The 60,202-nt window shown below is 37.1% G+C and overlaps 4 protein-coding genes across 10 annotated transcripts; 1 reads left to right on the top strand and 3 right to left on the bottom strand.

The window, feature by feature from the left end:
* The first annotated feature begins 2,368 nt into the window (after window positions 1–2,368).
* On the top strand, window positions 2,369–20,627 carry abi3bpa (ABI family, member 3 (NESH) binding protein a). Of its 4 annotated transcripts, none has more exons than XM_079427764.1 (21): window positions 2,369–2,590; window positions 5,552–5,731; window positions 5,803–5,871; window positions 6,108–6,240; window positions 7,099–7,280; window positions 7,445–7,491; window positions 7,570–7,615; window positions 7,707–7,784; window positions 8,831–9,398; window positions 11,434–11,597; window positions 13,020–13,088; window positions 14,976–15,017; window positions 15,127–15,252; window positions 15,447–15,536; window positions 15,665–15,874; window positions 16,929–17,034; window positions 17,272–17,351; window positions 18,742–18,771; window positions 18,875–19,033; window positions 19,108–19,230; window positions 19,320–20,627. In XM_079427764.1, exons 1-21 carry the CDS (start codon window positions 2,479–2,481, stop codon window positions 19,433–19,435), a joined length of 2,730 nt encoding a protein of 909 aa, XP_079283890.1. In that variant the 5' UTR covers window positions 2,369–2,478; the 3' UTR covers window positions 19,436–20,627. The 4 variants fall into 4 exon arrangements, 3 of the variants coding, with proteins under 3 accessions (XP_079283890.1, XP_079283891.1, XP_079283892.1); XM_079427765.1 differs by having other exon boundaries at window positions 7,573–7,615; XR_013784833.1 differs by lacking the exons at window positions 13,020–13,088; window positions 14,976–15,017; window positions 15,127–15,252; ... (6 more) ...; window positions 19,108–19,230; window positions 19,320–20,627 and adding an exon at window positions 10,862–11,352 and having other exon boundaries at window positions 8,831–10,036; window positions 11,430–11,550.
* Window positions 20,628–20,815: 188 nt separating this feature from the next.
* On the bottom strand, window positions 20,816–31,540 carry tfg (trafficking from ER to golgi regulator). Of its 4 annotated transcripts, none has more exons than XM_079427768.1 (8): window positions 31,423–31,540; window positions 28,903–29,087; window positions 28,587–28,670; window positions 25,284–25,430; window positions 24,594–24,743; window positions 24,175–24,330; window positions 22,595–22,678; window positions 20,816–21,659 (listed from the first exon to the last, which is right to left on the bottom strand). In XM_079427768.1, the coding sequence occupies exons 2-8, from the start codon at window positions 29,084–29,086 to the stop codon at window positions 21,274–21,276; spliced, it is 1,191 nt and encodes a 396-aa protein (XP_079283894.1). In that variant the 5' UTR covers window position 29,087; window positions 31,423–31,540; the 3' UTR covers window positions 20,816–21,273. The 4 variants fall into 4 exon arrangements, with proteins under 4 accessions (XP_079283894.1, XP_079283893.1, XP_079283896.1 ...); XM_079427767.1 differs by having other exon boundaries at window positions 28,903–29,090; window positions 31,423–31,525; XM_079427770.1 differs by lacking the exon at window positions 24,175–24,330 and having other exon boundaries at window positions 31,423–31,531.
* Window positions 31,541–32,340: 800 nt separating this feature from the next.
* Window positions 32,341–33,882, bottom strand: LOC306876553 (protein jagunal homolog 1-A-like). Its single transcript, XM_079427836.1, has 3 exons — window positions 33,756–33,882; window positions 33,166–33,286; window positions 32,341–33,087 (listed from the first exon to the last, which is right to left on the bottom strand). The coding sequence occupies exons 2-3, from the start codon at window positions 33,252–33,254 to the stop codon at window positions 32,625–32,627; spliced, it is 552 nt and encodes a 183-aa protein (XP_079283962.1). The 5' UTR covers window positions 33,255–33,286; window positions 33,756–33,882; the 3' UTR covers window positions 32,341–32,624.
* A 1,646-nt stretch (window positions 33,883–35,528) lies between these two features.
* On the bottom strand, window positions 35,529–37,760 carry LOC306875933 (uncharacterized protein; the record flags this gene model as incomplete). The annotated part of the gene is made up of 2 exons (XM_079426753.1): window positions 35,529–37,453; window positions 37,544–37,760. 2 exons carry the CDS (start codon window positions 37,758–37,760, stop codon window positions 35,529–35,531), a joined length of 2,142 nt encoding a protein of 713 aa, XP_079282879.1.
* Window positions 37,761–60,202: the final 22,442 nt, after the last annotated feature.

The following is a 60,202-nucleotide window of genomic DNA, read 5'->3' on the forward strand; positions in this document are numbered from 1 at the left end:
GCAGTGCTGTACATCTGCCTTAGACGCTGAGACGTCAAACAAACAACAACAAAGAGCAAATAGAAAACAGACAGAGAGAAGAAGAGTGGTGATCCCTGTTTCCCTGACATCTCAAAAACACGACTCTTAAACATGTGACTACTGCCAACAGCAGAGTCACGCCAGCCCTGAAAACAATGACAAAAGATCCATCAGGTGACCTGTCACACATACGATTTAGCGACTGAAAGTCCCTGGCCTGCTTTTGTTGTATATATATATACAGAGTAAAATTCACAAATATTCATATTCATGGTCTTCTGATGCTGAAGGCTTGTGTCTGTTTGTGATGTAGTTGGCATTTTTGTTATGAAACATCTGCGCTGAATTTTCAAGTATTTATCCTGTAACACCTCCAAGAGTGAGGAGTGGGGAAAAAATCAAACTCCTGGTCACTACAGACAGAAACAGCAGTAACTACGTAAAATAGAAAAATGCTGTCATGCAGTCCAAGTACTGTTTATAATAGACCTACCTGTTATAACGTGCCAATTGTAAAAACGTTAGACTTCTATGCTGTATACAGTATGACAATTCTCTGTCAAATCATTTCATATTGATTTAATATATGAAAAGTGTGTCACTTTACAAACAAACAGCATGTTAGAATGAATTCTGATAAGTATCATGTGACACTGAAGACTGGAGTAATGGCTGCTGAAAATTCAACTTTTCCAAAACAGGATTAAATTACATTGTAAAAATATTCAAATACAAAGCAGTTATTTTAAAATGTAATAATAATTGGAATATTACTGTTTGACTGTGTTTTTGATTAGATTAAAGAATTTGACCAAGCCCAAACTTTTATTAGGGTTGTAAGTACAGGTTTTTCAATGGACAATTCTTAAACTATTACATTTGGAAAATAAGCTACTGACCTTGAATTTATAACCTGGTGTCAACATCTCATTGCTTTTCCAATCTGACTGCAAAGATCTCAGTAGTTAGACCTTTCAAACTCCAGCAGTTCATAATCATTTGTTTAGTCACAATGATTTGTCAACTGTAAAGATGATTTGAAGTTTGTCTGACCCATCATTTATTATTAAAGGGCTAATAGGAGACAGGAGACTCCTGAGACACAATGGCATGTTCAAAGGTCTTCTAGACAGTTGACCGTAAGTACAAACAAATATATAAAATCATTTTCTGGTTATCAGCTGGAAACAGTTATGTTTAGCCAGAAACCTGGAACACTGATACAGATGCTATAAATAACATGCTTCCAATCAGTCTTCAAACTTTTCTTCATGTTTTTATCCTTTAGCTGTGGTTAAATAGATTTAGTCTGAGAAATGGGTAACATATGGTATTACATTATATTTTGAGCAGCCACACTGTGCTGGGAAAGGATAAAAAAAAAGGCAAGGCAATATGACGCATTAGTTTTCTCTCAACAACAATTATCCTCAGTAACTAAACAGTACTTTGTTTAAGCTGCTTGAATTTCTTCATTCTTGTCAAATCTGAAGATTGATGAGCAAGTTTTTATTGTATTCTGACATAGCGTTTCATATTTCTAATATGAATTGTACCATGTGTATTTATTCAAAGTAATTTACATTTCTTAGTATTTGTGACTAATGAGACCTGTTGAGAAAATAGTTTTAAAGAAGTATGTGTCGTTGTTGATCTTGGTAAAATTTTTACATCCTGTATTTATTTATTATTTGGATTCATAAACAAGTACGTTTTATGTAGTTTTTTTTGAAAATCTTGTTATCCTATGATGTGAAATTCAAAATTTAGTTGTAATACATTTGCTTATCATGGAGTTGATTATGTTGTTAATGTAAATAATACATGAATAAACATTATACAAAAATATTTCGTAACACCACAAATGTATTTTTTCTTTGGGGAAAAAAAAAATACATATATTGAATTTACTAAATTTTTTAAGGTAAGTGGTTGCAATCAATTTATTTTAGCTACATTTAAATAAACAAATTTGGTTAACTAACTTTCAACATTTTTTTTATTTAAATGTAGCTAAAATAAATTTTGCAACCACAAAAAAAAAAAAAAAAAGAGTAAATTCAATGAATTATTTTTTTCAGTGTATTGAGGGTCATATTATTACAGTGACTACTTAATAAAGTTGATCCCAAACTCTGAAGTGAGGCAGAAGAAAAGATGCAGCTTAAGAAGAAATAAAGTGTGCTGAAATGGTATAGCGAGAGAGAAAGAGACAGAGATAAGCTAAAGGTTTAACAACTACAGTGTGACATCATAGGGTCCCTCCCTCTTGTTAATAATCCAGTATAGATGTTCGTACAATCACACACCCATTTCCAAGCACACAAAACCATACCACACAGTTTCTCTCACACACAGTGTGCACTGACACCTGATCTGAGGTCACTTTAAAGGACAAGGAAAACACATATGATTCAAGAAAGAACAATTGTAGAAGTTGAGGTTTGAGTGGACTATATGAGCTCTGTATTGTTTTCTCTGAGAAAAAAGGACAACATGCGAGCCTTCCTCCTCCTCTTCCTCAGCGAGATCTTGCTGCTGAGACTGACCTCCGCAACCACCATGAAAGGTACCAACACAAAGCAATTCAATCTTAGATTCTAGACATGTTCTAAGATCATAAATATTTAATCATATGAATATTTGACTGCTTATAGATCCCTTTACAGTTTTAGCTGTAGTTCCAATCCATATGCATGAATTCTATGCAGAAGGACATTCCTGCATGCAGTATGCCTATTGTAATGTAATACTACTGAAGTCATTAGTCTGGTATGCTGTGGATGCATGGTGCCGGTTAAAGCAAGGATGCAAGCTCAGCTGTTGTTAATCTGTATATACAGATATACATAATATATATCTGTTTTCTTTTTGGGGTAGGGATACGGCAATAATTTGCTGTAATTGTGACCATTTTGAAGAGTGCATTAAAAGAATTCATACAAACAATTTGTATTATATCAACAACGAATATTTCGAAAGCCTCACAGGTCATTAAAACGTATTTTTATTGGATGTCAGTAATGGATTCTGTTGAAATTGCAAAACAAATATTGATTGTTGATGTCTTCATTGGCAGCAAATACGAGGTCACGTCAGGAGGCAGGTCTGTTTGTATGTGTTTATTATCTGTTTCCTGTTAAAGCTTGAATCTCTGAAGTGAGATTGTTAGAAATATTTGAGTGGATGAAAGCTGAGTGCATGTGCGTTGGTTGAATGCGGATTAATTTAGTTTACTTTTATTTTGCTTTATTGTGCAGTATCAAAAATGACTTCAGACACTGAGCCTGTACTTATTGTGCCTGTGCCTGGATTTGTTTTGGCCTCACCACTTCCCTTCTCTTGTGTCACGTGTAAGGTGCATGTAAGAGCAGACCCTTGAGCAACCTGACATAAATCATATACTGAAGGAAGTAAGCATCAACTCCACAACTGCCACTAAGCAATGACCTCTTCATCCTACGTCTTATTGTAACACACCTCAGCCTTGACTAATTTATCCCAGGCCACCCATCTGTTCAGTCATTGAACATCTCGAAATCCCTAGTTCTCATGGAAACCATTTATCAGTTCTTCATTGTCATGTGTTGCACACTCTCTCCCCGAGGAAAAATGTATTTCTCAGAGGTTGCTACTTCATAGCTCAGGAGACTTAAAGCAGTTCTCAAATATGTTTCAAGTCGATGCATATTAAAATTTCACACACTTTAATACACATTCTTGGTCTCATAGTGCATGATTAATCAGTGCATGTTTCGTTTATGGAAAATGAGTTTGTATTAACTTTCAACAAAATATATTTTGCCACCTCTGAAACAGCTTGGATGACTACAAGGCCATTTGGGCTATTCTTTTGTGTTATTTAGGTATTAATTATTAAAAGAAAGTTACTATTGCCTTTCTCAAACCAACTTGAATTTGAATACGAACTTCAACTTTGTCCTCCACATCTCAGTTTAAAAGCTTTTTCTCTCTCTCTCTTTCTCAGATCTGGGTGCAGGCAATGGATGCAGGATTGAAGTCCACAATTGAGACAATAAGATCTTGTATTTAATTTTTTCTCCATTCTAGTGTGGAACACCCACTTTCCATTATCCATTGAATTTCACAATATCCCGATTTACTCAGAAATGCATCATTTTATGGAAGTAAAATGAGCAGTAAATGCCATTTCATTTTGTTAACTTTGTCTCAGATGTTTCTTCTGAAATTCCTCAAATAAAAAACTTGATATACAGTAGAAGTATAAAGTTATAAATATTAATGTGGATCACTTACATCTTCAAAAGAAAAACACTATTCCAAAGTTTAGGGTCAATGTTTTTTGTTGTTGTTGTTGTTTTTAAATAAATTATTTGTTTTATTCAGAAATGATGCATTAAAGTTGTCAAAAGTGATAGTAAAGACTTTAAATTTCCAATAGATCATTAAAAAATAAATAAAAAATCTGAAAATTCTTTTGAAATTCTATTGATAACAGAATCCTGAGAAGAAGAAAAAATTAAGCAGAACAATTTTCAACATTGCTAATAATAAGAAATGGGTCTTGAGCACCAAATCAGCATATTAGAATGATTTCTGAAGGATCATGTGACACAAGAGTGTTTCAAGTAAAATATATTGAAACAGAAAACAGTTATTTAAAGTGACAGTAATGTTTCACAGTATCAAATAAATGCAGTCTTGGTGAACATAAAGTCTTTTGTGAAAGTCTTAACTTTTGAATTCTACTGTAGCTCCGATAATTTGGTTTTGGAAGAATGTAAGGATTTAAGCTCATACTGAAATCTCAGACTTTTGATTGCAGATCTCTTCTGAAACTCTAAAGGAGAAAAATGCGAGAAGCAGGAAATGTCTCCAGTTGTTTATCAATCAGTTAGTCTCACTGCTGTCTGGAAATCATTATTCTCAAAGTGTCAGATTCAGAGGGTGACGATGTTTCACCGTAAACAAACACGCATGCAACAAGTGTTTTCTCACGTTATATCCACACATGATTTCTGACATATCTCTGCAACACAGCAGTTTATCTGCTGATTCCTCTGGGATCTGATGTAATAAATGGGCTGTTTGTGTGCTCTGGAGCTCTGTGCTCAATGCCAGGGGTTTCCCTCAAGCAGAAACAACTTTCTCTGGCATAGGACACTGTTTCATCATTCATTCTGCAGAAACTGGAAACGCACGCATTTATGAGAAACAAACCACAGGGGTCTCGCACTGGGATTCTTTTACATGTGTGTGTTTTGTTGTCATAGTTCGCAAAAGGTGAAGCAGAATGTGATGTTTGTGAGGGAAGCATCGCTGCTGGCAAGTGCATGGGTGCATGACCAAATCACTTTCGTTTAGACTGTAGAACTGTAGCTTTCAGAAAGGAAAATATGACACTGGACTGATTGTTATTCCAAATCTCTTGGCAAAAACGTTGTAGATACAGTCACATGACTTCTAATATCCCTAGCTGAAGTCATGATGTAAATGTAAAGGATTGAAGCAAATCTGAGATCACTTTTCCTGTGTGTTTGAATTCCAGTGCAAAGACAAAACATGAGGGTGCGTATCAGCGCTGTTGGAGACACCATTGTATTGAAGTTCATCCGGCCCCATGTGGACACCAGACTGGAGGGATATATTCTGGGATATGGCAGCAGCATGTTCTCCAAACAGTTTATCCAGCTACCCGAGGATGGACAACCCTATGAGACTGAGATAGGTATTATCTTTATTTCTAGCCTTCTTTCATAGAGTTGTTGTTTATTTAACAGTTTGTTCTCTATTTTCTAGATGCTGAGCCCAAATATCTGATTGTGGTTCAGTCGAAGATTCCTGAGGAACCTAAGAAAAAGTGTGCAAGTAAGCAACACGGTGCCACAAATTAAATTAGATCTGTGTATACACTGATCCCAAAAAGTATTTGGACACTTGAACCACACTTCAAGTTCAGAAAGTTTTTAGCCTTCAGTAGACTGTAAAATATGATTTTTTTTGTTGTTGTTGTAAATAAAGATTATTGATGGGAATATATCTTGAAGATTATGTTTCAAACCTGTGTAATGAATTTGAGCTGATTACTGAATTGTGACCTCCAGAAAAAGTGGAACTAGACAAACCATTGAACGTTGTGATCGGCTCGGTCACAGAGTCCTCAGTGTTGCTGTCCTGGGGGACACTACTGACCACCCCCTTCATGGAGACTGTTCTGGAAGACTGTTTTGATGAAGGGTATGTGTCCTTGAGCGTCTATGTGTGCATATCCATGTACCATGTGGGTGTCAATCTGGATTGAATCAGTTCGTTGTTAACCTTCTCTCAAGATGTGCAATTATTACACTGACAGAAGACATAGAGCAGGTACAGCATCATGTGTGCAGATGCCCATGTGTTCCAGAAACAACCAGACACTCTGATCACAAATAAACAGACTTTAATAAACTAAACAGTATCAGAAAAAAGAAAAAAGAAAAGGAAACCGTAAAACACAGTAATAAAATGAACAGATGTTTGGGTGGAAAAAAGAATTTGGGTGTGTATGTATGCACAGACGAATACACACGTTTATTTTTATATCATTGTTGGGATTTTCCATATATTGTTTCTTTTTTTCTAAACTAATGATGTTTTCTATCTCCTGCATGTTTATATTTTTGTTAAGACATCTTTATGAATACATTTTGCTCATAGAAATTGCAGCTAATTTCAGTTTTTACTGTCCTTGTGGAGACATGTTGTCACCACAGTGTAGGCACAATGTGACCCACACACACTGTCCTTGGACACGTTAGTGGAAAGCTTGACCTCAGCCCTCTTCAAAACAACTAATTTAATCCCTCTGACCCATAAAAACCTTATTAATGCCAGAAGGAGAGAGAAATGCTGGAAAAATGAAAAAATAGGCAGCTAGGGGCATCCGTATACATAAATAATATCTGAGTTTAGCCCATTAGTGCCATATCATGCTGACATAACACCTGGTTTGAATGTGAGTTATTCAAACCAGAGATCTATTGGTCATGATTTAACAGCCATTTTAAATCTAGTTAAAGTTTACAGATTCTAGTTTGCCGTTTTGTCTCCTCTCAGACAGTTCACAGTGCGCTACAGAGAGAAGGAACCCAGAAATACCTGGAACTACCAGACCTGTCCATCCACCAGCACAGTCATCGACAACCTCAAACCAGATGCTCTGTATGAGTTTGCGGTCCGAGCAGACACCAACACAAACAGTGGAGTCTGGAGTCCACCAGTCATCCATAACCCAACTGGTGTGTCCCACTACAAATCATCCATTTAGCAACGAACCATAGTTAACAATTGTCTTGTTTGTTTTGGATTTCTCCAATGGGTGTTTAGAAGGAATAGCTGACACAAAACTGATATTTAAATTTAAATTTAAGTTTACAAAACTTTATTTATTTTTCTCTCACAGATCAAATAATAGAGCCATTTAAGGAACTGAACCAGGCAAAGCCTAAGGTAAGTAAATAACTGAGTTTAAGGACAACACTTTTGTTCTTTATCTTTTATTTCATTTGGATATTGCTTTCTAAACAGAAGCCAGTCTTAGCAAGCCAGCAATCATTCTTGCCATCAGTACCAGGTAAAAAAACCCCATATTTTTCCTTCCTAAACAGTCACTGATAGTAGTAATGAATATAAAAAATGTAATGACTTTTCCTGCCACTTTCTAGTCTTAAACAACATTAACCAGACCAGAGCAGCCCCTCTATTCAAATACCCTAGCCTTCCAAAGCCAAGCAAAACATCAGGTAAATGACATTCTCTCACCTTTGAAGCCAAGCCAAATATTACATTAGCAGCATGGAATACAAGCATAACACACACTGCATACTGAACAGTATTCACTGCATACTGCTTACTATTTTTTTTAAGTTGCTGTCTTTGTTGCTACATTAGCAACATACATATTTTAGTATGTTGACCTCCAGTCATCTCGAAATGAAATGTGGTTATTTTGCATTCTTATTGATTTGTTGTAAAAATGTTTACATTTAATTAAAAGAAAGATGGAGATATATACCGTATACATATGCAAACTACAAAAAAGTATAAGTATGCCACAGCAGTTTGCTATTCTAAACATACCCATTGTCTCTTGCTCTGTAAACTTTGAACTATTTTTCTCTAATATATTTTCAGAACACTTAATAAGCCACATTTCTATCTCTCTCTAGATAGAAAACAATTAATAGTTTTTTTACTACCACACACACCTGGTTTTCTTTTTAAAATAGAGAGCCTGAATTGACATTATAACTAAAATGACCATTTTTTTAAGTTTCCAGCTTTAAATGTTTAGACATCTTTAAACACTAAACAAATCAAGTATACCTGCTTTTACTCAAATTATCCATCGATGTAAAACAGACTAAACAGTTATTCTGTGTTATGTCTGTGACCTAAACTGTGTTTTAAATTGAACCGCTAGTAGGTCCCGTCACACTAATTTTCAAGATAAATTTCAAATAAATGGCCTTCATGTGTATCATAATTCCATGTGCCAGATGTGAATTTTCTGAAATACGCACAAGCTGGAGGAACTGTTGGAGGAAAAAACATATGTTTATGAAACATTTTAAATTTATCTAATGGTTATAATCACTTTTCTTCAATACAAATTAATTCCTGATAAAGGATTTTATTAAAACCTAAAAATGTACCATTAACTTCTGTGACAGGAGAGCTACATGTCTTATTATCAGCAAATTGAAATCAATGCCTTTTTATTTCTGTTCTTTTCCTGTGTGTGCCATTTTTATTGAATGTCTGTTATAGAAAATGTCTTTTTCTACAGTTTCATCAACAGGGGAAGAAAATCCCACAACACTTCCTGACGATCCACCTACCTCAACCGAGGCCCTTCCTTCCTCTCACACATCTATCATTCTGCCCACGCCAATGACCACAAGCACAGATCGACCTCAAAAGCCCACCAGTCATCCCATTACAACCCAAGCAGATCTTCTCACAGAGCAACATACTAGCATAACCCCACGACAACCTATAACATCTCAGCCACAACCTTCCAGAACCCAACAACAAAGCAGCACAACCCAACAACCATCCACTACAATCCAACAATATACCAGCAAAATGCAAATCTCAGTCAAAGATCAACCAAATACAGCCAAACAGCTTCTGAATACAGCCCCACAACAGTTTAGTGAAACATCTTCCCCTAATCCACCTAAAACCAAACCACCAATTCAACAAACCCAACAACGCACCACAGGCACTGTCCAGGAACATCCTCACCCATCTAAGAAACAAGACACCATAACTCAAGACAGTCTCCATACAAGAAAAATTCAGCCCAGCACCAAGCTGCATCGACTGAGCACAACCAAACATCCACGAGGCACGTCCAAACATCCAACCACTCACACTTATTTTCCAGAAACCACTTCTGACTACCAGTTCAGCACAATTGCACATTCTGAGCAGCCAAACACCAAACCACCACCAACAACACAGGATTGTTCCACAAATAGTCATTCACTGACAAACACAGCTTTGACTTCACCCACTACTTCAACAAATATTGTCTTAGTAACAGACCAACAAACAAATGTTTTAGTATCACAGCTGAAAGCCGATGTTAGCAAACATCCCGTATTTAGCACTAATCCATCCATCCCTGAAGAATATTCTACATCCCATATTCCCACAACTAAAAATCCATCTCTTACTGAGAACATACAGGAACTGACTCCACATCCTATATTTCTACCCGTAACCTTTTGGCATCAGCCCAGACCCAGCACCACAACAAGGCATTCCAGCACCACTAAACAGCAAGCTAGCACTTATAAATACAACCCAAAAACGGATTCCCAAGTTGAAAATCAACAACCTACCCCTGAAGAATGGTTGGCAGGTACCCCAATAAAACTACTAAACCTCACACCTCAAACAGCTTTCACCAAATCCGATGCCGTTCAAAACTCACCTGTGGCGGAGAAGGTAACAGTGGAGACGAGTCATCCAAGTCGACCAGCGGGTAACTTCTCCCCTAGACATATGATTTAGAAACAGGCTAGTTTCAATCATTTGAAGCAATCCAACAACTTAAAGTGTATCCCTTAAAAGGATAGTTCACCCAAAAATGAAAATTACTTCATGATTTACTCATCCTCAAGCCATCCTAGGTGTATATGACTTTATTCTTTCAGACAAATACAATCAGAGTTATATAAAAAAAACTTTCCTGGCTCTTCCCAATTTTATAATGGCAGAGATTTTGAAGTCCAATAAAGTGAATCCGTCCATCATAAAAAAGTACTCGATGTGAAGTGAATCGATGTGTTTGTGTGAGAAAAATATCCATATTTAAAACTTTATAAACCCTGATCTATAGCATCCACTAACTGTAGTATGCGCGTTCATGAAAGAGTAGCGTTCCAGCAAATGAATCCATCTGTATTCGTCTGAAAGTATGAAGTCATATATACCTAGGATGGCTTGAGGGTGAATAAACCATGAGGTCATTTTCATTTTTCCGTTATCTGTTCCTTTAAGACAGAAGCGTCAAGTCCTTTTCCTGGAGGGCTGCTATCCTGCAGAGTTTAGCTCCAATCCTAATTAAACACACCTGAATCAACAAATTTCCAGGCAAGTGTGTTGGGGCAGGTTGGAGCTGAATTTTGTAGGACCCTTGTCCTTAAGAAGTTCTTTGATGTTTTTCATTCATTGTTATGCCATTTTTAAATAACTGGTGCCAGATATTCCTTTAACAGTCATGGATAATATAGACAGACTTAAAGCTATTGGGCAGGGATCTTCTGAGAACATTATCATTACAATATGTTCTGCCTCTGTATGTCAGCTATTTCCCAGCCAAAGGACGAACAGCTACTGTCACAGCCAACACTTACAAATGAGGTGACCAATAGGAATGAGGGTAATGACATCGGCTCCAGTTTTTTTTCTCCTAAATGTGCTGTTTGTCACCTGTCCGTATTAACCACATAAATCTTCATTGTACACAGTAGCGTCGTGATTGTTACCACCAAACATCACCACCCCTTCCAAACGTCATCCTGCTGGGCAATGCCATTTCCACCTGACTAGCACTGAAACAGCTCCACCACTGCCCCCAGTCATCTTTAAACCATCACCAACAGCACCAGCTCTCACATTACTATGCCATTCATTCACCTCAAGTGTCTGACTACTTCATCAACTCTTAATGTCCAACACATGCACTGTCATAATGCTACGCACACCATTTCCACCATCTTCTCTTCCAGATCTGTTGGCTTCTGTTTCTGGATAGCTGGTGCTCTTTTGTGAGCTTCCCAGACTCATCCCCATCCAGTCAGTCAACAGATCTGTTGCCATAATCTTTAATCATCGTCTCCTTCCCATTGCTGACTGTGTTTGTGTTTATCTAGGCAGAGGTATCTTCCGCAACTCTTCTTCTGTGTCCCACCTCTTGGCACGAAATGCTACACAGAGATTGAGGCCTCACGGTCGTGTCCCTCCAGTTCCCCGTACAGCGTTTTTCAGGCCACCCTCTGGGTATCGTAACTCAACTGTCAACAAGAAAAAGGGTATAAAAGGTATTTGAGGTCTTCACACTGACAGACACAATTTTCTTTTAAGAAGGTCTTTTGACTGTTCAGCTTTCCTTTCATGCTTCCAGTAATGCATCCAGCCTTACTTTCATTTATTCATTCATTCTGTCATTAATTTTGTCTAACTATTTTATTAGACTTTTTAAATGTTATGTAGTGTGCAAATTCATAAACGTGTAGCACTAGGGCTGTTTCACACCACAATGAATAAGCAGAAGCTTGTAAGTTCAGAGTTAGTGTACACTGCAATGTTTCTAAAGAGAAAAGATAGGACAGACTTTTAGGTTGCTGCACTGTGTATATATTTTAAGTAATTAAGCCATATTTATTTGAAATCCATTTATATCCATTCATTTGTTTATATATGATTTTTTTCTCTGTTATTTTTGCTTTGTAAATCAGTATATTGTAAAACAAATGCTTATATGCACAGTGTGAATTCTGTAGCCTGTTAATATGGCCAACTAAATAAATATGGATAGAATCTGACATAATCAGAGTTAATTAAACAAATTCTGTTTTCTATAGATTCTAAACTGTCCCTTCTTTCATTATTATGTTTATATAACATTCTCAGATCACCTGGCATTGTTAGACATGGCAAAAACTTAATTATGCTCCCTGTGTATAAACTTTTATGATTATGTTTGGTTGATTGCTTAGGCTTATGTACAGTATATACTGTATATGGACATTCTTCTTTGGGGAAGTCGTGGCCTAATGGTTAGAGAGTCGGACTCTTAATCCAAAGGTTGTGGGTTCGAGTCTCTGGCCGGCAGGGATTGTAGGTGGGGGGAGTGAATGTCCAGCGCTCTCTCCACCCTCAATACCACGACTGAGGTGCCCTTGACCAAGGCACCGAACCCTCAACTGCTCCCCGGGCGCCGCAGCATAAATGGCTGCCCACTGCTCCGGGTGTGTGTTCACGGTGTGTGTGTGTTCACTGCTGTGTGTGTGCACGATGGATGGGTTAAATGCAGAGCACGAATTCCGAGTATGGGTCACCATACTTGGCAGTATGTCACTTCACTTCACTTCACATGGCTTCTCGGGTGGATTTTATATTCATTTAAGGGGCTCTTCAGACCTGTTGACAAGATTCATGTGTTATCGGCAGGGAAAAGACAAACACAGTCTACCTCTTTCTGCCAAAAGTCTGTTTCCCATCTTATCCTCTTCACGCTGTCATTTAATTGTGCAAAACAGCTGATGACTCCTGTGACACCTGATATTACAGCTCAAACTGTACAGTTCAACTTTTTTGTCATATTACTCTATCTATCAAATACAAACATTCTTGTATTCATATTGTTGTTTCTGATGTGCTTTTAACACATTTCTTAAAGTTTTTTTTGTCATGTCCCTTTAATGTTCACATTTAATGACATGATTTTTCTATCATGACAGTGCCCCATGGTGAGCAACATAAAGGACTTTTGTGGTCCAAATTTCCAAAGGGAACCAGACAGCAACTTGGTAAAGCAACTCCTTCATGGATTTTGAATGTATATAGTAGAAGTTATCTTAGTTTTATCTCATAAGGGGGTTGCAATATCATATTTCATTACAATCCACGTGATGTTACTGTAGTTGTAAAGCCTGGTATGGTGTTCTTTCTGTGGTCCCTGTCCCAGAAAACTGTGAATCCAATTGTGCATAATGTTAGTTTGGATACAGTTTTAACATGATGTCTGAGATAGATGTCCCTGTTTGGTAGAAAACATCTCTTGTCTTAAGAACGATTCCCTTGCAGCTGGATTTCATGACCATTCTGGGCCAAAGAAAATATTTATGTGCTGTTCATGTCATGATGGATTTTCAGAGCTCATGATTCTTTGGAAAAGCATGACAGATCAGCCATTGATAAACTAAGCCCAGGACCCTCTCTCACGTTCTCCATCAGCCTCTCCCAACCAAAGGCAATACTGAAACTGAATAATAGAGAATCAAGGCACTCTGTCCTTACCCAGTTGCTCATCCCATCCATCCAATCCGACTCATATTAGAAAGTCTGCTTGAACACATTTGGCAGACATACGATTACTTGAGGAAAATGTGAAACTGTTCTTCATCCAGCTTTTCTTAAAAACCTTCTATTCATACTAAATTAGGTTCCTGAAATGATCTGGGTGTTTCACAAATCGCACATTTAAATAATAGCCCATTAGAGAGATGGCTGTTGGAAATAATTACGTTTGGAAATTGATTCATTGACAGGCTTTGGTCAATATTATCCGGCACTTCTATTTTGAGCGAATATCCAGCATTATAGCTGTGTAGTTCTGCACTCCATTATAGCATTGGTCCCTTGGAGCTGTTCTTGGAGAAGCCGCAGTCCTAAGAGTCTGGACAGCATTAAAAGATCCCATTTGGCTCCCACAATACTCTGACTGTGCGGACATTAACCTAATGTCATGCATTATATTTTAATTCCAACCACGTGAATGTTATGCAGAAAATACTTTACCTTCACTTCTAAATGATAGTCAGTGTGTAGTTTTTTTGGCCTTGGAGATTTATAATAATGTGAAATAGCTTTTTTTTATGCTGATCTAATTTTTAATGTGAAAACAATTTAATGAATAATTTGAATAATAATTTGTTGCATTTATATAGCGCTTTTCTGGGTACTCAAAGCGCTTTTACATAGAAAGGGGGGAAATCTCCTCAATCACCACCAATGTGCAGCATCCACCTGGATGATGCGACGGCAGCCATACTGCACCAGAATGCCCACCACACACCAGCTTACTGGTGGAGAGGAGATAGTGATGAAACCAATCAGTGTATGGGGATGATTAGGAGGCCATGATGGTCAGAGGCCAATGGGCAAATTTGGCCAGGATGCCGGGGTAACACCCCTATTCTTTTTCGAAGGACATCTTGGGATTTTTAATGACCGACCACAGAGAGTCAGGACCTCGGTTTAACGTCTCATCTGAAGGATGGTGCTTTTTACAGTATAGTGTCCCCGTCACTACACTGGGGCATTAGGACCCACAGAGACCTCAGGGTGAGCACCCCCTGCTGGCCTCACTAACACCTCTTCCAGCAGCAACCTAGTTTTCCCAGGAGGTCTCCCATTCAGGTACTGACCAGGCTCAACTCTGCTTAGCTTCAGTGGGCAACCAGTCTTGGTTTAAAAACAAAATTAAAAGGACCGGCACAAAGAAAAAATCTTTCTTTGAACTTTTTAGCAGACCATAGCAGCTCCAGCTGTCTTTTTTTATTCAGATTAATCTCAGCTACAGCATAATTTAATTTGGGTTTTAATGTTTTTATTATTATGGTTAAACTTGACTCCTTGATTAACCACAAACAATTATCCTGTGTCTCCTACTAATCTGCCACCTTCTTTTACAGTGAATACAAAACTGAACCAGGTCCCAAAGACTAAAGCAAAGGGTGAGGGCACTTAACAGATAAAGATATCAAAGTCCATATGGCGACAGTCTTGTTGGACATGCATGTGTTTCTTGCCAATTAATGAAAAATTTTCCATGTTAACTTTTAGAAAACATTATTGATCTGAAGCAGATGGACCCAGTGCCAGATTTAAAACCTCTAGCTCCACCCACTACTGAAAGACCAGCCAAACAACGGCCATCATCGACAACAACACCACATTCTGTTTTTGAGGGTATGCTCTAATGCGAGTTATGTCATTTGTACAAGAACGATGATGAATACAACACACTAAATGCTGAAATTAGAAACTGGAAACATGCAAGACAATCTGTTGAGAATGAGAGAATTAGTGTATCTAACAATTGGAGTAGTTGGAGTCTTGAATTTCTGGTCTTGTAGCGTTTCATGTTTGCCTTTGAATCTTAGGGAGTCGTTTTGACACCGGTGCCAACTCCTCTGTATTCAGACCTCATCCCCTCTCTGAGGTGGATGCCACGGGGAAGAAACGTTTCATAGGTAAGAATATGGACTAAAAGCATTAATATTTTGGACCTACAGCACGGTCAGACAGAACTGTGTCTGATTTATGATTCACAGTCTTTTGACGAATGTTGGACATCTGATTGGCTGTTCTCTATTTGCAGCGCCTCACGTGATCTATAGAACTGACAAACGTCCGGAGGAGCCATGCTCTGTCACTCACTCTCTCAGCTTCTTTCCTGATGAGGAGATGGGATACTTGAATGTCACTGGCCCACCCAAGACCCCTCCATCCAACCTTACTGTGGTCACAGTGGAAGGATGCCCCTCCTTCATCATCCTTGATTGGGACAAATCAGACAATGAGACCACAGGTAGACAGAACATTTGATTACTGTCTTTGCTGGCTTAAACAGCATTGAAGGAGGTGATGGACAACTTGAGAAATGAATGGGAAAAGTTGCAATGCCCAATATGGCAGCTGTTGGAAAGAAAGTAAAAAGAGCCAACTGCCTTGTTGATGGATGTGTATTCAGTTTTTTACCTCTGGAATGTGCATTAGCTGGGCAAGCCTGAAAAATATTGCTTTTCAGCGTTGGTTTGAGTTTAAGAAGCTAAATTTATGATACCGTTGTTGTCAGACTTTATTGAGAATATTTATTTGAAATATGGCTTTGAAAAGTTCTTTTGACAGACTTTTGATAGAAGTTATACTTTATGCCCATTACCTGCATAGAAAATAGCTGCCAAGATGGCTGCCAATTGAACTGGCTTGCCTTGAGTGGACTTTGGTTAAAATTACTTTAGTTGGATTTAACAGGATATATGAGATACAAAAATGAAAATGGTCATCATATGCTCATTCCAAAATTAGGTCATTCCAACCCTATATTACTTCCTTCCATGAATAAAGACTACTGTTCAAAAGTTCTTTGATATTTTAATATTTTTGAAAGAAGCTTCTTCTCACTAAGGCTAGAAACAGTAATATTAATAAATAAATAATAAATATTTTCTCTTTGAATATATTTTATGTAATGTTTTCCTGTGATGCAAAGCGGAAGTTTCAGCATCATTACTCCAGTCTTTAGTGTCACATGGTCCTTCAGAAATCATTCTAATATGCTTATTTGGTGCTCAAGAAACATTATTATTATTATCATAGTTGGATTCTTTGATAATTAGAAAAGTAAAAGAAAAAAAACATACCCAAAACTTTTGAACAGTAGTGTTTTTATTCATTTAATTATTTATTTACTTACTTGCTTACAGTACTTATTTACTTATCCCCAAAATCCAAGTAGTATTGAAAAACACCATTAATGTAGTCCATTGAATAGAATAAAGCAGCTCAGACATTCTAAGAATCTCCTTTGATGTTCCATTAAAAATTTGAAACAACAAATTATGTTTCTGTTGTATCAATAGAATATGAGGTAGTTTCCTCCACCAAGGGTCCGCATGGAAAGGAGGTGTCTGTCCAGACAACAAATCAAACACATACAGCTGTGGAGAACCTGAAACCAGAGAGCAGGTATGGATTTACACCATACCTGGACATGGATTTACATGGACACCGTGTCATGGATTTCAATAGTTATTAAATTAAACTAATAGCAACGCACTAACTCATAGTCCTGCCCTTACAGACAACTTATTAAATAGCGTATTGGTTAATGCTGTTATGAAGCTGTTTTCCCTGTGGGGCCGTTTGATCAACATAACATTGTTTCAGAATGATCAACTCTATTTTGTCGTTATGTTGTTGTAGTTATGAGTTCAAAGTTACACCCAAGAATGAGCTGGGTTCTGGCCCAGCCAGTGAACCGGTCACCTTCAGTACTGAGTCAGGTAAGCGGAGAAGAAATGTTAAATATGAATTCATTATGAATACATTGTGTGTTCAGAATATGTGTAAGAGTCTCAGATAAAAGTCCCAGATCTGAAACCACAATCTGGTCATTGTGAAATCATTTGGCTCATCCAGTGAATCTGAGCTCTGTTTGTTCCAGGAGTGTCACTGGGCCAATTGTATCAACAAGAGAAGCTTTAATGGTTTTTACTTTTAGAGTTTTTGCACTATGTTTAAATTCATCTTGAGCCATACAAGAGCCTTTCACTTAAACCTCATTTAAATCTCATTCATGCTTCAAAACATTCGAAAGCATTGCGATTAGTCACAAGTTGCGTGAAAACCTATTATGTTTGACATCACTGAACAATTTAAAGAAACTGGCACTCATATGATAGAAGAGTCATGCAGGCCAAGGTAACTTAGGGATGAGACATCAAGCTCACAGGTGTGTGTAATTGGCAATGAACCTTTGCTGTAATGTATATGCAAAATTAGCATATAAGCATTACTGTCAGCAGTGACAGTAATGTGTCTAATAGTTCCAATGTGTTCACTCTTCTGGGTCCATTGCACTTATTTACTGAAGGTAAAGGGGCCCTGATAGACTGCCAGAAAATAATAATAACCATGAGGATATCTGACACAAGCTCTGGAAAATTGTACATCATGATAGTGAAGACAACTCAGGGGAATTTCTTGGGGCTTTGGATTTTTAATAACTTAAGTCGAAAACCATGCTGTATCGTTATATTCAGGCGTCGAGTGTAATAATAATTACCTGAATGCCATATTGTCTGGCTCATGTTTACTTTTGACAGCTATGTTTGGATCAGCCTAATTCATGTATGTATAGTTTCATAGTAGCCTAGGTATAATAAAAAGGTTTATTTAATTAACTTTTACATGAACATTTGCATATACACTATGTTTTAAAGTTTAGGGTCAGTAAGATTTTTGTTTTTGAAAGAGATTAATACTTTCATTCATAAATGATGCATTAAAAGTTGTTTGTTTTCTATTTATCAAGGAATCCTGAAAAAAATGCATCACAGTTTCCACAAAAATATCAAGGAGCAAAGTATTTTCAGATTTTATAATAATACAAAAGGTTTCTTGAGCGCTTCAAAAATGATTTCTGAAGAATCGTGTGACACTGAACTGACTGGATAAATGGCTGCTGAAAATTCAAAATGAAATAAATTACATTTTACAATATATCCAAAGTTATTTTACTGTTGTTTTTACTGTTTTTGATGAAAGAAAAAATGCAGCCGTGGTGAACCTAAGAGATCTGTTTCAAAAACAGAAACAAAATCTTACTGACCCCAAAATGTCACATCAACAATGCATTAAGTTGCAGTGACATCATGTTCTTTTGCGTTGCAGCTGATCCTCGTGTGAGTGAGATCCAAACCGGTAAGAGCGCCAGTCACCTCAAGCATGCAATATTAAAAATAGAAAGACGCAATATGCCTATACCAACTGTACATGTGTGTCTAATTTATATTGGCTCTCAAAGGTAAAAATGCCATCTGGTCATCGTTTCCATTCAAGTCTGACTCGTACTCCGAGTGCAATGGACAGCAGTTCATAAAGCGGACCTGGTACCGCAAGTTTGTGGGTATCCAGTTATGCAACTCTCTTAGATACAAGATCTACCTGAGCGACTCTCTCAAAGGTCCGTATTAACCATTTACCGACTCAACAGATATTTCTGCCGTTTAGTCACTTTTTAGTTCTTTCTTTCTCCAGGGAAGTTCTACAGCATAGGAGATCAAACTGGGTATGGAGAGGATCACTGCCAATTTGTTGACTCGTTCCTGGACGGACGAACCGGTGGTCCTCTTCCACCAGATCAGTTACCACCCAGAAAAGGTTTCTAATAAAAACATGTTTTATTTAACAAAAACACAGTAATCTAACACTAGTACGTGAGATATGACGATTTCTCCTGTCTTATCAAGGCTTTTACCGGGCAATGCGTCAAGAGCCTGTCAAGTTTGGGGACATCGGAGGAAATTCCATGATCAACTATGTGGCCTGGTATGAGTGTGGGATACCCATTCCTGGGATGTGGTAGGACCCCGAGGAGCAGATGGAAGACAAGACAGATAAGAAACATCCACTGCCAAGGGAGAAGGGAGGAGGCCTTTTTGTGGGATGTTTGTGTTGAGAGAATGATTTCTTTGGAGTATGTATTTTCGGGTATCGGGCACATATAGAATTATTTATATACTGAAGTAGTGCAGCAAACGTACAGTGAGCTGAATGAATGTTATTGTTGAGATTAAGAAGTTTAACTTTAGAGAATATAGGGAAGCAGGCTCCCTTAAAGGCGAAATGAATGTGTATATTATTTATCAAAATGTTGAATATGCCACTGAACGAAAAATGACCACGGCCAACTTAAAGGAATGTTCCAGGTTCAAAACAGGTTTTGTAGACAGCATCTATAACATTGTCATCACAGAAAATTATTTTTACTAACACAAATTTTATTTGGATTATATAAATATAATTTTTGTAATATAAATATTTATTTTATATAAGTATATATTTATAATTATAAAAATATAATTACATTTTTTATTCTTCTATACTTTTTACTAAAAAAAACTTTTGGTGGGATGATGAACTTTTGATTATACACTGCCAATAGAATTCCAGAAGGTGGATTTTTTTCAACAGTCCTTTTTTGGACCTTGCAAGTATTGTGCAAAAGTTACCAGGTTTACTGGCTTTATATGGTCATTGTAGTTGAAAAATTGGACCGTGTACAGTCTGTACACTAGTCTCATGAGAATGCCCTAATTAAATATTTTGGCTCAATGAAATACTGTGTATTTTAACGTTTATCCGGGTGCAATGCTTTGCCCCATTGACTTTCATTGGAGGTGCTTTATTTTTTTCCAAATAGAGTTGAATGAGTTTTCTGTTATTGTCAATATGTCACAGATGCTGTTAACAACATGCTGAGTTTACTAAGCCTTAAACATTAACAGCTCAAGCACAGTGCTAAAAAAGGAATTTAAACACTAGGTCATATATACTATTGTTCAAGACATGCAGCTTTTCAAGTAATTGTAATTATACCATGTATGAATATCAGAAATGCAACATCTCTTTAACAAGGACGTCTATTGTTTTGTACAGAAGTTCAGTGACTCATGATTTCCAGAGAAAGCTTTTAAATGCCAGATTTTATGTAACATGTTTTTACATTGAAACTTTGATATTTTATAAGGTTTATAATGAATCTGCTTTACCAATAAAAGCACAAGCAGTTTATTTTATCTCTTTTTTTTTGGTGGCTACAGTTTAAAATGGTTTCAGAATCTGCCATGAAAAGATACAAGTGTTTGCGTGTTTTTTTTATTTTATGCAATCCAAATCAGTTAAAGAAAGACCTAAATCAGAGCTAAATGTTAATTCCATGAACAAATGAACAACAATCCCATCATTAAGTCTCAAAGTCTTTATTCACCTCCTGAAAACAATGTTACAGTTTATACAGAAATGGCAGGCTTCACTGCAGAGGGCCAGTCAGGGGTTAGTAAAAACCAGGACATTGGAAAAAGTAAAGAAAACTAAACAAATATCACTTACTTTGATTATGATAATTTTCTAGTGTTTAAACCGACTCATGGTTTATGACAAAACACCAATGAGGAGACCGCGATAAAATAAAATGCACACACACACACACAGAGCTGTCCACTCCCACACCATTTGGTCTCCCATGTGTGCAAACACACATATACAACCTCACAGTCTCATTCTCACACGCATTCATTCAATCACACAAAGCACAAACAAACACAAACACAATATTAGAATGTCAAACATAGATTTTGGGGGCTGATGTGTTGGAGACCGAGAAAACTTGTAGCGAGGTGCTGTGGGGACACTAAAGGCCTTTTACCGATACCCAGGGCCGGGTTGGGTGTAGCCCTGGCCAAAAGGGGGGCGGTTTCGGGCATAGGGGTTGGCACCCCCGGGGGAAGGGGTGGCACCAGGCTGCGGGGTGTATCCAGGACGGGGCTGATAACCCCCTGTGGCCTGGGAGGTTGGAGGCAGGCTGTAGTTAGCTGGCTGCTGAGAGGCCTGGGATGTGTAGTTTTGAGGCGGAAACGCTCCAGGTGGGTACTGGGTGGGTCCTTGGGGAGCAGGAGGCTGTGATTGGCCGGAAAACCCTGGGGCGGAGCCAGGAGCACCAGCAGCCTGAGAGGTAGGGGCGGGATAATTCTGGAACTGCTGCTGAGGAGGCGGAGCCTGAGGAACACCAGACTGAGGAGTATAACCAGCTGAAAAAGAGAATTCAAAATAATTCTTTTAAAAATAATCAATGTTAAAGCTTGCTAATATACATGCCTTTTGGCAAGGAAAGGTGTGTGTGTCAGTGTGTGTTTTTGCCGTTTAATATTTTTTTTTAAACATACTTTTTTCAGGATTGTTTGATGAATAAAAAGTAAAAAAAAAAAAAAAAACAGCATTTATTTTAAAAAAAAGTTGTCTTTTGTAATAATATACCCTACCGTTCAAATGCTTGGTCATTTTCTTCTTTGAAAGAAATTAACGTGCAAGGATGTGTTAAATTAATAAAAAGTGATGGAAAAGACTTATAAGTGCTGTTCTTTTTAACTTTTTATTCATCCAAGGACCCAGAAAAAAGTATCACAGGTTCCAAAAAATATTAAGCAGCATAACTGTTTCCATCATTGCTAATGAATCAGCATACTGTTAATAAATCAGAATGATTTCTTAAGGATCATGTAACACTGAACAGAGGAGGAATGGATGATGAGAATTCAGCTTTGCATCACATGAATAAGTTATATTTTACAGTATATTGAAATAGAAAACCGTTATTTTAAATTGTAATAATGTCACAATATTACCGTTTTTCTGTATTTTTGATGAGCAGAAGAAGCATCTTTAAAAAACATTAATAATCTTACTGCTCCCAAACTTTTAAATGCACAATAAATACACATACACACACACATATATGTATATATAATTAGTAAACATTTTACATTATTTACAATGTATTAATATTTATGTATTAATTACGAATGCATATTAATAACTAATTTTATTCACACTTTCAGAGAAAATCCAGCATCACACTAATTTGAATAGTTGTTTGCAAAGGACTGAATCACATTTGTTAGGAACAGAGCTTAAAGCTGAGCTCTAACTCATGAAGGCATCATTAGCAGGTGTTTTAAAGTATTACCAGGGTACTGCATCCCATACTGCTGTTGGGGTCCAGCTGGTGGAGGGTATCCACCTGGAGCCTGATACTGCTGATACATCTGACCTGTTTAAAACAATAAACATGTTTTCTGTGATTAAGACAACATAAATTCATGCTTTTGTCCAGTATTAAGACTTACACTGTTAAGGGAGGGAATTCCCATAAAAATTCAGGACATCAACAAGCAGCTTGTGGACCCTAGCGAGGGTATCCCACGGTTACTTAGTTTCATCATCAAACGTTTGAGAAATATCTGGGACACCAGAGGGTCATAAATATTAAGAACTGATCTCTCTCACTCTGCGTCGGAATATATTTTAATGTGTGATATCTGGCATGTTACTCTGGAATATCAATAAATAATGAGCCAATACAGAGAGGCTGATTGAAAACATACAAATAGGACAGCCACATAAAATTGAGATTATAGATCGTCCAAATGCTGGCAGTCGGTGACAGCCTGACCATCTGCGTATAGCACAGCTCCTGATTGAAGGAGAGATGTCTGGCCAACTCATTTTAAATGCTTTATTTGTTATCCAAATTAAGTAGACTTAAAAAGCTCCAATCGTTTTAGTCCACAAAGCCCACATTGTGCAAATCACAATGGGTAAAGATAACAGCGACTTTGCTGAGACAAAGCACACAAACAGATTATCCAAAGTTCATAAATGTTTGTGTATCGCACCAAGAAACTAATGAGAAAAGGCTGCATGCGTGTGTGTGCCTGTGCAGCGGATGATGGGAACAATAAAGCAGAGAAAAGCATCACAGCTCCATAACTCTATGCAACCATGGAGACCATCCACACAATCTGCCAAATCCAGAATAGCTCAGCACACTTTGTCATGTGTGCCGCGTCTATGTGTGGAAGAACTTCTTTGGAAAGAGTGAGGGGGAAAACAAATCCAACGGACGGGCGGAGAATAACATTACGTTCTTGACTTGAAGGCCATTCTGGTTCATTTTTCTTCCGCTGTACACCTTCCCAAGAGCCTCAGTTAGAAGACAACATCTGCGAGGTGATTTTTTGGCTGCAAACAAATACGTTTTGTGTGGGTTTGTGTACGAGTGTGAAAGAACATGTGTAAGTACAGGTGTGTAACCTTCCTGCCAAAGCAGAATGACCTGCCAAATCAAGACTCGTCCTGCATTTCTCAAGTCCACTGGACTGATGTGGGCGTTTTTTTGGAAAGAAAACGAGGGGAGATATTTCAATGGCCAAGTAGAGAATAACATCATGCTCTGAATTCACTACAAAGACTTCTGAGCCACATGATTCCTTGTTCATCTTTCTTTCGCTGGACTCTTTCCCGTAAGCATGAGAAAGAAACATCTGCAAGAAGATGTGCAGAACTGCTATTCTCTAAAATCGCCTGGCCAGTCTCTATGGACTGTTTTCAAATTGTATGATTAGACCGGGTCACTCGACCCTGATCAGGAGTCTTTGTTAGTGGGCTTTACGTAAGACACACTGCTTATAAGCCACGTCCTTCTAGATCACACTCTACATCAAGTCCCATTCAGACTTTTGGTAGTTTTAAAAGTGGTAGATATACCATCCATAGTGGCAGAGGGAGGTTGTTGGACCCCTGAGTAAGCAGGAGGAGCCTGGGGAGCTACAGCAGAAGGGGGCGCTGCAGAGGATGAAGAGGCAATACTGTCTGGAGTTACAGAGCGCTCCTCTGCAGCGGCGGTGGCGGCTACAGCTGGAACTGAAACAGTAAAGGAAAAATCAGGTGATTCCAGATCAAAAATCTGAATGGATGAGACACACTACAAGCACTAAAATAGCAGGTAAACACACCTGTGACAGCACATCAAATGAAATCTGTATTAATGCAGCATGAGGCTATAAACCATTGAAAAGTATGATCTATGTCTTTAATCAAGTAATTTATCACAACAATGTTATTTCTGAAAAAAAGATTAAAAAGCCACAACTAAGCACTATGAAGTCTGTACATGTATATGGTACCTTGGGCAGGTTCCTCAGACAGGCCGAATGCTGAAATGACATTCTTGTTGACCTCTTGCTGATTCTTCAGGGGGTCGAACGCAGACATGCTAGCAGCACTGACTGGAGGGGCCTGCTTCACTGTCGAATCTACTGCCTCATTCACACATTCTGTCACCCAGAGACAACAGAACAAGACAGCTTTAGTATTGCCTGTCTTCACCTCTCAAGGAACATTTACGAGGTAAAGAGATGAAAAGAATGAAAATTCTGTCATCATCCTCATTCTGTTCCAAACCCATGCAATAAATGTGGATGCATTCATTGAAATGTGTCAATTTTGATGCCAGATTATCACTTTACAGCTTAAATATCAGCCTTTTCAATAAATAAAAATGTCTTATTGACACGTTGACTATTTTTGAGTTGCTTTTTGAAATTTGGCAGCCACTGACCGGTCACTGTATGCTTTTGATTGTCTGGTAAAGAACAGCATGAACATTTACCAAAAGATCTCCTTTGGTGTTCCACAGTAGGAATAAAGTCTTGTGGGTTTGGAATGATACAAGGATGTGTAAATGATAACATTTTTATTGAACTGACCCTTTATGTTTTTTTTTTAATCTAAACAAGTCTTTAATTGCTTCAAATGCCCTGGCTACAGTACTGGATATGAAGAACACGAGAATCACTCTGGGAGAGTTCATGTACCGGTTTCTGGGTTGGTGAACTCTGGGATAGACTCTGAGGGGGGCTCCAGGCTGTCCAGCAGGCTGTTGACTTTATTCCTCAAATGGATCAGTTCTCTACGCAGGTGCTTCACCTGAGACGACTCTAGTGGCCGAGGCTGCCCATTCACTGCGAAAACACAAACATTATTTTTAACAGTTCTGTCTAACACTTTGTTCAATCTAGTCAAAATGTATCTTTCCATGTTAGTTTTATCCTAACCAGCTGCCAGACAGTTCATTGACCGCTTTGTTTCTATTTTCGTCATGTTTTCTTTTATCCAAACCCAATCATAACATATTAAACATCAAGCATGTTCTAATTTGCTGTGATTTTGTCATTTCATGCAGCTTTTCACTTACAATGAGGACAAAAAAAATAAAAAGCTCAATGCTGGAAGCTTGTCCTAATTCGTCTGGTCAGGATGTCAACAAGTGAACAACAAAATTAGATCATTTAGATAGCCCGACTATGTCTATATGATGAGGTAATCCAGAGGTTTGGCACTGTGTGTGAGTCTGGAATGTTCTTTCCTGAGTCCATATGTGTGAGACCGGCAGCCGCTTGAACCCTTCCAGACTCTTCAGAACTCACACGAGCTCTAGCAGTCATCCAACCCAGTCTCTGGGCGCCAGTCACACGTTTGGGATGCATACACGCACGTGATATTACACAACCATGAACCAGCACATTTGAACTTTTAAAATCTTCTTCCCAAAATTCTCTTTAAAACTAGTTAAAGCATCCAACAAAGGGCAGGGCTACATTTGCTGACACAAGGTCAAGACATGACATCATCTGGCTGGAGCATGAAGGCATTGGACAGTGCAGAGTGCAGACTTGACCAAAATGTATTAATTTATTTTTATTAGGAAAAGAAACATGTATTTTGAGTTGGTACTTAAATAAGCTCTTTCATTGTCTTGAACATGAGCATAAATAGTGGATTTAGTTAAACCCACATAGACTGCAACCTTTGATTTTGGCTAGACTTGATAAATAAATCACGGTGTAAAATAGTGTATGAATCAAAAAGCCCAAATCTACAGCCTCTGCAGCATTTATGATGACACATTTGAAGAGTAGTCGGCACATGCTGAGAACTGGCACTGACACTGCAGTGCAGATGTACCGGTGTGAGCCAAACTTTGCTAGAACAGAGCATGACGTTACTGGCAAGTAACCGGGTCCGATTTTCCTTTCTTGAGAATATTTGTTTGTGCCATGTACCAGTTAAAGAGAGTGGCTTTTCAGCACAGCTTACGTGATTGAGAGCAGACTTAAAGTCTGTAAAATGACCTAATCTATCTTAAAGGAGTAGTTCACCCAAAAAATTTCAATTGCTATCATTAATATTTACTCACCATCAGGTTGTTCCAAACCTGTATGACTTTATTTCGTGCAGAAAACAAAAGACAATATTTTGAAAAATTGGAAACACTGGATCCCACTGACCTTAACTGTGAAGTTTTTGGTGAACTTTCTCTTCAGTCAGTGGTTCCCAAACTTTTTGACTCCAAGTGCCCTCAGTTGTCCACAACAATATTTATTCAAACTTAAAGGCCCTAGTTTTGCTTTCAAAACTTATTTTTAATCTATGGGCATTCAGTTTCTGTCAATTAAAAAACGTTTCAGGAGCTGAATGTTCTTCAGTGTTCCCACTTATTTTAACCAATTAATTTACAGTCATCCTCTGAACATACAGTCAATCGTGATTCACTGGATAATGATTTGTATTTCATTTTTGCAATTTCTACCCAATAAAATATTTTACAGCTTGGTATGAATAGTTAAATGTATTTTTATATATATATATATATATATATATATATATATATATATAAAAATTTAAAGAATTTAGTAATATATTTACATGAATTTTCAGGTTTGAAAACAACACTTCCTCATTAATCCAGGTTTTCTTTAAAACAAACAGGGGATGAATTAATATACACAATATAATAATAACATATAAAATATCTATATTTGTAGTTTTTGTATTTTAATGCTCATTTTATCTTAACTGATTTTTTTTTTTTAAATCATCATGAGGCCTCTTGCCTTCTGGTTGAGGATCCAAAGCCACTGATCACAATTATTGTTAATACAGAACAAATATCATTTCTGTTTGGAGTAGTACATTATATCTGTTAACATCTGAGATGCATTTAAAATCCATGTTCTGTTAAACCATATTAGTGGCCCAACAAATATTTGGACACCCAAGTCACGCTTAAAGGGGTCACCACCAGAGTTTAATGTTCCATTGGCGCTAAAATCCAAATTCAAACCCCTGCTGATAACCTTACAATGCCAAACACATGGACTCATTATCAGGTCAAATCTTGTTCTATTGTGCCCTCTGCTGGACATTAAAAGCTGCAGCTGTGTTTATCCCACAAGAGAAAAACGACATCTCCTGGTTGGATGAAATATTACCAAATTCAGCATTTTTAAGATTAAAAGATCTTAACTCTGCAATATTACACCACCCATGCGATGTGGGATTATGTTCTTAACAGAGAGCCCTTTTTAACCCAAAGGTTACAGAACAACACTGTTTTCTGGGTCACAAAGACACATTAAGAAATCAAGAAGCTTTAACTTGATATGCCTCTTTTATTTTAGTATGTAAAACACCATTTAAAGAGCATAAAACAACTATAGGCTTGGACCACATTCTACCTGATCAAATATTTTAGAGCTGCATCTATAAAAAAAGCTATGTAGCTCACATGAGCTGCTTGGTTCTTATAGTCCTGTGAACCTTTCTGTTATTCTGTAAAGGGACACTATGAGCACTGAAGCGTTTTTGGAATATGATCTTCCTGCAGGTAAGATAAACCTACACATGCTCACTGACCTTAACCCTAGGCATGATTAGCACTGACGAGAACAGTGTTGCTGTGTCTGTATCTGTGGCCTGTTGTCATTTATAACAGAGAATAACTTGTGTATTTTCCATACTGAGGGAAAAACAACAGTAATAAATTTACAATTGAAACCTAATACGCAAGTGGGCTGTGCTTCACATTTCAGCTTTTAAAGCACATCATCTAAACTATGTTGTTCTACATTGCATTTTTAAGGTGGGACTACTTTTTACACGGATTAACTTCTGGTTATGCATTACATAATTGAGTATTTAAATACTGCTACACGTAAACTGTACTTTACAAAGAGATACAACACATTGCTTTCATGCTCCTTCCTGGTATCTTATGTGCAGATATATTCTTTAACATCAGGATGAGCAAAATCCCTTAAGAAGTGCTGATTTCTTACCAAAAAGCGTGAGCTTCAATATTCTACTGCACTGGATTGCAAAGGACAAATCAGAACTGTCAAAGATGGTGATAAGGTCATCATCTGGAAGAGAGCAGAAAAATTAATCATGAAAAGGATACCAGAGAATGAATGCAGTACTTGCAGAGCTGCAGTAAACCAAAAATAAAACTGTACCACATGTAAAAGCAATAGAGTACGAGATCTATACCAAAACCTCCGATACTACAAACCTACCAAGAAAGTTTATTAAGAACATCTATAGGTGTACAGATCTTTAAAAAAAAAAAAAAAAAAAAGGTTAAATTTAACTGACCTTCATCCTTATATTTGATGGCAACTTCATCGCTGCTCTGTAGCTGCCCACGGAAGACTCGCTGCATCATCAGCAGGAGCTCGTCGTAGGTGATGTCTTCATTGTGGATGGGGATACGGCGGATATCATCACCCAGCTGAGCTTTAATGATCAGCTTCCCACTCAAGTCCAGCTGACCATTCATACTGCTGGGAAAAAAGTACAATTTTATTTAAAATACTGTGTCTAATGTATTTATAGATAAATTAAAAATATGCTTTTTATCAGCCAAGACCAATGCCACTGGCTAAAGAGCGTATTTCCCAATTTAGTACAATGGCAAATGAAACAAAATTGAGTTCAAAATTGAAATAAAATGAACAATACTCAATGTCCAGTTTCTATAGCCAATATTACACTTTTACTATTAGGAAGTTTATTAAAAAAGCATTTATCACTATTTAATACATCACATGCCCATCAGACGTCATTTGATAGTACGGAACAAGCTGAAACCAAACACACTATCAGAGCTGCAGCAGTGATAACTACATTAAATGTAGGCATATGCAGAGCTAACAGACCAGAGGACAACCAATGACGTGATCTGTGAAGGCACAATTATTAAGTTCTTCTATCAGAAGCACAGAATTCCACTCGCTACACAACACTTAACCATGAAATCTGATATTTGTTACTCAACGAGTGTCTTCACTTGCCACTAACTCCCCTGCTTTTGTCATGGATTTAATAATGACTGTGAATGACTTGTGTCGTACTTGGAAACCCATAGTCTAATGTCTCATCTATGAGGTTATATCTGAACAAGTGCTACTGTACACTACTGGGACATACTATAAAAGTCTAAGGGTCATGAGATAGAAGATGATTTGGCACATCCAGATGGCCTACAATCATTCTTAACTCAGACTTTGGCCTCGAGCTTGATTATTGGGAGAACAATTTTGGGATTTAGATCACAATACAAACAGTCTGAGTGTGTGTGATCAATCGGGGACAATCTTATCATGAGAATCTTGACTCTTACTCTGATTAGTTTACCCATCATTCATCCTGGTACTCTGCAGAATGTAGACAGACATGGGCTGGGTTTCTCGATAACGATAGATCTTAGCACTTAAGAGCGTTTTCTGCGAGTCATTTTACGAACGTTTGTTATAGTTTCACGTGCATTTCCCAAAAATGCACTTAACACAGTCGCACGTAGCCGTGCTTTAAGTGCCACTTAGGAGTCGCTATCCGTTGGTCAAGTGCTGAAATGTCAATTTATAGAAAGGCTCATAATTGTAGTACATGCTCGTTAATTGAAATGTTAACCTAAACCTGCGTTACAGATAGCGCGGATATAATAAAATAATTTAACATAAGCTTAATATGTAAAAAAGTACAATATTAATATACTAGATATAATAATAATAATATATATTATTGTATATAATATCTGTAGTGACATTATTTGGTTTTTGTGCATGTCAGCAAGCCATTGACAGAGTTTATCCCTATTTTTCCCAATCTTTGAAGCACATTTCCTACATTACGTTTATTCATTTTTTTTTTTCAGTCAATTAATTTAGATGCGTTTTTTTATCTGCCCTTTTTAGTTTTTAGTTGTTTTTTTTTTTTCATTTTATATAAATAAAAAACGAGTATAAAGTGTACAATAAAGTACAATCAAAAGCTTTAATTATAATTACATGTACGCAGGGCTTTACAATTACTCCAGAGCACTCGTAGATCTACGATGATTTTCAAGTGCTATTTAAGTTACGATGCATTTGGGAAACAGACCGTAATATTAAGATCAGTCGTACGATCGTTTTTACGAACTTTTTAGGCTTACGATGCTTTTGGGAAACGCAGCCCTGTACGTTATGTATCTCATATGGAAATTAATGACTGAACTTCTTGACTTGCTGCCCGCCGGATCAAGAAAAATCAAACTATAAAGAAACTGGTTGCTTGGAAAACTGTCAATAAAAGGCATTTACTCGTGTCTTATTGTCAAGAAGCATTACCATTTTAACACTTTGTATGAATTTTCCATTCATATGGAGATTCACCAGCTAACTCAGAAAAGCAAAAGATGTGGTTTCTGGATCACAACACACATAAGCACCAGCATGACGTTTAAATGTTTTGCCAAAGAGTGATCCATTTAAATCATCTCATCAGGCCTCGTTCACTGATGATGCAGCAACTTCCTGCCAAATAAAGCTCTGATCATGACAATTCTCCCGGCGTAAAATTATATAATACTGTGATCAAATCTCAATTTAATCACAGCAACAATTATTCCCGTGTTTATTTAACCACGCCATATAGTTGTTCAAAAACACTGACTTTTGTACAAAACGTCTCTCTTGTTTTTTAGCTTGCCCTAGTTTCACAGGCTAAGCTAAGCTAATGCTAGTTTGTTTGACAACCGGCTAAACACTAATGGTTCATTTCCTGGTGCCCTAAAAACTCTAAAGCGACTATATAAAAGTATGTAAATGTTTGTAGGAGAAGCCCCGCGTCTACCTGGTGGTTCGGACGTGTCAATCCCAGCAGCAGCCTGTGTGTCCTGGACTTTAGCTGAACGACGCCTGACTGACTGATGATCGGAAACGCCTCACAGCGACCTGTACGTGGCAAAACCACAACCGCGCATGCGCGCTGTCCGGACACTGCTTGCATTGTCTTGTAAATGTAATTACTACTCATCGTGAGGTGGCCTGTATGGCTTCTGACTGTATTTTGTTAAACAAAATAATATAAACGTATTTAATATGAAATTAATCTGTTCGTTTAAGCACATAAAACTGACTGAAGTTTCAATGATTTTATCAACCCAACTGATTCTTGTAAAGTGATATGACTGTGACAATGTGTTTAATATGAATTTAACCATACTGTTTGCCAAAGATATAATGGGGTCTAATCATTTTTTTTTTAATTATTATTTTTCTTTTCTTTCTTTTTTTCAGGTGACCCTCTGAATTGTTCCTCTGTATTCTGCTGTTGTTGCTGAAATTGTGTTTATGTAAGCAAGCATTTTTTTCTTTCTTTTTTTCTAGAGGGATAATCATATTAACTACAAATAATCTACAGTTTTTACAAGAGCTTACATTTTTTTATTATTATTATCAATTACACGATGCTTCATAAGTTTGTAATTGAAGCTTTTACTTACATAAGGTAAATTATTCTAGATTTCTCTTTCGTCTCACCATGTAGCATCTCCTAATCTATAAAAATAATGTGTGAAAGTGCTGTCAGAAGTAGATTTCTGGAGAATAGCAAAATCAAAACAATTTGCAACCAAAATAATAAAAAGAAATGATAATTCCCATTGATCTTGCAAGCTAAAAACTACGATGCTAGATTTTTCTTTTTAATTAACAGTTTGAAATACATTACAAGGAAATATTTAAATATTTTATTTATTTTTATTTTATTATAAAGTAATAAAAAGTGATGGTAATGGCTCGGGATTCTTAATCAAACACAATTTAAGGTTTTAAATAACATGGTAAAACAAACAAAATTTTAAAAGGTAAACATAATTTTAACATATGTGAATAAATGTAAAATCCAGACATTAAGTAAGCTTTGTTAGCTTACAAATTTATATTTAGATTTAAATTGCAAATATTTAAACATTTACAATAATTGCATGCATTATACCGTAACAACTGAGACAAAAAAAGAGGGTGGATAAATCCAAGTATACAACAGCATGTTTATTTCTTCTTCTTCTCTTGTGTTGAGTTGAACCAGGCATCTAGAAGCTTCTTGCTGTAGTAGATTTGCCATGCGTGCACCTGAATAGCGATCACCATGAGTAGATACATCACAGATACGGCTGAGAAACCAAAGATAAACCGGTAAGCTTTTCCATGTCGGTACAGCTGCTGGGCCAGTGGAAACATTTCCATTGCACCAAAAATCAAGGGTGCCACTGAGAACAGACCAGCACTGATCATGGAGATCACCAGATAGCTGATGTTGTTCTTCGGCATAGCCAGAGCTCCAATAAATGAAGGCAGGAGACTCAAAAGGTATGGATACTCCCACTGATATGGCATGGCCACCAGATCATGTGGCACCAGATTGAGATGACTAACAGCCACCTGAGCCGCCACCAGTAGCCATATGAAGAAATGCACTACGGTGAGCTTCTTTATCTCTGATTTCAATGAAGCACTGAAAGACAGATACATATTCTGATTTATACATATTTGCAGGTATTGGTTATGTTGTGAGAGTATAAGGGTTAGTTACCTCATCTGATAGTGAGAAGCCACATTCTCTTTATGTTTAAAATCACTCCCATCAGTCCCTGGAGCTCTTGGGCCTGCATGTGATACCATTGCCGATTTTCAGATGACTCTATTCATAGACCCTAATACATGACATATTCATTTTACAAATTGCAACTTTTAATGTATTGAGCATATTTAGAAATACCTCAAAAATGCAAAAATTAAGTATTTAAAATTTTATGCAACTAATAACTATAACTAATAGCTAATGACTACTGGAACATCTAATACAGGGTCCCAGTATAGATAAATGACATACATAGTCCTGTAATAGCCTATCTGAACGTCTGCGCTACCTAACATTAAAAATGAAACCGGACATATATCCCAAGCAAAGCGTGTGAATTTCATAAAGACATAACGACACAGACATAAATGTCTATTTACAATAATGAAATAAAGGCATTAAAAAACGGTCTATTTAAGACCACATCTTGCGACCGATTTCCGGATGAAGGATAATTTGACTGTTGGTTTGAACTGACAGACGGATCACTGTAAATTCAAAGTATTTATTTCATACGATGCGCCTTTTAATAAACGACTTACCGTATGAAGTGATGAAACGCGCCGAAAGCGACAGTGAGATTAGATGAGGAAATGTTAACACAAAGGATTTTTATCAATGAAGGCAATAATATGTTGCTCATGCGCACAAACAGGGCAGTAAAGAATCTCTCCGCCCCTCCGCCGAAATGTGATTTAACCGCGCAGCATCCCGGTCTGCGCATCCTCAGCATCACCGAGTACTGAGCCGGATGCGCTGGTTTGGCTCATGAATATTGAATAGCTTCCTGACCATTCTGATTTCCTGAAAGAAGAGGATGTAACAGCTGACGAATCCATCATACTATGGTGAAGGCTGGGCTTATGAATATTAATTAGGACATGTCCAGGTTATCACAGAACGTGAGCATAATAAAATTACAGTTCATGAGCCAATTTAGCCATTGTTTTCCCCCACAACATCTAACACATTAGCAATTTTACTGCATTTAGCAGTTACAGATCTGCTTCACACCAAATAATATTATGCAATATTTTTTTCTCTCTTTTTGATGACTAAGAGACGAAGTTACCACAATAATTACTACTATTGAATAGTAGGCGTATTATTCACAATAGAAACTGTCACATTTTTAAATGACTAATACATGAGTATAGAATTTAGGTGCAAAGGTTATATGCAAGAGATCACCTAGAACTATAATCTTTAGAGTATTTTCATACATGGTAATAAGATTTTATTTCATGTCATTGAAACAAAATTAGAGTACAGGAATTTGATGGACATACAGTTATGGACGTAAATCATATTTATTAAAAAAAATTCAAAGAAAAATTCACAAACAAATGAAAATAAAAGGGGGTGGGAGGTACTTTACTAACGGATTTTCATTGGATTAGACCATTTTTGCACCGTCACTGAAAGTGACCGACATATAAAAACAAAGGTTATTATACAATCAGTAGTCAGAAAAGGGTAAAATTTCATCCAACAGTTGAAAAGCCAGCAGTTGAATTCAGAATAGGGCGGAAACAAAGGACGTGATGTGATATATGATTGATGATCATGAGATTTAAAGTATTGTGAGTAAAACTATCATTTTGATGCAAGTTCATTACAGTAAAAGAAGTGGTTTTCAGACAAATTCATATTTAAAGTTTAAAATTAATCTTTTTGGGGGGCGGGGAGTTTGGCTAAAATAAAATCTAGCACATACACACATGCTCTCTCATGCTCGTGTACACACACACACACACACACACACATTCATACTTTGGTTGCAGTTCACACATAGGTTGTGTTATAATATAACAAGTGTGCAAAACCTTTAACATTTTTTTTTAAATCATTGATAAAGAAAGAGAAACATGATATGTGATATTTTTGAAAAACTGAATGGCTTTTCTCATCTCATTCAAAGCGAATACATTAGTTTTCATGCAAATGTCATTATAGTGTTCTAAACATTTTAAAGCATGTATACTCATGTTGGATACCACCAATTATACAAATACATAAATACATTACAAAAACAATATTTTCAAAATGTGGTGTGGAATTGAATGTTCTAACTTCAATCTCTGAGAGTTTTTGTGCAGGCTGTATCTTTACAGACACATTATTCTGTAATTTAGTATTGCATATACTCATACAGTCGGTAGATTGATATTGTTTGGTTGTGTTTAAATGAGCTGTTTCCATGAGTCTTCTTTCTTCCCTGTGAAAATACTGAAATTTTTTAAAAGTCAAACATTTTAATGTCAGTTCTTTCTTCCCCTCTTTCTGCTTAAATTTTTTTCACTTATTCTTGCGGTTTACATTGGGTACAGTAAAAAGCCAGAGAAGGAGGAGTGGACATACTGTCCTGCATAAAATCCAGCTGCCTGGTCAGATGGTAACTGTAAATAAACTGTGTCTCCTGGTTGTAATGGAATCACAGCACTCCCAGATGCTTGATCCAGGTATCCCTTCTTGTACTCATCATATGTATACATAAGCGGCTCCCCATTCCTGTAGAGCCCAACCCATACATTGGCACCCTTGCAGTGCACATGATAGGCAAAATAGTAGATGCCTGGGAGGTCACAGGTGAACACACCGGTCTGAGGGTTGTAATTTTGACGCCCATTATACAGTAATTTGTCAAGCACTATTGGCGTGCCAACTGGAGGGAATGGAGTGGTCAATTTGGCAGTGAAAGCAGGCATCTCCAGACCATTGGCACCCATCATATCACCCCCACCTGCATACTTCCCTTTCTTGTACCCACCAGTTTTTATACCATCTATGGCAGGGCCCATCTCAGGAAGAACACCCATCAGGTCAGGAGAAGGAGGGGGGCTTAGGGGTCCAGGAGGTCCCGGTGGACCTGGGAGTCCTGGTTGACCTGGGGATCCATTTGGGCCAGGTGGACCTGCTGGACCAACAGGACCAGGGATTCCAACAATACCTTCACCAGGCGGACCAGCTTGACCTGGTGGACCAACTTCTCCCTTTGGCCCGGAAGGTCCAGGAGGCCCAATTGGTCCTCCTGGCCCTGAAAGTCCTGGAATACCTTTAGGACCCTGTGGTCCTTCAGGGCCAGTCTGACCAGGTTCTCCTTTAAGACCAGGCAAGCCCGATGGACCTGAGGGACCAGGTAGACCTCTGCTTCCACCTTCTCCTTTGGGACCTATGGGTCCTGGTGGTCCTCTTGCCCCAGGTTCTCCATCTTCACCTTGGAGGCCTGGTTGACCAGGAAATCCTGGAGGACCTGGCTGCCCCATAGGTCCAGGCTCTCCCTTGACTCCTTCTGCACCTCCGTCGCCTTTTAGTCCTGGGGAACCAAATCCTCCTGGTGCCCCTATTGGTCCTGGAGGGCCTGGAGGACCAGTTTGACCAGGGGGACCAGTCATGCCTGGTTGACCAGCATAACCTTTGTCTCCTTTTGGTCCCTGAGGACCAGGAAGCCCTCCCATCCCTTTGTCACCCTTTGGGCCAGGGTATCCAGGTTTGCCAAATCCAGGTAATCCAGGTTTCCCAGGCAATCCTGGTGGTCCTTGTAATCCTTTGTGGCCAGGTGCACCTGACTGTCCTGGTAATCCTTTTTCTCCTGGAACTCCAATACCAGGGGATCCTTGTGGTCCTTGTAGGCCTTGTCCACCAGGTGGACCCTCTGTACCTGGCTCCCCAGGCTCTCCGGGTTTTCCTGGCATACCAGGTGGACCTGCTACACCAGGAAAACCAGGTTTACCGACCCCCGGTAATCCTGCCTGCCCTGGGGGGCCAGGTGGCCCAATTGGCCCTTTTGGCCCTTGTGGGCCTGGTTGTCCAATTCCTCTGTCTCCTTTAGGCCCAGGTAACCCTGGGAGACCAGGAAAACCTTTATGTCCTGGCTCTCCCTTTGCCCCTGGCTGTCCTGGTAATCCTTGTCCACCAGGCTTTCCTATTCCTGGCAGGCCGTGGGGTCCAGGAGGGCCGGGTGGCCCAGTCATGCCTGGTTGTCCGTCTTCACCTCTGTGTCCCTGTTCACCTTGCTGTCCAGGCTGCCCAATACCTCCTGGCTTCCCGGGCATACCTGGCATTCCTGGCTTACCAACTCCCGGAAATCCTGGAGGACCAGGAAGTCCTGGCTTTCCAAGAGGGCCTTGTATACCAATACCTTGAGGCCCAGGACGTCCTTGGGGCCCAGGTGGACCAGGGGGCCCTTGCGGTCCAGTCTCTCCTTGAACACCCTGCTCACCTCGGGGAATGGTCTCACCTTTGTAAGGGAAAGGCAGGGTCAGTACTACAGTGCCATGTATACATATATAATGTGACTATAAGTGCTAAGATACACAAGTTTTCATACCTTTGATATCTTTGCCTTTGTTTAGGTGCATTGGTAGGTCTTTTCTGTAGTGTGGATATGGCATGTGTGACATATCCTTTCCCATGCCCATGTGAGGCATCTGTGGTAAGGGTTGATGCTGTTGAGGATGTGGTTTGTGTCCATAATATGCACCTCCAAACGCTGATGGCAATAGAGCCAAATGCACCAAAGCTACTAGGAAAGAAGCCATGGCCATGGCCTATGGAAAAATAAATAAATAAATAAAACAATTAATAATTTAATCAATGGTCAGTTAGGTTACCAATTAATTATCCAATGTAGTAATACATCAATAAGTGTTAATTATCCAATTAAATGTTAATTAAACATTAATTATTTAAGTGTATCTCAATCCATCAACAATTAATTTAAATATAACTAAATAAAAACTAAATGACCATTAACGTTAGTAAAAGGACCTAATAAGTGATGTATAATATATATTGCTAGCTGTATCAATTAATTATAATCTCTGCAGCACACCCTGTTGTCTGCTATGTAAAAAAAAAAAAATACAAACAAAAAATACTGTATGCCATGTTAAAACATTAAACTAAACACTACCAAAGTGCCTACTGAGAGATCACATACAAGCACAATACAATTTTTTTCTTCACAAAGGAAGATTATGCAACTATTCATTATAATTTTAATATTCTTTTAGCTAAAAACAAAACAGTTTTAGCTTGAAAATTAATCATATCTATTTTATGATTGTTTCCAAATCCACAGATCCAGGCCATTTAGTTTAAAATGTTAAGTGTAAATGTCTAAGAAAGAACAAAAGAGACCTCTTTCAAAAAACATTAAAAATCCTATACCGACCCCAAATTTTTCAACTTATTGAAATGTATTATTATATTATTAATTATACACTGTTAACATCTCCTCCTATAATTTTGCAATCATCTCATACCCTCTTCAAATGTTTGATTTGAGATTAGACATGACTTTCTCAGTTATCTAAATTTAGCCTATACTGTTAAACATGACCTTGCTTTTAAACTGTAAAAGCAAGTCAAAGGACAGGAAGCAGCCTGTTTATTGGAATTTCTCACTTCTAAGGATCTGTAGTGAAGTTCTAAGTAACTAGAAAGGAGCTTTCAGTAATTTACCTTTCACACTGCAGAAATCCCAGACAGTAAACAGTGGGTGTCCATGTATGCGTACATTATTATATTTCCATTTAATGTTTTGCTTATCTCTAGTTACATGACAAAATAAGTTTTCATAACACATTGATGCTTCATTTTTTATTAAAAAACAAAACAAAAACTAAAATAAAACTAAAATAACAATACCAGCAAGATGTGTATGAAACAAAGATTGCCTCAAAATGACGGAAGTGATGGAGCTGACCTTTGGCTTTTTCTCAGGCTCCTGAGAATCACACAGATATGCTATGGGCCATCTAGATTTTCCGCTCTTTGAGACCTGGACCAGAAACTATATCATTACATCTCAAAGACCGATCAGGATGAGCTGTACACTATCATAAATGATTTTAAATCTGATTTAGCATCATGTAATCATGGCTAATAATAATGCCCACTATACATCAAAAGCTTGTTAAAAAAACATTAACATGTATATTTGCCATTAACTAATTAATTAAGTGTAATGTATTTCCATTACACATTAATAAAGTGTAATGACAACATTTATCAAATTATGTGGTATAAGGCATACAGTTTTAACTACACACATTTATTGTTAGCTACAACTATAAGAACATATTAATCAAATCACATACATTCTCAAATGCAAACACTAATGTAACTAACATAGTTTTCTTATGTGCATGAGAAAAATGAAAATGCAGAAGAGAATAAAAAGAATAAAAAGATGAATGTAAGCCAAAGTCCCTTTCAAGAAAGTTTGTTCATATCTGCAAGGTCTCCAGGTCGCTATTTATAAGTCCTATCTACCTGAATGAGGAAGTTCCAAATCTCAAAAACAGCTTGCCCCTTTTAAATAACATATTTCAAATCAGCAACAAAATCTGACATGAAAAACACTGAGTGAAACCTTTTCACCCTATCAACTGGCCTCTTTTCTCTTCTTCACTCGCTCACATTCTCTCCCAGACCTTTTTGTGGACTTCCAATTTTTAAAAAGGTTGGACACAGAGTCTCATTCACTCACAAAAAAAAAGCAAAAGAAAAATCAAATCAGTAAACAAGTACAATGTGATGAGGAGGAAAGGCACTCAGTAACATAAGCGCTAACAGTAGCATTTTGATTAGCTTGGCATTACTGCAATAACTAGAACAACATAAACATACCAGTGATGATTATAACAACATACTGTCATAATTATAATGGGAAACATAATCAGAAAGAAATAAACAGATAAGTGTTTTGATTATTTATTTATTTGTTTTTATTTATTTATTTTTTGATGGTCTAAACATATACTGTAAAAGCTAACGTCCTGAAACCGTTACACATAATAATAAATTCACAGGAATTTGGAGATGTATATGTGAATGTCCATATTTAAATGAAATTATCAACAAAGGTTAATATTAAATATTTCTGTGATACCTTAATTATCTTATGGCATATCATAAGCTAAATATGGCACATTTTTTTATCATAAATGTGCCATATTTAGCTTATTTAGACTATTTTTTTTTATGAATGTTATTCAGCAAGGGTGCATTAAATTGATGAAAAGTTACTGTAAAGACATTCATTGTTAGTCATGTTATTTTTTTTTCAAGATTTTTATTTTAAAAATGCTGTTCCTTGAAAAAAAAGTATTAAGGTTTCCATAAAAAATATTAAGCAGCACAACCATTTTCAAGATTCATACGAATTTGTCGAGTATATTAGAATGATTTCTAAAGGATCATGTGACAGTGAAGACTGGAGTAATGGCTCCTGAAAATATAGCTTTGCATCACAGCAATAAATTACAGTTTAAAATACAACATAGTTTTTTAATATTGTAAAACGTAATAATATTGCGGTTTAACAGTACTTTTGATGAAATAAAAGCAGAATTGGTAAAGATAAGAGACTTAGTTCAATAAATAAATAATAAAATAAAATCTTACCAATCTAAACTTATATTATATATTAATTGTATATTAATGTATATTAATTAATAATATCAGTTTCAATGTTAACATCACCTTCCATAATCACACAGTCTTCAGTCTTTTTCAGTTGATGTCATATAACTCTGAAGAAATGAGACGCCAACTCTGTGGCATCTAAATTTAGCCTATACTTTTAAACGTGGCCTCTGAACCCAGTAAAAATGACAGTCCTCCATGCTATTTGTGAAATGTTCTTCTGGAATCCCATCGCTTCAGTAAGTGAATGCATGAACACCTCAGCAAATAAGTCTAGTTAAACACTAACATTCAGCCCCTCACTGAGGTCCAGATGGCCAGCAGTGTTTACAGAAATTCTTTCTTGCTCTTGTCCGCCTAGTCCCTCATTCTTCCCTTCTGTCTTTCATTTCATTCAGTCTCTCACACCCTTTTCTCCCATCTTTACAGAGCGCTGCGTTCACAAAGAAACACATAAATCATCAGTGACAACACTTTTATTCTGGCTCTCTATGGGAAGAAAGGAGAGGGGTGATTTTTGCTGCAAACCAAGGGAGGATTTCAAGAGGCCATGATGCAGTAAGCCAATATATTGCACACAATCTGTTGAACTATACTTGGCTAATATCTATTATTTTTTTGCAATACATGAATTGTTGATTTACGTTCAATTATTTTAATATGTGAGAGGATTAAGACTGTGGATTTATATGACAGACAAGAAACTAGCACAGCTATGCATGAAACTGTGATCAAGGAACAACTGAATTCCGGAAATCCAGACAGATGAGACAGAGACTGTACTAACATGCTTGTGTTGTTGCTGACCAATCAAAAGGTGCTTAAAGAATTCATATTCCAGTCAACCTACAGAATATGGCCTTGTGATATGAGCGGTTAAAGTCTCATTTTATCTATTGTATGATATAGCAGCCAGGCGCACTATATTGTGCTGTGGGATTCACAACTCCCAGCCCAGCTGTGAAACAAACAGGCCTTTTTGAGGTAAAACAGGGTCCTCATTCTCTCTAAGCATCTGTTGGGTCACTTAGAAGCGTTTTAACAGCTGAGCGTTAATGAGAGTGAGAAACACAGCAAGGGTCTGCTAGCCTCAAAGTGCATGTGTGGAGAGAGAAGAATGTCAGTAGAATGTGAGAATTTAGAATTTATCACTACTAGATTAATATATTAGAACTGTAAAAAAGATTTAAATATTTAATGATAATTATTCTATTCATGTACAGAAATCCTGATAGTCAATATAATTAATAACACCTTCAGATCAATCCAGTCACCAATGCAACACTTGTCAAAATAGCAAAATTATGTTGCTCCATACTATACACATAACATGACCATTAATGTCATTTATGATTTAACTGAGAGCCCCCTTCCATCTATCATCCATGTAACTAAGTGTAGATAAATTCATGGCAAATTAATTTATGCCCCTGTATTTCGGTTACACTTATGTGATCCTTTATTCATTTGGATTGACATTTTGGATAAATTTGAATGTTTCTCTTCACCTGTTGTCTCACATGTAGGTTTGATGACACACGAAAGTGATAGTGAAAGCTGATTGGCCTTAATGGTTCCCTCCGACAATGATTGGTTATATTTGCAGATAGAGGCAACTTCATTTTTTTCTTTTTAGTATTATTCACAAGTGTTAATCTCCAACAATAATACAGCATCGCAGAGAACCTGAACAAGCAGGGCAATACAGGAAGACAGAAAATGCGATTTGTTTAAAAACAAGTTCCATAATGTAGGATTTTTTTTTTTTTTTTTATTATTGGAGGAGCATTATATTTAAACGTGATTTTATTAGTACACATATCCGACTTTGGAATTAATATTGAAGGAATTTAATTTCAGCTGTAAGCAAGCAACACTGCAATTCTGATTGGTCAGTTTAATAATAAGAAAAACCTTTATGCTGTCAGGCTCCTCTAACATTTGTGTAGCGATTAAACTACGGACAGAAGGAGTGCTAACACGTAACAGGCATGTACGAATGGTCACTGACCAAATATTAACTGATTAATCTGCCATGAACCTATTGCTAACGTCAATAGAACTTAATAAAGGTGCCAAAAATCACTCGCAGCATTTCCATTAAATGCTGAAACTGTTAGATTGTCAGTCACACAGTTTATTTCTGTTGAAACCAAGACAGGCTGCCCTTCACAAGTCACATCCCATTGTGCCTCTAATGCATGTCTGCTTTGTATTCCTCTCACAATAGAGAGTTAAACTAACAGTCCACTATCAGGTACCCACTATCACAATCACACATGTATGCAAAGACTCCATATGGCTGCCACCAGGAGAGGGAGCTCACACATGATCTTAACTGTCCACCAAACCTAATAAAGCATTAAGATGCATTTCTGCTCAGTAACACATCTGATAAATAAAATATGGATATAAAGTTATAAATGTACACTATACACACATTTATAAGTGTTTTATACATGTATATAAACCACCCATAAATGATTACAAGCTAAAATATTGTTTTTGCTTTATCCATCACATTTTCTGCAGTAAAATTCATCAGATTCATTTGTCAGACACAGAGATAAGAGCCCAAGGATAAATAGTATATTACGTTCAAAAATGAAGCACAATTTAATATCTTTGCCTGGACGTTTCAACACTCACTACCTGACACTGATACAGAAATAAGTTAAATAAAATGTGCAAAAACTGTCTTTACTCATTAAACAACAATTTCCCCATTTGTCATTACTTGTCTGCTTGATTATCATTTTTGCAACAGTTTTCAAATTACAGGATGCAACAAGCATCAAGACAAGCAGTTACAGATGACTGAAATAATGAATATATAAATGCATTTCCTTACCTTTCCTTTGAACGGCCGTAGGAGGAGATAATCTCAAAGATTCTCAAGCTCACACTCAGAAAGACCCTGAAACACACACCTTGACCCACTGACCAATGCGAACTGGACTTAAACAAGAAACAGCCTGCAGACAGCCACCTTTTATCCACAGCAGGGTGGAGTCAGAGAGCAGGGGAGGGAAGAGAGGTCGACAGAGAGAGATTGCTACAGTATGGATGAATATGTGACAGTATAAAGGTGCTGTGTTTTCAGGGTAGACACTGAGATTTGTTTGATTTTCCAAAATCGCTGTCTAGTGATGGGCAGCTACACCCGTACTATAGTGCAAGATGTCTATAGACTTTCCTGTTCACTGATTAGTCACCACATTCTCAATTGAGGTAGGGCTGCACTGTTAGGGTTAGACCTGGAAGGTTATAATACTCCTGACTCAAAATGTGGAAAAAACCACTTGAGAAAAGTTGAATGAAATATTGAGTTTGGTGCATCAATATAGTAATCCACAAAAATGAATCTGAAGTTATATTTAAACTTATTGAATATTTTATATCATATAATATAATGTAGCATTTAGAAGTTTGTGGTCAGTAATACTTTTAATATGTTTTTGAAAGCCTCTTTATGCTCACTAAGGTTGCATTTATTTGATCAAAAATAGTATTCTTCAGTGTCACATGATTCTTCAGAAATCATTCTAATATACTGATTTGGTGCTCAAGAAATGATCAGTGTTTATGTTATAATCAGTGTTTAAAACAGATGTGCAGCTTATTATTTTTGCAGAAACTGTGAATTTTTTCAGGATTCTTTCATGAATAGAAGCTCAAAAGAACCGCATTTATTAGAAATAGAAATCTTTTGTAACTTTATAAATGTTTTTTCATCATTTTAATGCATCCTTGCTTAATAAAAGTATTAATTACAAAAAAACTATACTGACCACTAACACTGTACATAGTGTTAAACAGTCTTTCATTTATTTATTTATTTATTTTTTAATTCTGATTTTATGTAATGTGCCTAAATAGAAAAAAGGAAAATGGTTTCATATTATTGTGATTTATCATTAAGATTGATATTGAACTTATGCTGTATGCTATCTCAAGTGAACAGAGCTCATTAGAGCAGATATGAGATCTGAAAGTTTGGGACATAACAGCACAAGCATATTAGTTCGAGAAGAGGAGTATAGGGTCGCTATGGGGACAGGTACAATCCTTTGGTAATCAGTGCGGGAAACAGGCTGATATAGCCCTCAACCCTGTGTTAATGAACAGTCAATCACAGGGCTTTGCGGACTGAAGTGGGGGTAGAGTGTGTCCACTGAGACGCCATCATGTGAAGCGAAAAGGTTTTCCAAACCTTCTTCAGTCTGTTATAACAAAATCAACTGTAATTACTCATTCTGTATTTCATTCATGCCTGCTTTTCCATTCATTCAGTGCCAAGAATGTGTTCGACCAACACATCATTAACCTTTGCAGCAACAGCTTTATGAAGCAAACCCACAGGGAAGTGTGTTATGCACATGCAGAGGATCACATATACAGATCATTTACAACCCTTTCAGAAATCGATGTTCCAGTCTGTTCAAGTGGATGATTTAAAAATCAAAATTGATTACAAATCTTGTGTTTACCCAAGGTAATGATCTTAAAGTTTTATCACAACCATTTAGCTAAAATAGCACCCTAAGGATAGGACTCTCCCTAATACTGTGCGCATTCACACACTTTTTCACGAAGGCACAAAACTCAATTACCTGTTAGCATGTTTGCTAATCGCACACGCTGTCCTGGCATCTTTTGCAGGGTCCCCCCCCCCCCCCCCCCCGGGAAAGAAAAAAGTTTTGGAAAAGGAATTAATACTGACATGAATAAGATTAAAAGTCTCTCAGATGTGAAGTATCGGTTGTTAGCAGAAGTCAGTTTATTACAAGAAATTTGCACAGTAATATCCCTTATTACTACTATTGTAGCCTTTCATTATTAAATACATATTTTGCTGACAGAAGTATCTGTCAGAACTCTTATGTGACTAAAATAAATAAAAACTAAAACTGAAATAAAAAAACAAACAATGAGGTTCCATTTGTTAACATTAATTAACTAAATTAGTTCAAATGAATTAACCAACGAAACGTATTAGTTAGCTCATTTCAAAATTTACTAATACATTATTTAAAAAGTTGTATCTGTTAATATCATTTATTGGACATGAGCTAACATGAAGTAACAATAAACAGTTGCATTTGTATTAACTAACATTAACAAATATTAATAAATGCTCAAACAAATGTATTGCTCATAGTTAACTATTGTTCATTAATGCATTAAAGTTAACTAATAGAATCTTACTGTAACGTGTTACCAAGCACATTAAACCTAAAGAGTAACAAAGGCATATAACAAAATTATTAAAAAGTGAAAATATAATAATAAAAACATTCAAAATATTACTAAAAACAATAATATAACACTGCACTGCACTGACAAATAATTATATTATTGAACAAATAATAATATTGTTTAATTAACTATTTTAATGAATAAAATAAGATTCCTTATTATGCTAAATGGGAAGTCGTGGGAAGTAATAATGGGAAGAAGTAATAATGGGAAGTAATAATGGGAAGTCGTGGCCTAATGGTTAGAGAGTTGGACTCGTGATCCAAAGGTTGCGGGTTCGAGTCTCAGGCCGGCAGGAATTGTAGGTGGGTGAGTGTCCAGCGCTCTCTCCACCCTCAATACCACGACTGAGGTGCCCTTGAGCAAGGCACCGAACCCACAACTGCTCCCCGGGCGCTGCAGCATAAAATGGCTGCCCACTGCTCCGGGTGTGTGTTCACGGTGTGTGTGTGTTCACTGCTGTGTGTGTGCACGTTGGATGGGTTAAATGCAGAGCACGAATTCCGAGTATGGGTCACCATACTTGGCTGAATGTCACTTCACTTCACTAAAAGCATGTTATTAAGCATAATGTTCAATTATAAAAACAAACAAACAAAAAATCTTTAACATTCTTAAAAGGTGTAGGTTGCAAAAAGCAGCTGGTTAGCGTCATACTAATCTGTAAATATTTGTACAATTTACGATTAGCGATGTCAAATGTGTTGGTAAGCCAGGTTGTCTAGGTGACAGGGTCTTCGTAGGTTGTATAGTCAACAATGGCTGTAAAATTGCTACATTCCCACAGCTGCTGTTGTTCTGTATTAAGGCCTTGGAATGCAGAAAGCATGCAATCATTACCACGGAAACCTATCATGGGACGCCAACCCACAAAGGGCAAATCAAAAGTATCTCAAATCATTCTTGTAAATGTACCACACACATAATCAAAATCCCTCCAGCCCAGGTGGTTCAGGCCCTGTTTTTTACTGGGGAAAAAAAGTAATGAACTACTAATCATGCATCGGCACATTTTCAGTGTGTGCGTGGAAGTGTGTGTTTGAATGAGTGTGTGTGAGGTCTGAACTTGGTTCTAGGATGCTGACCTGACCGGAATCTGTTCTCGCTGTGGAGACCTGCGGCTGATTGGCTGTTCCTTCGGGGACTTGTAAAGCCATCGTCATGGATACCTAAACCTGTCACCGGTAAGATTTAGGGGTCCCAGAGGTTGTTTTAAAAGTTTCAGTCTGACAGCAGGCAACAAAAGTCTGTTTCTCTGAAATAACTTCATATTGCCCTGTACACATGTTGTCATCAGATTAGATACTAAGATACTATTAGGTACTAGGTTTGTGGGTTGTACAGCTATAAAAAATAATCCATTTTAATGCTTTTGGAATCAACTTGCAGTATTTGAATGTTGTCAAAATGACTTCAGTTTACTGATCATCCTAAATCTGCAATCACAGTGACTTCCAGATCCAAACTTCAAGAAAAAAGAAAGTGAATATTGCATTAGCATACAAAAACCAACCTTTTTAATACAGGAAGAGTGCATTAAATTGATCAAAAATGTATATATATATTATATATAAAAATGTATAAAATATATATATTTTTACACTGTTACAATCAATTTCTTTTTTTAAATAAATGCTGTTCTTTTGAACTTTCTATTCATCAGAGAATCCTGAAAAAAATGTATCATGGTTTCCACAAAAGTATTAAGTAGAACAACTGTTTTCAACATTGATACACTCTTAAAAATAAAAGTTCTTTATTGGTATCTATAGTTCCAAGAAGAACCTTTCAATTGCACAAAAGTTTCTTTATAGTGGAAAAGGGTTCTTTACACTAAGAACAATTGGTTATGGTTGTTCTATGGCATCACTATGGAAACCCCCTTTTGGACATTTTTAAGAAATATTTATTGAGCATCAAATCAGCATATTCTGAAGGATCACGTGACACTGAAAACTGGATAAATAATTAATATGACTTAAAATGGAAAATGTTCTTCTAAATTGCAACAATATTTTACAATATTATTGTTTTACTGTGGTTTTGATTCAACTTGGTGAGAATAAGAAATTTTTTACACATTTCAAAAACATTGAAAAAATTCTTACTGAGCTGAAATTTTTGAATGGTATATTATATAAGAAGAAGAAGAAGGAGACGAAGAAGAAGAAGAAGAAGAAGAAGAAGAAGAAAGGGAAACAATCTAGTTCAAATTCTGCACAGGGTATATGGAAGCCCATATTAAATAAATAAAAGACAAAATGTCTCTGGTTGTCTCTGTACATTATACTTTAAATGATCACCCTGAAACAGAGAAGAGTTTCAAACTCCAACAAATTGTTTTAATTTTTCCAACACCAATATATCCATAATCAGTTCATTGGTTTTATATGTTTATTATTTGTTACTCTACATGAACCCAAGAACTGGAAGTTTTATTTAAATGAACCCAACCCAATACCAAATCCTACAAATTATGTTTTGTGTTTTGTGCCTGAAAGAGCTACAAGAAAAGGTCACTGTGGAGGATTAATGTTGTAATAATGTGTCTGTGTGACTGTGTGTATTTGTGCATGTGTGCAATGTACTTCACATTACTGTGTTACTGTCTCCCACCACGCACACACACTCACTGTCTGTCTGTCTCGCAGTGGACATACAGTCAGTTTAGAACCAGCATACCTTCTTGTCAGTAAGTTATCGCAAAACTATCTAACTCAGTGTGTGTGTGTGTGTGTGTGTGTGAACTTGTCTAAATGTCATGCATACAGTATTGCCGGTGCCATCGTGTTTGACCTGCTGTGTGTGAGTGTGTGTGCAGTGGGTGGGTGGCTTGTGTGTTTAGCTGTAGGAGTTTACTGTGAGTGTGTGAGGCAGATGGCTCACCCCTTACACCTCCATGTTCCTCCGTACACAATACCCACAATCCTTTGCCTCGGTCAACAGCCTGTAACATTCCAGTACCATGAATCGTCGTGGGGAAGGTGACATCATCATGGTCAGATGGTATAATCAGAACAGTCATTATGACTATTGGCATTTCTGCATAAAAAAAAAAAACCTAAATGGAGCAAAAATAAACCACCTGGCAGTAATTTTTCAGCTGATGGCTGACAGTCTGTCACCTTTGCCTCTGAGACATTACTGTCTATGTGTCTGTGCTCACACATGTGTGAAAACCTATTACTAATAGTGCTGGAGGCATTTTGCTCAACACAAGATAAATGACAAAGTCATCAGAATATATTTTGACAAAGAAATTCAGAAAGGCAAATAACATATTCATGTTAAAAGCAACACACACCTCCTAAGCCTGTGACTTTGTGTTTGCATGCATGTGTGTGTGTGGCCTGACGGTTCTCAGGGAACCGTGGAAATGGCTGCCAAGCTTCATTTAGGTTGGACAGGCAAACCCCTCTCTATAAGGGCCCCAACCCCACACGCCTCCCTGAATACAGACAAAAGCTGCAATATGTGAAGTTGCAACACTGCCAGAGGTTGTATTCAGTATCAACAAGTGATTATAGAACAACAACACGAAAAAATAACAAATGACAGCTACCTAAAGACAAATCTATCAATTATTATGTTAATGTATTATGTTTATTCATTAAAAACATAATGTAATATATTTAATATTTATTATATGTTATCTAAAAGTTAAAAAAGCTTTCTATTTAAAATAAAAGCTATTCCTTTAAACATTCTATTCATCAAAGAATCCTGAACATATAATGTTTCACTGTTTCCATAAAAATATTAAGCAGCACACTTACTGATTAAGAAGTAAGAAATATTTCTTGAGAACCACAACAGCATATTAGAATTGGACACTGAAGACGGGAATAATTTATATTTTATAAAAATATAATAAAATAGTTATTTTAAATTGTAATAATATTTCACAATATTACTGTTTTCACTGACCCCAAACTTTTGAACAGTAGTGTATATATTTTTAGTATGAAAACTGATATCTCAATTATAATTTATAGTTTATTAATGGTATACTTATATTATACAATCTAACATTACAATAATGCATAATAACATTTTAACAGCTTAAATCGTCCCTTTTCTGCTAAAATCCTTTTCTACAGAGCAAAACAAATCACAGATGTCATTATTTTAAAGCGTAGATCCAGGGATATATTTAGCTTCCCCTAATGTTCACTGACCTTGCAAAACAATGTCAGTGATGCATTTTCATGTATGTTAGAAGAAGCAGCTGAGGTAAAAACTATATGGTGTTAAATTTTGGCTGTGGATGTTATATATGGCTCAAAACTATAGCTAGAACACTCTGCTGTAGTTTCACACCCTATAGCCATTTCCAACAACATGAAGGACCTCTCCCACGCTGAACTATACCTGCACACCTTGGGCTCCTTGTCGTCTGTCTAGTTGTACATGTGTATATTATGTCTGTGCAGGGGGTTGTTATGGTCTCTGACATGGTTGGTGTCAGATTTAAAATGTGAAATGTTTGCTCAGCTCTTCTGCTTCACTGTTTTGGTAAGCGTGTGACAGATCTGGCATTTTGAAGTGACGGGGCAGTTTTACCTTCATGAACTCTTAACTAACCCATTTGACTTTTAAATGTGATCAGAATGTTTTTCTTTTTTTTCAGGGCCAGTTCACACATAATGTGTTTCACACTAGAACGCTCCCATTACGTGCTTAAAAATAAAAGTTACAGTCTAAAGAAAGCCTTTTAAAGTTTAGGCCATTCAGTCCAGCAGTTAGTCCTAATACTTTGCATTATGTGCAGTATGGCCTGTTTTAAAGAACACACAACCAAATCACTGATCAAAATAACTCGTAATGTAACATCAAGAATCTCAAAAGAACCAACTGAAGAACTCAAAAATGGTTCTGGATTTTTCAACAAACCTTTGTTTTTATGATGAACAAAGCTGTCTATAATGCAAGTTTGTAATACACAGCTTTGTTGATGACAATGAGAGCATTCTAGGTTGGCTTTCTTGTGTAACTTACTCTCAGTATAGACAGGGAGTAACTTTGAATATGCAGAAACACCCAGTTTAAGACTTATGGGTTAGAAAGTGACATAAAGCAAATTCCTGGAGAGGTGTGGTGACTGTCTTTTATAGGCCTAATATTTATGGACAGGTTTGCAAACTGATTTTAAATACTGCAAAATAAAAATGTATTTTCTATTTTGTATTATATTATATTATATATGATAATGTCATTTTTTATTATTTTATTTATTTATAAGCTTGGTTTATTTAGTGTTTATTTAAAAAAAAAAAAAAGGAAACATACAGAACAAAGAAACACATATACAGTCAGGTCCAATCAAGATGCGATTGAAGTGCAGACTTTAAACTTTAATTAAACTTTTAATTCAACATAAAATACTTAGGAATTACAACCATTTTTATACAGAATATTCCACTGTTTTACCTTCAAAAACTCCTGGGTTGCTATTGCTGTATGTTTTGGGTCATCGTTCATTTGTACTATGAAGCACCATAAACTTTGCTCCATTTGACTGAATCTGGGCAGAGAGTATATGAATTCTTCCGGCTGCTTCTGTCTTCTGTCACGTCATCACTAAACACCAGTAACCCAGTGCCACTGGAAGCCATGCACGCTCATGCCATCACACTGCTCCACCATGTTTCACAGATGATGTTGTATGCATTGGATCATGACCTGTTCCAAGACTTCTCCATACTTTTTTCTTCCCATCATTCAGGTACAGGTTGATCTTAATTTCAACCATCCAAAGAATGCTTTTCCAGAAGTGGTCTGGCTGTTTTAGATGTTTAATCTGGCCTTGTTTGCACCTTGTGGTGAACCCTCTGTATTTGCTCTTGTGAAGTCTTCTCTTGATTGTAGACTTTGACAGTGACACGTCTACCTCTTGGAAAGTGTTCTTCTCTTGGCTGGATGTTGTGAAAGGGTTTTTCTTTTCCATAGAGAGGATCCTCCAATCATCCACCACTGTTGTCCTCCATGGACGTCTAGGCCTTTTTATGTTGCTGACCAGTGCATTATTTTTTTCTCAGAATGTACCAAACTGTTCATTTGGCCACTCCTAATGTTCCTGCTATCTCTCTGATGGATTTATTTTGATTTTGAAGCCCAACAATTGCCTGTTTCACCTGTATTGAGAGATCCCTTGTCCGCATGATGTGGGTTCACAGCAACAGCTTCCAAATGCAAATGGGATACTTAGAATCAACTTCAGACCTTTTACCTGCTTAATTGATGGAGAAATAATGAAGGAATAGCCCACATCTGTTCATGAAATGGCTTTTGAGTCAACTGTCCAATTACATATGTTCCCTTGAAAAAGGGGGGAGGTACATATTAAAGAGCTCTAATTCCATAAGGCCCCGCTATACTTCAAACGAAGTTCGTTTTCGTTCTTCGTTTGGGGGCAAAAAGAACTTCGAAAAGACAAAGAAAGACAAGTGTTTAGAAGCCAAAACGAACTCCCCAGAAAGTTCGCTTTGGTGAGCTGTATCGAACTGCCAAAATTAACTCGAAACTTTTTGTTCGAAATGACATCATATCAGTTCGTTCTTCGATTTAATTTGAAGAATATCGGGGCCTTTAACCTTTCCAAATATTTTTTTGTGATGAGAATACCCTCTAATAAAGCTCAGAGTGTGCACTTTAAGCCCATATTCAATATATAACTAACTTGAATATGTTTTGGTCAGCAGCTAAAATAATAAAAAATTGTGCCTGTGTCCAAATATATACGGACCTGACTGCATACTACTAAGTTCAGTAAGATTTTTTTATGATTTTGAAAGAAGTCTCTTTAGTCTGTTATATTTTTGAAATAAAAAAAGAATTTTCGGAGCCTGATGAAATCGGTATAAATATGTGTTTAATACTGCTAAATATGTTCAATGTTACAGTCACTGCCATCCAGAATAAAAGAGGACATCCCAATCAAGTGAAGGGATTCGTGGAAACTGTGGTTCCTAATTATTGTGATCCAACATTTGCCTCGCATTTCAGGATGAAAATCAATTTCAGGTGAAGGATAATCCACTTCTAACCTCCGAGACTGTTTTTTGATCTATATGACCTTATTATTTTTATTGTGAGTATAGGGCTTATCATTATTGCTGATCACTGTTGTTGTGCTATGATATTGTAATATTTACCATTATATAATCAGAGGAACATAGAAAAGTTTATGAAAGTGTCACTCCACAATACAATAGCAAAATATATAATTATGTATAGTATTGTTTAGTTTTGCTTTCGTCAACGAAAATTGTGACTAAATATCGTCGTCAACGAACCTTTATCACGTGACGAAAACGAGACGAGACGCAACGTAAATGCTGGTCATGTGACGATGACGATAATTAAATATATAATGCAATATTGTTGACAAATAAAAATGAGACAATGTGTTTTGCAAAATAAAAACTATGCTAAAATGTCTCTTCATTTTCGTTGACTAAAACGAGACGAAACAAAATGTTATAACGTTATTTTGTCTCGTTTAGTCGCATTATTATTATTATTATTATTATTATTATTATTTTGCAGTATTTCTGTTTCCTGTGTCAATTCTGGAGCTGCGTCAGGTTGCACTGCGCAGACGCAGGCGGCGTCACTTCCTCAAGCCCCACTCGCGCCATTATTTAGAAGATGACAACAAATACACTCACCTAAAGGATTATTAGGAACACCATACTAATACTGTGTTTGACCCCCTTTCGCCTTCAGAACTGCCTTAATTCTATGTGGCATTGATTCAACAAGGTGCTGAAAGCATTCTTTAGAAATGTTGGCCCATATTGATAGGATAGCATCTTGCAGTTGATGGAGATTTGTGGGATGCACATCCAGGGCACGAAGCTCCTGTTCCACCACATCCCAAAGATGCTCTATTGGGTTGAGATCTGGTGACTGTGGGAGCCATTTTAGTACAGTGAACTCATTGTCATGTTCAAGAAACCAATTTGAAATGATTTGAGCTTTGTGACATGACGCATTATCCTGCTGGAAGTAGCCATCAGAGGATGGGTACATGGTGGTCATAAAGGGATGGACATGGTCAGAAACAATGCTCAGGTAGGCCGTGGCATTTAAATGATGCCCAATTGGCACCAAGGGGCCTAAAGTGTGCCAAGAAAACATCCCCCACACCATTACACCACCACCACCAGCCTGCACAGTGGTAACAAGGCATGATGGATCCATGTTCTCATTCTGTTTACGCCAAATTCTGACTCTACCATCTGAATGTCTCAACAGAAATCGAGACTCATCAGACCAGGCAACATTTTTCCAGTCTTCAACCGTCCAATTTTGGTGAGCTCGTGCAAATTGTAGCCTCTTTTTCCTATTTGTAGTGGAGATGAGTGGTACCCGGTTAAGTCTTCTACTGTTGTAGCCCATCCGCCTCAAGGTTGTGCGTGTTGTGTCTTCACAAATGCTTTGCTGCATACCTCGGTTGTAACGAGTGGTTATTTCAGTCAAAGTTGCTCTTCTATCAGCTTGAATCAGTCGGCCCATTCTCCTCTGACCTCTAGCATCAACAAGGCATTTTCGCCCACAGGACTGCCGCATACTGGATGTTTTTCCCTTTTCACATCATTCTTTGTAAACCCTAGAAATGGTTGTGCGTGAAAATCCCAGTAACTGAGCAGATTGTGAAATACTCAGACCGGCCCGTCTGGCACCAACAACCATGCCACGCTCAAAATTGCTTAAATCACCTTTCTTTCCCATTCTGACATTCAGTTTGGAGTTCAGGAGATTGTTTTGACCAGGACCACACCCCTAAATGAATTGAAGCAACTGTCATGTGATTGGTTGATTAGATAATTGCATTAATGAGAAATTGAACAGGTGTTCCTAATAATCCTTTAGGTGAGTGTATGTTAACATGTTTGGTTGGTAAAATAAATATTGTAAATTCAAATCAAAGCGCCTTGTCTGGCATGGATGTATTCTTAAGTCTATAAGGTAACAATAATATAATAAGATAACCTTGTTTGAAATGGGTTTGGCTAAAAGAAAATTTTGGTTTCGTCTATACTACTAGCGCAGTGGTGGGCTGTCAGAGGAAGCAGGGCCTTCTCTGCTGGCCCTATAAAAAACAAAATTGTGTGAAAAATGTTTTTATTGATTATTTAGGTATCATTTTAATTTGTGTAATGTCCGCTAAATTGCCTATGATTAGTTTATTTAAGGTTGAACTGGAATGTCCTACATAAAGTCTGAGGCCAGCACTACAGATAGTGCCACCCTTTTGTTGAAAGACGTCACATCTGATTTGTTACAAGCATTAGTGACAGAATCATCAAATTTTGACTTTCAACGACAGCCCGCCCTCTGAGTTCAGCTACGTGCCCAGTGCTACCCCCAGCGTTAGACCACTCCTTTAATCAGGGATTTCTAAGGTACGAACATGAAAGTAAACGAAAAGAAAATGACAGCTGCAGTCATCGGCGCCTACACCAGATCTTGTTGACGATCTACTAAAATAGTCTTTTTCAAGGCGCTCTTTTGCAGACAAAAGAGAATAACTGAGAAAGGAAGACCTACACCCAAAGTGAATTCGCTAACAAAGGCCAGCAAAGGTTTTATGCACCATTTCAACGATTGCAATTATGAGTGCTATCAGTGGCTAACAGCTAGCACCGAGCACAAGTTATTTTGTTGGCTGTGTTTACTTTTAAATCCGAGTAAAGTGGCATGGAATGACAGACCCATGGACTTTATTTACAAGTGACAGGTGAGTGCTTTATTATTTGATGAGTATTGTATCATGTACATTGTTATGGAGGTGTAGGTGGTGTGTTGATAATACTGTGGTGTGGTGTGTGGATGTCCAGAGTTTGTACAGTTTTGCTGCTTTGGGCGCGTCGTCATTTTAGAGTGACTTGAATGTGCATAGTGACCAGTGTATTGGCAGATTACTTTTACTGACCATGTAGGGAAATTTACTCTGCATTTAACCCAACCCAATCTAGCCTACTATTAAAATAGATGATCAGCCGTCATTGTTTGTTGAGAGCCTGTGTGCAGCATAATATGTGCATTATATGCATATAGCTGCGTTAGCTGTAACAGAGATGTGTAAGATGTTTACATGTACAGCTGCTTACTGAAGGCCCTGACTAAAACCCCACGGTATGCCACTGCTACTAGGTACGTATACTATATTGACTGGGTTAAATAGAATTACTAAAAAGAGACTAAAATGCCATTTTCGTCGACTAAAACGAGACGAAAATGTCATCAGTTTTCGTCGACTAAAACTAGATGAAAATAGTCATGGACAATTCTGACTAAAATAAGACTAAAATGCTCAGACGTTTAGTTGACTGAAACTTGACTAGACTAAAAAGAGTATGAACGTGACTAAAACTAATAAAAACTAAAATGACAGCTTCACACAAAGACTAAACTAAAACTAAAATTAAAACAGGCCGCCAAAAACAACACTAGTATTGTTATGTTACATTAATCAGTGTCTAGCACACATTCCTAAGGAAAGGATATGGACCAGAAGACATTGCAATTACTACATATTTAGACAGACTTTAAGAAGTTCCAGATCTATATTTCTGCTCTTATTATTTCAGTTATTTTGCCTTTAATGTAAATAAACATGTGCAAACAATATACTTGCTCTTGTGTTCAAATTTATTTAGATGTTAATTGCATTTACTTACAAATTCATCATCATTGTCACAAACTCAGCCTCTGTGGCTCCCTCCGATCACCACCAGAGGGAACCATCTCCTGAGTACTAGCATCATCATTCGGACTCCATTTCCCATGTCACCCCGTACCTGAGACTGATTACCTGCACAGGTGTTCCTCATCTACTAGCATATATAAACCAGTCATTCCCCTCTCTCAGTGCGAAATCTTGTTCTTGCCCATGCAGACATTTCCGAGCGTTATTCCCGTGTTTGATTTCCTGTTGCCGACCTGGACTATTATATCGATTATGAACGAACTCTGCCTGCCTTGTTAACCTGCTCTATTCTCTGTCTGCTGCCTGCCCTGACCCTCAGCCTGAACTGGGTTTATGATTCTGCCTTGTCTACGTTGTTTACCGTCTGTGATTGACCTTTGCTTGTATGACTATTCTGTGGATCTAATAAAGCTGCACATGGATCTAAAGGACAATGCTTCCTCGTTACAATCATAATGTTGATATGCTATGTTACTATAAAACTCTTACGACAAACATGTCTTCTTATATCTTCAATTGTTGCTATACCGAGCTGCAGCGGACACATATTAAATGACTTCACTTGGACCCATTGTGCAATCTGTCTCTTTAATACCGTGTGGTTTATATACACTTTGCTGCTGATTGGGCTGACATTTCTGACACACCCACCAAACAAGAGAAAACGTGTCTCAAACCTGTTGCACACCGTTTCCAGGAAACATGTCGTTCAATCCGGAAACCGGAGCAAAACCTGTGTGAGCCTGACTAAACGTGCCCCAGTTTTCAGTGTCACATGATTCTTCAGAAATCATTCTAATAGGTTGATCTAGTGCTGAAGAAACATTTCTTCTTATTATGATTAATGCTGAAAATTAATGCAGCTTAATATTTTTGTGGAAATGGTGATAAGTTTATTCTTCTTTTCATCTTTTTTTGTAACAATGTATAAAGTTGTCACTTTTCATCATTAAAAGTATTAATGTCTTTCAGAAAACAAAATCTCACTGACACAAAACTTGAATGGCACTTGAACTGAATGGTAGTGTATTAATATATCTGCATGTATGTCTTGATTAATTTAATCTAACTTTACCTTAGTCTTTACAGCAGAAAGTAGGAAATTAAACAGAATGGTCCAATTGGTCCAATAACATGCTGCGATCTAGGATGGTGACCCTGAAAAAAGCATTAAATAAACATAAAAAAAACAAACTAAAAATAAAATATGCATGTCTACCATTTCAGGAATTTTAAAAGTACATAAATAAATATGTGACCTAATTAAATCATTATATGTAGTTTCGAAAATAGAATATTTTTATTGTAACAAATGACTGTAGTTTAGTAAACGATAAGTTTCTGTAAATAATTGTATTTTCAATGACACACTTATTAATAATTTTAATTTACACATACACACAACTACCAACCCACGTGCCACACACACACACAGTGGATAATAAACATGGTCACTTGGAAAAGAAGGAAGATTGTGAGTAACACTGAGGTGCAGAAATGTGGAGAATGTCTAGCATGTTTATCTGGGACAAACATGCACACATACACACGATCACCCTATCTGTGGGATTATTATACAGTCAAAGATTAGTGATTGACAGAACATTTCACCAAAATACTGGACTGCAATAGCAATATAACCTCAAATCAAAATACAGAACCTGTTATGAACATAGTGATACCGAAACTGGTTTACAAGTGTGTGTGTGTGTGTGTGTGTGTGTGTGTTTGTGTGTGTGTAAAGAATATAAAGGACAGTGGCATGTGTTTGGTCTTATCAGCCCTCTTTGTTGGTGTGTTTATATGACTGGGCTAAGTGTTATCTTTGTCTCTAGTTCTTGAGAATGTTGCCCAGAAAAAATATTTGATCAGATGTTGCTCTTTCAAAGAGTTCTCAGTTATATTTCATTTACAGCATATATCAACTTTCATAAACTTAATGAAAACAAAAAACAGACACAAAGAGACAACTGTGGACATACTGTACATTAAGAGCAGTAAGAGCTATAAAACTAAAGTCGATAATAGTTTAGATAACCAAGGAATTTTGTCAGTTATATATGAAACAATACGTTTAGAAGATTTTGTCTCGCCTTTATGTATGCCACAGTATTGTAGTATAATCTATTTCATATAACCCCACACTGGATGAAAGCATGTAGACATGATGTTAACGTAACATAAAAACAAAAACTCCGGTTGGTCATTTTCCAGTTATGAACAGACTTTGGATGATGATACACGGGGCAACTTTTTGAGCAATGTTGCCGTGCAACTAGTCTGACTCTGTGAGACCAAAGACAATATACTGTGCTGCAGAGAAACAACCTTTGACCTTTTTGTACAGTTTAGTTATTTTTTCAGCCTTTAATTTAATCACCCTGAAAACGGCTATTGGATACACACTTTTATATATGCACATCCCTATAAACAGTCAGACATACCCTCTGTGACCTCTATAAACCATAGACCACCAGACAAGTACTCTCTCAATCATAATTAATGTTTCACACTCAAATACACATTTAAGCAAACTACTTTCAGCAAATTGACTATAAACTATAAAACAAATTTTACATTTTAAATGATACATAGTGGACACATTGTGGTTGAAGTTCTGAGAAAATGTGTTTGCAGATACCACTTGGTTTGATATTTTGTTCATACATTTTACATAATATAATATAATAAGTTCCTCTCTGTGGTCTGCTTAGACTTCAGCTGTGAAGGAAATGTTACAGCATGGTGGTCAAACTCTTCTCTTCAGCAACCCACCAAGTCTGAATCCAACCAAATCTCCCCACGAATTAAACAAATGCTTCCACAGTGAAAGTGACTGGCAGGTGGAGACTCTCTGACCTTAAGGTTCAACAGGCATACTGTTTATTGGAATGAAGGGACCTGTGTGTATAGGTTGAGGGAATCAAGGAAGACATGTGTCTTCAGAGGGCTGCATTTACAGTGGGAATCCATGCTTGCTGGAAAGGAAAATACACATGAAGTAGGAATGAGAGAGTACTGATGGACATCACACACAGAAAGAGAAAAGGGGAGAAACCAGATGGACCAAGGCCATCTCTTTCATCCAAGTCTATACAGAATTCTTATTAGGAATTTCAGCATAGACGTTCAAGCAGGACAGGCATTCAGACTAAATGTGATCCTGTACCACAAAACCAGTCATAAGCATGGGTATATTTGTAGCAATAGCCAACAATACATTGTATGGGTCAAAATTACTGATTTTTCTTTAATGCCAGACATCATTAGGAAATTAAGTAAAGATCATGTTCCATGAAGATATTTTATAAATTTCCTACCTTGAATTTATCAATACTTAATTTTTGATTAGTAATATACATTGCTAAGGACTTCATTTGGACAACTTTAAAGGCGATTTTCTCAATATTGTGATTTTTTTTTTTTGCACTCTCAGATTCAAGATTTTCAAATAGTTGTATCTCAGGCAAATATTGTCCCATCCTAACAAACCATACATCAATGGAAAGCTTATTTATTCAGATGATGTATATATCTGACCGGTTTTGTGGTTCAGGGTCACAAATGGTCGATATCTCA

Source organism: Barbus barbus, assembly GCF_936440315.1.
Source record: "Barbus barbus genome assembly, chromosome: 10".
NCBI lineage: Eukaryota > Metazoa > Chordata > Actinopteri > Cypriniformes > Cyprinidae > Barbus > Barbus barbus.

Bases quoted from the DNA above. Each gene is read 5' to 3' on its own strand.
- abi3bpa (XM_079427764.1), top strand. From the start codon at position 2,479: ATGAGCTCTGTATTGTTTTCTCTGAGAAAAAAGGACAACATGCGAGCC. The intron at 7,616-7,706 runs GTAAAAAAACCC...GCCACTTTCTAG, and splicing joins ATTCTTGCCATCAGTACCAG to TCTTAAACAACATTAACCAG. The intron at 19,034-19,107 runs GTCCGTATTAAC...TTCTTTCTCCAG, and splicing joins CCTGAGCGACTCTCTCAAAG to GGAAGTTCTACAGCATAGGA.
- tfg (XM_079427768.1), bottom strand. From the start codon at position 29,086: ATGAATGGTCAGCTGGACTTGAGTGGGAAGCTGATCATTAAAGCTCAG. The intron at 28,671-28,902 runs GTCAGTTAAATT...GCTCTCTTCCAG, and splicing joins CATCAAATATAAGGATGAAG to ATGATGACCTTATCACCATC. The intron at 24,744-25,283 runs GTACATGAACTC...TCTGGGTGACAG, and splicing joins GTTCACCAACCCAGAAACCG to AATGTGTGAATGAGGCAGTA.
- LOC306876553 (XM_079427836.1), bottom strand. From the start codon at position 33,254: ATGGTATCACATGCAGGCCCAAGAGCTCCAGGGACTGATGGGAGTGAT. The intron at 33,088-33,165 runs GTAACTAACCCT...TCTGTCTTTCAG, and splicing joins GCTTCTCACTATCAGATGAG to TGCTTCATTGAAATCAGAGA.